Below are 72,089 nucleotides of genomic sequence, written 5' to 3'. Positions count from 1 at the left end.
AGCTTTTTTCAGTACTTTCTTGTACAACAATGGATCTCGCATCAGCAGCACATTGTAGTGACAGACGTGCTGATTTCATTTGTCTGCCAATTAAAAGTAGATGTAAGAGTTGTAGTCGCACCCAGTGTTCTGTCCCCACTTAAAGGCGATTGAAGGCGCGTAGTTGTGAGAGGTTGTGAGAATCTTACCTTCGTTTTTCCTATAGGTGAGGCAGACAGGACCAGAGCGCTCCAGAGTTAAACATGCACATGCTAAGATGAAACAATGGTGGTTTATTTTCTCCAAAGGTTAAGGACATGCAGAAGTACAGCGGTCCAAGTACTTGGCATTGTAGTTCTCCTGTGATGCTTGTCTCTGAGGCTACTATAGTCAGAAGACTTTGCTTCTAGCAGCTCTAATAAGGGATGTTGTTCTCACAAACTCTGGTTTGGAATGAACATACCAGGATGTGATGCAAGAGGGTCATCAGACACTCCCATGGGCTGGACAAAAGATACAGAGGAGCCGAAAGGTCTGACCAGTAGATGGCAGCAGAGACAAGCATGAAAAACATTAAATAACAGTTTTAACTAAGACAAATAGAAACTGCACACTCCCCGTCTGAAATTCACTTTGGGGATTTCACTATTGAGTCCATAATACAACCTGAAAGGAAAGGCATGTTAAATGCAAAAACAAGATCAATTGAGTCCAAACAAGGAGGATGGCTCAAAGTTCAGGTCCGGTAGCGTTCATCCCGTAGGGACGCTCTCTATGGGCAACAACAGAACAAGTTCATGGATTGGCCTTGCAAAGGTCTTCGTCTCACCTTTCCTGATGACCTTTAGCTCTACCTTCCGAACATTTCCGTCCTGGCTAGGCAGTATCCTAGTAATCAGTCCCATAGGCCAGTCAGTCCTTTCTGTGGTCTGGTCTTTCATGAGGACTAGGTCTCCTTCTTTGAGGTTCGGCTTGGGATGTCGCCACTTCTTTCTTCCTTGAAGAATGGTGAGGTATTTCTTCCTCCATCGGTTCCAGAAGTAGTCAGCCAAGTATTGAACCCGTTTCCAGTGTTTTTGATAAGCATTCGCGTGGGTGAACTCTCCGCTGGGCATTACCACGTTGTCAGTTTTTTGGGTAATAAGAATACTAGGAGTCAATATGGTTGGTGTTTCTGGATCCATGGTCACCGGCACAAGGGGTCTTGAATTGATAATGGCTGAGACTTCAGCTAAAAGAGTGATTAGAGTCTCATGTGTGAGTCTTGAGGAATTGACGTCCATTAGCATGGAGTTCAAGATGTTGCGTGAAATCCCGATAATCCTCTCCCAGGAGCCTCCTATGTGAGAACTGTGAGGGGGATTGAAGATCCAGGTGCAACCTTTCTCTGCCAGCTGATCTTGGATAGGCTTGGTGTCGATGTTCAGTTCTCTACATGGACCGATGAAGTTGCTTCCACGGTCAGACCTCAGCTGTTTCACTGGTCCTCTGATGGCAAGGAACCTTCTCAAGGCATTGATTAGGCTGGAGGTATTCATGGACTCTAACACCTCAATGTGAACGGCTCGAACACTCATGCAGGTGAATAACACAGCCCACCGCTTATTGTTGGCTTGGCCGCTACGAGTTCTACATGTGGACACCATCCATGGTCCGAAAACGTCTAGGCCCACGTAGGTGAAAGGTGGCTCTGTAGAAAGTCTGTCTGTAGGCAAGTCAGCCATTTGTTGGTACAGTTGTTTTCCTCTCGCTTTATGACAGTGCACACAATCGTGTAGTATTTGTGCTACACGTCTCTTCATCCCAATAATCCAGAGGCCTGCAGACCGTAAAGCACCTTCTGTAATTTGCCTGCTTTGGTGTTTAGTCTTTTCATGGTGGTGTCGGATCAGCAAGACTGTAACATGGTGTTTGTTGGCAATGATGAGAGGATTTTGTTCTGCAACTCCAAGATGAGCCTGATTTAAACGACCGCCAACTCTCAGTAAGCCGAAACTGTCGATGACTGGGTTTAAATTGGCGAGAGGACTTCTTAATGGAATCTGCTGTTTGTTGTGTAAACACTTCCATTCCATGGCGAATTCACTCTGTTGGAGGTGGCGTATTATGAGGGACTCGCTATCGGAGATGTCCTCAGCAGAAAGGGGTTTGTGGCAGACATGCCAGCGATGACAGTCTTTGTTTTTAAGGTCCGTATGATAGCATCTGGCGATGTGCACTAACCTAGCGACAGTCCTGACGAGCCTCATCCTGCTGGAGAAACGTTCAAATCGTTGGCAACTGAGGTTGGAAGTTTTTTCTGCACTGGTGGCCAGGGTATTGACTTCAGCTCGGACATCTGGATCGTTGTCTGGATCTAGGATGCTGAAGGCTTCCTGGACACCTTCTTCTGACTGTCTCAGCAGGAACTCTGGACCTGTAAGCCAAGAAGAGTTAGCAAAAGAACTTATAGACATAGGTCTGGTTGCGTGATCTGCTAGATTCAGTTCAGTTGGTACAGGTTCTGCTAGGTTGTTGCAGACTTCCTTGTCCATAAAGGCGATGCTGTGTTCTCTCATTTCAGGCTTGCTGTTCATGGAACGCTGAAGAGAGTTACACCTAGTCTGAGCTTGATCTCGGTTGTTTGGGAGTTTTACCCTGGTAGATCAGAAGGGTAATGGTGAGACCCACTGGTTGGTTTTGTCTTTAGAAAACTCACGGTCAATTATTCCGATGAATTCTCTGTCCTCTATAGACAAGGCTACTTTATCGTCGTCCTTGGTTGTGTGAAAGACTGATCTTCCCAAGTTGTCGATATGCAGAGAAGAAGCGATGTCAGGTAGCTGTATTGTGTCTGGAGACTTCTCTTTCACTACATAGTGATGAGGACATGGCTTTAGGCAGGTTGTGCGCCCATCTCCATGCACGTAAGTCTTGAAAGAATCAATTTCTGATCGATCAACGCACACATTTCCTATGACTACCCATCCCAAGTCTAGTCTCTAGGCGTATGGTGCATAGTCAGGCCCATTACACTGCTGTCGCACCTTGTGTACCCTTAGATTGTCTCTGCCGAGCAGGAGTAGAATCTTTGCGTTATTGTCCAGAGGTGGGATAACACTAGCGAGGTGTCTTAGGTGTGGTTGATGAAATGCACCTTCGGGGATAGGAATTTCATTCCTGTGGCTGGGTATTTGGTCACATTCAACGAGCGTTGGTAGAGGTATTTCAGTCTTCCCATTGATAGGAGACGCAATGAATCCCTGGGCTCTTCTGCCGCTAGTCTCTATGCGACCCCAGCAGGTGTTCAAGGTGTAGGGTTCTGATGGTCCATTAATTCCGAAGGCTTCAAAGATTTTGGTTCCTGCCAGGGACCGGTTGCTTTGGTCATCTATGATGGCATACATCTTCATTGCCTTTTCTGGATGTCCCTCGGGATAAACCTTGATGAGGCATATTCGGGCACAACATTTCTGCATTTGGCCCTCTCCACATACCACTGAGCATGAGCAGGAGATGGCTGTGGTGGTGTCAGTATTATTCTTGGACTCCCCGCCATGACTTGGAGTGGGAGCGGTGGTGACTGCAGCCGGTGTGTCTCTAACTAGCTGGGTTGGGTGCATGGCTGAAACATATTTTTCGCTATGACACTCCTCATACTTGATCATGGATTTACAGTCCTTGGCCATGTGCTCAAGTGATGCACAGAATTTGAAACAGATCCCAAGCTCTGTGAGGACTTTCTTGCGCTCATGTAGGGTTTTGGATCTAAACCCTCTGCACTTGTTCAGTGAATGCGATTTTTTATGGATAGGACATTCTTGATTGAAAGACTTATCTCGTGATGAGATGGTGTACTATTTATCTGTGGGTGCTGCAGGTGATGGTAGCTCAGTCTTCCTGACACTCACAGTGTTCTTAATGTCTCTGCGTTTGTGTATGGCACCTTCATGCCTTGATGATGATGTTGTTGCAGCTGCCGAAGTGTTGAACCCTATGAAGTCGAGGCTGGGGTCATTCCTCATCTGGGCCTGCTCGTCGATGAACTTGCAGAAGTGAATAAATGGGGGAAAGGTGACGTCATGCACTCTTTTGTACCTTGAGACTGACGTTGCCCATTTCTCCTGCAGACTGTATGGCAGCTTCACCACGATTGGGTTCACTCCATGGGCTGTATCCAGGTAGCACAGCCCAGACAGACGAGGATCTCTTTTGGCGAGCTCCAGCTCCATGAGCAGATCACTTAGGTATTGAAGCTTGTAAACTTCTTTAAGGTTGATCTTTGGGATGTCCAGCAGTCTCTTAAATAGGGCTTTCTCTATTGCTTCTGCGCTGCCAAAGGTGCGTTCCAGTCTTTGCCATGCAGCAGCGAGACCTGCTTCTGCTTGTCCTACATAGACGGTTCTGAGGCTCTTGATACGGTTTGTAGAGCCTGGGCCCAACCACTTGATCAGGAGTTCGAGCTCCTGTTCTGCAGTTAAGTTGAGATTGGCGATGGCTGCCTTGAAAGTTGCTTTCCAGGCCCTGTAGCTCTCTGCACGATAATCGAATTTCGTGAGACTAGTGTTGATTAGCTCTCTGCTCACCATGAACCTGGCAAACTCAGACATATCTGATTTCTCACCACTTGTTGCCACAACGACTCATGATGCCCCTGCGGCGTATGGGCTGCCTGGCGTGAATGGATGAGATGTTCCCCGGTAGAATGACGTTGCTGCAGGGTTGAGCTGTGGTTTAGCCTCTGTAGATTCTGATGACCGCTGCTTGAGCTGTGGAAGTGGGTCAGGAAACACTTGGTTGCCATCTTGCCGTAGTGACTGTGTTTGAGAGGGCACCTCTTGGTGACTGTTATTAATTTGCTCGGGTGCTTTAGGTGGTACTGGCACTGGTAGAGGTAAGTTGGAGGTTTCGGTGTTGTCGGCTTGAACGGTACTGCAAACCGGGGTTGCTACAGGTAACTGATTCAGTACATAGTCTCTTGTGCGATCAACTGGATTGTCTGCTTCCAGTGGTAGCGAGTGAGCTGGATCAGGAGCTTGGATCAATGCTTGCTCAAGTAGTCTCACTTTAGCTAGTGTAACTTCCTCTTCCATCTGTGACCGAAGAATCTTTATCCGAGCCTCCGCTTCTGCCCTTTTGGCTTCTGCTTTAGCGGCTTCTGCTTTTGCAAGGGCTTCTGCTTCTGCCCTTTTGGCTTCTGCTTTAGCGGCTTCTGCTTTTGCAAAGGCTTCTGCTTCTGATCTTTTGGCTTCTGCTTTAGCGGCTTCTGCTTTTGCCAGGGCTTCTGCTTCTGATCTTTTGGCTTCTGCTTCTGCCCTTTTGGCTTCTTCCTCTACTTCTCTTTCTGTGAAGGAACGTCTCACCTTGGATTCCTCTGCTCTAATGCGGGCTTCTAGTATCCTGTCGCTCAGGGCTGAGCTTCTTGAGGATGATGACCTGGATGACCGAGAGGAACGTCTAGAAGTTGATCGGTGTGATCTAGTTTCTGGCTGGTGAGAGATACGGTGTTCGGCCTTGTCTATGGCATCTTGCACCTTGGCATCTCTTTCCTTGTCCACCTCTTCTGCCTTGCTCAGGTCTGAAAAAGCTTCATCAATTTTAGAGTCTTTTAGAAAGGTAATGTACCTTGTTGACAGTCTCTTGTATCTTTCATGAGCTGTGTTCAGCCATTCCATAGTGGCTAGTAAGCATGCGGCATCACCTGATGAGGATTCAAGTCTTGACATGTAATAGGTGACCCGTTCCCACTGTTATTCCAGGTGTTCACATAGCTCATCTTTCATAGTGTGATAGTTTTCAGAGGCCTTTATCGTGGGTTTGCGAGAGCGCTTCTGTCGGACAACTTGGTCTGCTGGAAGCGCGGGATCTGCCTCCTGGGCTTCATAATGGACAGTATCAGATTGTATTTGCTCTGTTTCAGCAGTGGGGAACTGTCCGAGGTCTTTTTCGGCCATTTTGATTTAAGGTGTACTGTCTCTTTAAGAAACTTGACTTTTGAATAGGTGCCCGAAAATTGTTGTGCAGCTCTGCAAGGACTCCCTGATGAAATTCCCAAGGTGTCTTTAGCAAAACTTGGGGTTTGCAGTCCAGCAATGTGCAGTAATGAGGTATAATGTACTGCAAGTCTATAGAAGGGGTATAGCAAGAGAGAAACAGCAGGTGCATAAACTGTCCCTTTACAATGCAAGCAGAGGTGATACAGGATGTGGCAGATGGGAGAGCTTCCCCTTAGGCTTGTCCAGGCATGCACTGTGCAGGCAGACTAGTGCACAAGGGTTGTTGCTAGGCAGATTACAAGGGAAGTTACAGGGTTCTTAGGGATCTGTAGCTGGGGTATTGAGCTGTTAATCAGTCTTCTGACTGATTGGGCTCTCAAGGAAGTTTTGACTTTGGGCTGTTAAGCAGTCTTCTGACTGTTCTGTCCCCACGTAAAGGCGATTGAAGGCGCGTAGTTGTGAGAGGTTGTGAGAATCTTACCTTCGTTTTTCCTATAGGTGAGGCAGACAGGACCAGAGCGCTCCAGAGTTAGGCTATGTGCGCACGTTGCGTACAGTTCACTGCAGAAATTTCTGCAGCGATCTGAAGAGCACATGTGCGCTTTAAATCGCTGCAGAAATGTCCGTAGTGAAGCCGATTCCATGCGCTCTGCCTGCAGCCCCTCCCATAGACAGAGCAGGAGCTGCCGGCAAAGCGCAGGAAAGAAGTGACATGTCACTTCTTTTTACGCAGCGCTTCGGCAGTAGCCGAAGCGCTGCGCTCTAAAACACCACGTGCGCACGGCCCCTGCACAATCTCCATAGACTGTGCAGGGGACGCAGGACGCATGCAGTTACGCTGCGCTACAAAGCGCAGCGTAACTGCATGTATTTACGCAACGTGCGCACATAGCCTTAAACATGCACATGCTCAGATGAAGCAATGGTGGTTTATTTTCTCCAAAGGTTAAGGACATGCAGAAGTACAGCGGTCCAAGTACTTGGCATTGTAGTTCTCCTGTGATGCTTGTCTCTAAAGCTACTACGGTCAGAAGACTTTGCTTCTAGCAGCTCTAATAAGGGATGTTGTTCTCACAAACTCTGGTTTGGAATGAACATACCAGGATGTGATGCAAGAGGGTCATCAGACACTCCCATGGGCTGGACAAAAGAAACAGAGGAGCCGAAAGGTCTGACCAGTAGATGGCAGCAGAGACAAGCATGAAAAACATTAAATAACAGTTTTAGCTAAGACAAATAGAAACAGCACACCCAGGACCTGGAGCCTAGGTGGGACTAAATCGGGGGCATAACTACAATAGGTGCAGGGGTTGCAGTTACACCCAGGCCCTGGAGCCTAAGGAGCCACAAAAGTCACTTTGGCTATATGAAAAGACCAGTGCTATTAAACACTTGCAGTAATTGGGGTCCTGCTTCAAGTTAAGTCCCTTTGGTCCCTTTGGCCCATACGAGAAAATAAACACAGTGATAGTTGGGGCTCTGGTGGAGATTTAGTCTTGGGTCTCAAGATTCACGTTATGCTACTCACTCTACAGCAGTATGCATGGCAATGTGCTGGCGGTCATTCAATGAGAGGAATTGTATGGGGAATGTCATGCCCAGAATATGAGAGAGAGATAGGATTAGTCTGATAAGTGAAAACGCCCCACTCCCCTCCCCCCACATGACTAGTCCTGGCTCGTTTGCTTATGCCAATCTGTGGAATAAAATTTTATTGTTAACAGACAGTAACATTTGTGGGGTATAAATAAAGACCTTATTAGAATGCAGATATTGATATATACATACCGTGCCTTGTGAAAGTATTCGGCTCATTGGAATTTTTCAACCTTGTCCCCCATTTTAGGCTTCAAACATAAAGATAAAAATTGTGGGACACAATTGTGAGGTTGAAAAAAATTTATTGCTGATTTTAAACTTTTCTAAAAAATTAAAAAACTGAAAAGTGGGGCGTGCAATATTATTTGTCCCCTTTAAGTTAATACTTTGTAGCGCCACCTTTTGCTGTGATTACAGCTGCAAGTCGCTTGGGGTATGTGTCTATCAGTTTGGCACATCTAGATACTGAAATTCTTGCCCATTCTTCCTTTGCAAATAGCTGGAGCTGAGTGAGGTTGGATGGAGACTGTTTGTGAACAGCAGTTTTCAGCTCCTTCCACTGATTCTCGATTGGATTCAGGTCTGGACTTTGACTTGGCCATTCAAACACCTGGATACATTTATTTGTGAACCATTTCATTGTAGATTTTGCTTTATGTTTGGGATCATTGTCTTGTTGGAAGACAAATCTCTGTCCCAGTCTCAGGTCTTTTGCAGACTCCAACAGGTTTTCTTCAAGAATGGTCCTGTATTTGGCTCCATCCATCTTCACATCAATTTTAAACATCTTCCCTGTCCCTGCTGAAGAAAAGCAGGCCCAAACCATGATGCCGCCACCACCATGTTTGACAGTGGGGATGGTGTGTTCAGGGGGATGAGCTGTGTTGCTTTTACGCCAAACATATCGTGCCAAAATAGTTCGATTTTGGTTTCCTCTGACCAGAGCACCTTCTTCCACATGTTTGGTGTGTTTCCCAGGTGGCTTGTGGCAAACTTTAAATAACACTTTTTATGGATATCTTTGAGAAATGGCTTTCTCCTTGCCATTCTTCCATAAAGGCCAGATTTGTGCAGTGTACGACTGATTGTTGTCCTATGGACAGACTCTCCCACCTCAGCTGTAGATCACTGCAGTTCATTCAGAGGGATCATGGGCCTCTTGGCTGCATCTCTGATCAGTCTTCTCCTTGTTTGAGATGAAAGTTTGGATGGACGGCCGGGTCTTGGTAGATTTGCAGTGGTATGATACTCTTTCCATTTCAGTATGATCGCTTCCACGGTGCTCCTTGGGATGTTTAAGGTTTTGGAAATATTTTTGTAACCAAATCTGGCTTTAACCCCTTAATGACCGCGGGCAGTAGTCTTACCTCCTAGCGGTCATAGTGCTACTGCCCGCGGTCTGCTGCAAGCAGCTTGCAGCAATCGGTGCACATATCAGCTGATTTTTACAGCTTTACCTGCTAGGCACAAGCGGAATTGTTATCCGCTCGTGCCTTTTAACCCCTTAAATGGTAAATATGTGACAGCGCCATTATAATGGTGACAACGGTAAAGATTTACTCACAGCCAATACCTGAAGTCACGTTACGTGATCACGTGACCTCTGGTGGTCGCCATGGTAGCACAGAGTCATGTGAAGAGTCATGTGAAGACTTCTGTAGCTCACATGACTCACTTCCTGCCTCACACAGCCGAGAGCTGGGTGAGACACGAAATGAGCATATCTGCTATTCACAGCTTTGTAGCTGTGATCAGCAGATATGGCAGAGCGATCAGACAGCTGATCCATATAGTCCCCTAGGGGGACTAGTAAAATAAAAAAAAGTAAAAAAAAAAGTTTTAAAAATTTTTTAAAAAAATAACAAAATCTAAAAGTTCAAATCGCCCCTCTTTTGCCCCATTGAAAATTAAAAGGTTAAAAAAATAAAAAAATATACACACATTTGGTATCGCCGCGTTCAGAAATGCCCGATCTATCAAAATATAAAATCAATTAATCTGATCGGTAAACGACGTAACAGCAAAAAAATTCCAAACGCCAAAGCTACGTTTTTTTGGCCACCACAAATTTTGCGCTAATTGAAATAACAGGTGATCAAAACGTCAGCCTGAGATGCAAAAAATAAGCCATCACTGAGCCATAGATCCTGAAAATTGAGAATGCTACAGGTCACGGATATGGCGTAAAACGTGCGCTACTTTTTTCAAACAAACTTCTGATTTTTTTAAACCTTAGATAAAAGTAAACCTATTCATGGTTGGTGTTTACAACTCGCACTGACCTCAGGCATCACACCCATATATCAGTTTTACCATATAGTGAACACTGTGAATAAAATATTTCAAAAACCATTGTTCTATCGCACTTTTTTTGCAATTTTTCCGCATTTGGATTTTTTTTGTTGTTTTCCAGTACACTATATGGTAAAACCCATGGTTTCATTTAGAAGTCCAGGTCGATCCGCAAAAAAATGAGCCCTCACATGACCATATTGCCTGAAAAAAAAAAAAAAGTTACATCTCTTGGAAGAATGGCAGAAACCCCCAAAAAACGGAAAGCGAAAAATCGGCTAGTCGTGAAGTGGTTAAACTTCTCCAGAACAGTATCACGGACTTGCCTGTTGTGTTCCTTGGTCTTCATGATGGTCTCTGTGCTTTAAACAGAACACTGAGACTATCACAGAGCAGGTGCAATTATACGGAGGCTTGATTACTCACTGGTGGCTTATATTTATCATCATCAGTCATTTAGGACAACATTGGAACATTCAGAGATCCTCAATGAGCTTCTGGAGTGAGTTTGCTGCACTGAAAGCAAAGGGGATGAATAATATTGCACGTCCCACTTTTCAGTTTATTTTTTTTTAAAAAAAAATGTAGAATAAGCAATAAATTTCGTTCAGCTTCACAATTGTGTCCCACTTGTTGTTGATTCTTCACCATAACCTTAACATTTTTATCTTTATGTTTGAAGCCTGAAATGTGGGAAAAGGTTGAAAAATTCAAGTGGGCTGAATACTTTCGCAAGGCACCGTATATATAATGCCATAGTGGTGTTTTATGGAACCAGATGGGTTCCCTTTAACCATATACTGAATGAGTGGAACTGTGTAAAATCCAAATACATTGCAGACAGATGCAGTCTCCAATTTACAACAATGTCATTTTACATAATTTTATTCGCTATGTCTTTCATAATTAATTAATATTATGTTCAATTAGTCCATACATGTTTGAAGAGATTTTGTATTTTGACCTAAGAACTTATGTGGTTTTCATGCTGTGATTCCCTATGCCAGTTCAATGAGATGACCAGTGCTATGTGCGTTATAGTGTATTATCCTGCTTACAATAGTGTTTAGGTAGAATGAGGGCATAATGGGATTCATATGGTTGACAATGTTGCTCAAGTAAGCTATGGTATTAAGAGTAAATTATATTTTACCCTTGGATTATATGATACAGGGGGTGAAATATTGTAAGTATTGAAGACGTCACCAATTTTGTAAGTAAATATATTTCTAAAGGTGCTATTGACATGAATTTATCACCAGATGTGTGTAACAACCCATTCAATCCCCAAAGGCAAATACATCAAATCATAAATGTTATGTTATGAGTAATAATGAAAAATGACACATAAAAGAGAGGTGCAAAAAGCCATAGCAAGTCATGACACCAGATGAAATAAATCAATAATTAGAAAGTAGTCTTGTCATTTAGTGAAAAATAATAGAAGGTGGTTCAATCGATGGCCCGTAAAAATTAGTCTAATTACCAAAGTGCCACAAAAGAAACATATCATGATGGTAAAAACAGTGAGCTGTCTTAAGATTTTCACAACTTTATTGTTGTAAAACATAATGATGGCACTGGATACATAAACATTTCTAAACTATAATCCGGAAGTGGAAAGAACACAATTTTACCATAAACAGACATGACCAGGTGACCCCCCCGCAAGTTATTAGACAGAGGCGTGAGGAGAATTATTATCAGAGTTGTCCAATAGCTAAGGACCACCTGTGGAGAGCTACAGAAAGACCTGGAATCAGAAGGTACAATTGTTTAAAAGAAAACAATAAGTAATGCTCTAAACTTCTATGGCCATGACCATGCAAGAATTCATTGCTGACCAAAAAGCATTTTCAAGTTTTAGCTCAACAACATTTAGACAAGCCTGTGAAATACTAGGAAAATATAGTTTGCTCAGATGAGACCAAATTGAATTCTTTGGATCCCATAATACACATTATATTTATAGGCTAAAAGGCACTGTATATCACCTCAAAGACTCCATACCAACTTTGAAGTTTGGAGGTGGGAACATCATGGTGTGGGGCTGTTTTTTTTAGCATACGGCACTGGTTAACGTCATATGTTTGAAGAATGAATGAATGGACAAATACAAATTTGCTGCCACTTAACAGGTTGATGAAGATTAAAGGAGGGGGTGCATTTCAGCAAGGCAATAATCCTAAACACACATCCAAGGAAATTCTTAATTGGTGTCAGAAAAATAAATTATAGCTGCTAGAATGGCCCAGGAAGTCACCTGAGCTGAATCCAATAGAAAATGTATTTAAGGATCTAAAGCTCAGAGTTCATAGAAGGAGCCCACGGAACCTTCAGGATTTTAAAAATGTGTGTGTGGAAGAATGAACCAAATCCACACCTGAGCAATACATGCGACTAGTTTTTCCCTACAGGAGGCGTCTTGAAGCTGTCATCACCAACAAAAGCTTTTGTACAAAGTATTAAATAAATTCCAGTTAATGTGGTCAATACTTTTTCTGTATGTCATTTCTCATGATTACACATAACTTAATTACATCTGTGATTTGATGTCTTTGCTTGTGAGGATTAGATGAGTTGTTACTGACATCTGGTGAGAAATTCAAGTCAATAGCACCTTTTGAAATATATTTATTTAGAAAATTGGTGACGTGTTCAATACTTATTTCACCCATTGTACACTGGGGAAAATAAGTATGGGATGCATTGATTGAGTGTGTGTAGAAGTGTATTTTATACAGGTAAGGCTGAGGCCACACAGGGATTTGTGCAAGCCCTTGCATGACACTCAGCTCATGCTTGCAGCACTGTGGGAGCTGAGTGTCATGCGACTGTGGTCCGATTGGGCGATCAGACCACAGCAGCAGGGGGGCGGGCCAGCTCTGCAGAGGAGAGGGAGGGATTATCTCCCTATCTCCTCCGTTGCCAGCTGATGCGATTCTCGCCTTGCACTCGCAGTACACCGGTGTAACGCGAGGGAAGTGCGATGTTTCTCTCGCCCCATAGACTTGAATGGGTGTGAGTGAAACAGGATCGCATTGCACCCGCAGCATGCTGCGACTGTTTTCTCGGTTCAATTAGGGCTGAGAAAATAATCGCTCATGGGAGCGGACCGAGGGAGTAATATTGGTCCGAGTGTAATGTGATTTTTTATCGCATTCCACTCGCTCTGTATTACTCACCATGTGTTCTAGGACTAAGAAGTTGAAAAAGTTGCAATTAATACAAGTAATGAGTGCAGAGTAGGAGCTTCTCATAGAAAAAATAACAGGCCTTTGAGAGCCACAAATTCTTGATGGTTGGTAGGGGATCAAATACTTAGTTCATAAAATAAAATGTAAATTACCGTATTTTTCCGCTTTATAAGACGCACTTTTGTTCCCCCAAATTTTGGGGGAAAATAGGGGGTGCGTCTTATAATCCGAATATACGAGAGGGGGGGTGTGTATATAATATATATATATATATATATATATATATATATATATACATATATACACTACGGAGTCCAGGGGAGGTGGGGGCAGCTCTGGAGCGGTGCTGGGGCGAAAGCTGCGAGCGGCAGCATTAGATCTCCTGTTCCCACTCATATAATATGCACTGCCGCTGTCCATCACCGTGGTGCTGAAACCGCACCGAAGTGACGGGCTGGGGCAGCGGCGCATATTATATGTACCTGCGCCGCCCTTTGATGGCACATGCCCCCCTGTGTTAGATATGGCCCCCATGTTGCTGCACATAGTAAAATAAAACACTCTTTACTCCTCACCTTCTTCAGCGCTGATCTCCCGGTCTCCTGCTGCTGTGATCAGGCATGCAGAGATCATGTCACTCTGCTGTGCCAATCACATGACCGGCACCGAGAACCAGGAAGTGCAGTAGGCCAGAGCTCAACCACACGGAGGGAGACATGAGGGAGGACAGCGCTGCAGAAGGTAAGGAAAGAGTTTATTTTACTAAAAGCAGCAGCCTGGGGGCAATATCTAACACAGGGTGATGTGTGCCATCCACAGGGGGCCATGTGCAGCAATAGGGGGCCGTGTGCCAGCCACAGTGGGCCGTGTGCCAGCCACAGGGGGCCGTGTGCCAGCCACAGGGGGCCGTGTGCCAGCCACAGGGGGCCGTGTGCCAGCCATAGAGGACGTGTGTCAGCCATAGGGGACGTGTGCCAGCAATAGGGTACATGTGGCATCACTGGGGGACGTGTGCCAGCACAAGGGGGCTATATTCAATATAAGGTGGCCATATCCAGATTAAGGGGGCTAATTTTAGGATGGGGGGCTATGAGGAACATATACAGTCATGGCCAAAAGTTTTGAGAATGCTACAAATATTAATTTTTACAACGTCTACTGCTTAAGTTTTTCTAATGGCAATTTGCATATTTCCAGAATGTCATAAAGAGTGATCAGCTTAACAGCAATTACTTGCAAAGTCAATATTGGCTAAGAAAATGAACTTTAACCCCCAAAACACATTTCAACAGCATTGCATTCCTGCCTTAAAAGGAGCAGCTAACATTGTTTTAGTGATTGTTCCATTAACACATGTGTGGGTGTTGATGAGGACAGGGCTGGCGATCAATCAGTCATGATTAGGTAAGAATGACACCATTGGACATTTTAAAAAGGAGGCTGGTGCTTGGTATCATTGTTTCTCTTCAGTTAACCATGGTTATCTCTAAAGAAACATGTGCAGCCATCATTGCTCTGCACAAAAATGACCTAACAGGGAAGAGTATCGCAGCTACAAAGATTGCACCTCAGTCAACAATCTATCGCATCATCAAGAACTTCAAGGAGAGAGCTTCCATTGTTGCCAAAAAGGCATCAGGGCGCCCAAGAAGGACCAGCAAATGCCAGGACCATATCAGCTGTGGGATCGGACTACCAGCAGTGCCGAGCTAGCTCAGCAATGGCAGCAGGCTGGTGTGAGTGCTTCTGCACGCACTGTGAGGCGGAGACTGCTTGAGCAAGGCCTGGTTTCAAGGTGGGCAGCAAAGAAGCCACTTCTCTCCAGAAAAAACATCAGGGACCGACTGATATTCTGCAAAAGGTACAGGGAGTGGACTGCTGAGGACTGGGGTAAAGTCATTTTCTCAGATGAATCCCCTTTTCGATTGTTTGGGACATCTGGAAAACAGCTTATTAGGAGAAGAAGAGGTGACTGCTACCACCAGTCTTGTCTCATGCCAACTGTTAAGCATCCTGAAACGATTCATGTGTGGGGTTGCTTCTCAGCCAAGGGAATTGGCTCACTCACAGTCTTGCCTAAAAACACAGCCATGAATAAAGAATGATACCAGAATGTCCTCCAAGAGCAACTTATCCCAACTGTCCAAGAGCAGTTTGGCGCCCAACAATGCCTTTTCCAGCAAGATGGAGCACCTTGCCATAAAGCAAAGGTGATCTGTCGCGGGCGGAGGAGGGGACGCTGCGCTCTCCCACTGCTCGGGTCCGGCCGCTGCTGCTGCGGCTGCTCGGTGGTGGCTCGAGCGGTGGGCCGGATCCCGGGGACTCGAGCGACGCTCCTTGCCCATGTGTGAAAAGGGGGATTTTGATTGTGGGGATGTGATTATTGTCCGTGACGCCACCCACGGCTGTGGTGATATTGGTGACACCACCACTGCTCTAGATGGGGATCCCGGGAGCGGTGACAGGGAGCAGCTTTGTTGTTAGTTCTCCCCTCCGTGGGTAGGGGGTTGGTTGTCCCGGGGCCCGGTGATGGGGTAGGGATGGATGGCAGGCGGGTCACGGGGCCTGGTGAGGTGCAGGGTCACGGGGGCAGTGCTGTGCCGCACGGCACGGTGGTACTCACTCAGCCAATGATGAGGACACAGTTCTCGGTAAAACACACGGCTGGATGGACAGGTCCCACAGACGGCTGCGGTGTTGTTTTCTCCCGGCAGGTTGATGGTGACTGCCTTTCCCTGCACCTGTGTACTGTAACTGTTCCAATGGGTTCCCACTGGTAACCCGCTCCCCAGCTTGGATATGAGCTGGAGGAGCCCCTTTTGCCCACAGGCTCTGGCCCTGGGAAACGGTTGCCTTTGTCGGTGGCGGTGTCTCCCTTTCTTGGTTGGACTGTTGCCTTCTGACGGGACTTGGCTGCTGGGAAACCCAGGAGGTTCCCTTCACTAACGAATTCGGCAAATTCACAGCTACTTCTAGCCTTGCCGGGGTCCGTAAGCCCCTGCCAGATGGTGCTGGCTTCTCCTTGTGTACCGGTCCGGTACCTCCGGGCCACCGCCCATCCACGGTCCTTACGGTAGACTCCGATAGGCCACTCCTGCAGACGGTCACCACCGTCTGCCAACCTTGCTGCTCCGTCCGGGCCACACACCCGGACCAACTTTAGTTTGCTCAGCTGCCACTTTCCTTCCTTCCACTTTCACTTCCCTAGCTGAACTAACTGTTTTTCCCGCCTCCAGGACTGTGAACTCCTCGGTGGGCGTGGCCAACCGCCTGGCCCACCCCCTGGTGTGGACATCAGCCCCTGGAGGAAGGCAACAAGGGTTTTGTGTCTGACCGGTGTGCCTGACCGGGAGTGTGGGGTGTGTGGGTGTTGTGCTCTGTGGCCCCTGGCTTGTCCAGGGCGCCACATATCACTAAATGGCTCGTGGAACAAAACATAGAGATTTTGGGTCCATGGCCTGGAAACTCCCCAGATCTTAATCCCATTGAGAACTTGTGGGCAATCATCAAGAAACGGGTGGACAAACAAAAACCAACAAATTCTGGCAAAATGCAAGCATTGCTTATGCAAGAATGGACAGCTATCAGTCAGGATTTGATCCAGAAGTTGATTGAGAGCATGCCAGGGAGAATTACAGAGGTCCTGAAGAAGAAGGGTCAACACTGCAAATATTGACTTGCTGCATTAACTCCTTCTGTCAATATAACCTTTTGGTACTCATAATATGATTGCAATTATATTTCTGTCTGTGATGTAAACATCAGACAAACACAATGAAAAACCAGAGGGCAACAGATCATGTGAAAATATAATTTTGGTGTCATTCTCAAAACTTTTGGCCATGACTGTACCCTATATGATTTGTAAGACGGACACTGGCATTATAAGACGGACCCCATTTATTAAAAAATTCTCTATTCCTTCACCAAATTTGGGGGTACGTCTTATAATCAGGTGCGTCTTATAAAGCAAAAAATACGGTAGTTATTTAAAAATCATAACTCATACAATGGGATTTTCTGGATTTTTGGTGGGATTCTGTGTGTCACAGTTAAAGTGTTCGTGCGATAAAAATTACAGACCTCTCCATTCTTTGTAAAATCGGCAGTGTGTCAAATACTTATTTTCCTCAGTGTCTATTACTAATTTATCAAACACAATAAATCAAGAATCATAAAAATAGCACACTTTATTATTGAAAAAATAATTCTTTATAATACCCTATTACAAGTGTTTTGAAAGTAGTAATGTACAGTATTTACTGGTTTCCATCTTCTCACGTTCTGTGGTATGCCAGCACCATGTGATTCGTAACACAATCAGAATTTTCCCTCCATTTTCCAGTATACTATATGGTAAAACTAATGGTGTCATTCAAAAGTACAACTCGTCCCGCAAAAAATAAGCCCCCGTATGGCAATATTGATGGGAAAAAAAAAGTTATGGCTCTTGGATGGGGAGGAAAAAAGAAAAACAAAAAAGGGAAAATTGCTAGGGGGGTGAAGGGGTTAAGGAATATTGCAATTATAATTGGTCTTTTCTTAGAGAATCCACAGAAAATAGTCTATAATTGCAACTGCTGACAGATATTCAGGTAGGATGGACATATCATTGGTGCAACCTGTGCAGCCGCTCAAGGGTCCAAGAGGTGAGGGGGTTCATTTCTAGCTCCAAAGCAGGTGTAACTGTGCATTATGATGAGCTTTTGGGCTGCAAAGGACCTATATATTGTTCTTGCACAGGGGTCCTCTTCTGTCTGTGTCCGCCAGAGTATGCAAGGTACCAAAACCTAGAAAAAGAAGTGTAGAAAGTGTTCTCAAAAGACAAAGCCAGGAAAAAGTTCATGTTTAATAGAAAATAGAAATCAAATACTTTTACAATTAGACAAGAACCAAAGAACATGCTACTGCAAGTGGGGACAATTCTGAACAGGATTAACTCCTTTATCACCTTTGATGTACGGGTACGTCATTAGTTGTGTCCCTGACTTAGGCCGGCTTCTCACTTGCGATATTCTCGGACGAGTGCAATGCGAGTAATTCTCGCATTGCACTCGGACACATTAGTTAATCAATGATGCAGCTCCCATCTGCAATTTTTTCTCAGTCCAAATCGGACTGAGAAAAAAAATCGCAGCATGCTGCGATTTGGAGAGTTTCTCGCTCGAGTCTCTGCAATGATTCTCTATGGAAGCGTGTAAAATAAAGGAACACACACGCTCCACAACGTTCACATGCGTTCTCTGTTGTATTTAATGTCAAATGTGAAGACATGATAAATTTATTTTATCAATAAAGGATAATGGAACAATGTTCAGCAGCATGCAGTTGAGCTGTGAGATCAAAAATAGCTAATGTTCCATTGAGCCACGTGGGGGCTAGATCATTTACATGAGCGTTACATGTGACGCCTTGGACTAGCCAGGTAGTCACAGACATAACAACATACACCCCCTCACCCTAGACGGTAACAACAGTCAATCAAAAACCCTTGTTGCCTCCCTCCAGGGTCTGATGTCCACACCAGGTGGGGTGGAGCCAGGCGGTTGGCGCCACCCACCGAGGATTTCACAGGCCTGGAGGCGGGAAAAGTGACAGTTTAGTCTTGGAGGTGAAAGTAGGAGGTCAGAGAAACTGCGTGTGCCTGGGTAGGAGCCCAGGCACTGACAGCAAGGTTGACAGATGGTGGTGGCCGTCTGCAGGAGTTAGCGGAACTCTGCAGAGCCGTAGGACCGGGGTCGGACGTTGGCCCGCCGGTACCGAACCGGGGAGCGGAGTGAAGCTAAGCACACACAGGCAGGGCCATCGGACCCCGACCAGGCTTGGAGCCGCCGTCAATAGTCAAATCCGAGTGTGACAGGAACCCCAGGGGTTTCCCAACAACCAAGTCCCGACAGAAGGCAACCGCTCACACCGTGAGGATATACAGCCACCGCCACAGGCTAGAGATCCAAGAGCCAGTGCCTGCGGGCAAAACGGGCTCCTACGGCAACTATACGCCAGGGAGCGGACTACCGGTGGGCAACCACAGGAGTCAGAACATTCTAAAAGGTGCAGGGAAAGACAGCCACCATCAGCGGTCCGGGAAGAGCACAACAACAACACTGCAGCCAGCTGCGGGACCCGTCCATCCGGCCGTTTTGGTTTACCAGAGACTCTGTCAGTGATTGTCTGAGTGAGTACACCAGTGCCGTCCGGCACCGCGCTGCACAGTCCCTGCACCCCAGCCATCCAGCCTCCCCGTTACATCACCGGGCCCCGGGAACACCACCGCCCTACCCACGGAGGGGTCAACATCTCAGCTGCACCCTACCATCTCTCCCGGGAACCCCGTTACCAGCAGCGGTGGTGCCATCATCACCACGTCCCATGGGTGGCGTCGCGAACAATATCCCTAAACATACCACCCCTTTTCACTCACGGGCGAGGAGCGCCGCTCGAGTCCCTGGGTCTGGCCCACCGCTCGAGCCACCGAGCAGCAGCAGCAGAAGCCCCGGACCTGAGCGTGGCGAGCGCGTCCCCTCCGCCCGTGACATACACATGTCTAAATGATTTAATTTATTTAAATGTTTGTAGGGAAACATGCATCCCATACGCATCACACACGCATTAAACACGCACTGCTATCATGATAAAATTAACAAAATCGCATAGCAGTTGCATAGCATACTGATCTAAACGTGAAATAAAATCGTCCGACTTTTTATCATGCAACTCGGACCAATTTTACACGCATAAGTGTGTTTCCAGCCTTAGATCCAGGCTCGCAAGCTGAGCATCTTTCCCTGCACATGTCTACTGATCTGATCATGTGTTTTTACAGTTGCAGGTGAATCAGAGATCCTCTTGCAGCTGTTAACCAGTTAAATCCCGCTGTCATTCTTTGACAGCGGGATTTAACGCTTGTGCGTCATTCCGAGGGGTCAGCTGATGACCCCTAAGTCTGTCATGATGAACTGCCTGTGAACGTCAGCTGCAAGCCGGCATTTGTAGGAGATGATGATTTCTGCTGTTCAGAGCGGTATCGATGCACTGCTCTGTACAGCACAAGGGTTCGGGCAATTGCAGTTTCAAATATAAACAATAAAAACTGAGAAAAAAGTTTTAAAAATATACAAACAGTAAAAAAACCACAAAAGTTCAAGGCACTCCCCTTTTGCCCCATTGAAAAGAAAACAATAAAAAATACACATATTTGCATATATGCTTTCAGAAATGTCCAATCTATATAAAAATATAAAATAAATTAATCCAATAGGTAAACAGCATAACGGAAAAAAATAAGAAACACCAGAATTACTTTTTTTGGCCGTCACAACAGTACAAGAATGCAATAATATGCAATAAAAGGTGATCAAAACATCGTAGCTACTCAAAAATGATATCAGTAAAAATGTCAGCTCAGGGCACAAAAAATAAGCCATCACTTAACTCCAGATCCTGAAAAATGGAAAAGATACAAGTCTTGGAATATGGCGCCAAAAGCAAAAACATTATTTTTACATACTTCTGATTTTTTTTTTTCACAAGATAAATAAAAGATATACATGTTTGGTATCTATGTACTTGTACTGACCTAGAAATCTATGCTGCCTGGTCAGCTTTACCATATAGTGAACATGGTAAATAAAAAAAACTTGGAATTTTTGCCGTTTTCCAGTACAATATATGGTAAATGTAATAGATTCATTTAAAAGTACAACTCATCCGGCAAAAAACAAGCCCTCATAGGCAATGTTGATGGAAAAATAAAAATAGTTATGGCTCTTGGAACAAGGGAAGGTAAAAACGAAAAACGGAAAATTGCTGGATGGCAAAGAGGATAAAAAATATGAAGCAATCAGCCACAAGGTAAGGCATTGACAAGCTTATATACCTGCCCTAAAATGGCAGTCAGCAATATTTGAGATGAGAATACCTCTTTCATTTTTATGTAACCAGCATATCTCCCTAATTTCTATTGCTTACAAAAAAAAATATTGTACTGTAATTGGTGTGGGGTGTGACTACAGCTATTATAAAGGTCAGAAAGTTGAAATAGAAGCAGAGTGTTTAGAAGCCGTTAGAGATGGAACACGTTAACGTCATCCTTGTGATCTTTGTATCGTCTATCTTCATATCTACACCACGTGCAGGTCAGTTTTTTTATTATTAGATGAGAAATGGATAGCTTTCTGGCATTCTGCTTTATTATATAGTAGAATTGAATTATCTTAATAAACAAAAAAAAAAAATAAGAAAAGCCTTAAAACATGAGAGCATGTATTGTGGTCTATAACTGGACGAGGTGAATTATTTAAAAAATAGTTGTCCATAACATTGTTTAGGGTATGTGTATCTAAAATACGTTTCTTATTGAATAATTAATTTTAAATAAGTTATAATAAAATTCTGTGCCTAGATACAATGAGGTATATTGTCTTTATAAAAGGTGACATGCAGCTACAAACAAGATACTAATGCAACTCTCATATAGAGGAAAATGCAAACAAATATCTTACCAGTGATTTTTTATATTTCACGTAATCTAATATATAAAGTTGAATGTGTGTATGTTTGTATGCGTGTGTATGTATATGTGTATGTCCGCTAAAGGAATCCGCACTGTCACATTTACAATCACGAAATTTTGCACAGATACCTCATGGGACTCAGGGAACATCATAGGCTGTGTTTTGAAGGTAAAAATGAAACCCCACACTTTACAGTTACTCTCCAAAAAACCTGCTTCCATTAAAGTGAATGGAGCTGGGAACTACAGGTCATTAATAGCAGCTCTGATTGGTTGATATAGGAACGAAGAAGCTTATGTGTGAGGTAATATGATGTCGGTGGAGAGACAGACACAGACAGTGACAGACAGACATAGGTACAGAAACACAGAGAGACATTGGCACAGACAGAGACAGAGAGACATAGGAACAGACAGAGACAGACAGACATAGGCACAGACAGACAGGGAAAGAGACAAAGACAGACAGGGAAAGAGACAGACAGAGAAAAAGGCAGACAAAGACAGACTGACAGGGAAAGTGACACAGAGGCAGACAGACAGAGGCAGACAGGGAAAGAGACAGACAGAGAAAGAGATAGCCAGATAGACAGGGAAAGAGACAGACAGAGAAAGAGACAGACAGGGTAATATACAGACAAAGAGACAGACAACAAAAAGACAGACATTTTGCATCTAACTCTATCCCTTAGACCAGAGGTCTCAACCACGTGGCCAACAAGCTGCATGGGGCCCATGAGGCTGTTTGAGACGGCGCGCAGGCACTGTAGACCACTTGAGGATCACAGCTCAGTCCAGGGGACCGCCGACATCAGTGCTTTACTTCAGTTGAATGCAGCGGCTGACACTGGCCCCAGTGTAAAAAATTGTGCCTGGCCTGGGCCCCCCTCCTTTTATGATGACAAAGATAAAAATATAGATATTTATGCATACATATATATATATATATATATATATATATATATACATATGTATACATGTATGTATATACAGTAGAGACTAAAAGTTTGGACACACCTTCTCATTCAATGAGTTTTCTTTCTTTTCAGGACTTTCAGGAAAATTGTAGATTCACATTGAAGGCATCAAAAAAAACTATGAATTAAAACATGTGGAATGAAATACTTAAAAAATTGTGAAGCAACTGAAAATTTGTCTTATGTTCTAGGTTCTTCAAAATAGCCACCTTTTGCTTTCATTACTACTTTGCACACTCTTGGCATTCTCTTGATGAGCTTCAAGAGGTAGTTACCGGAAATGGTTTTCCAACAGTCTTGAAGGAGTTCCCAGAGATGCTTAACACTTGTTGGCCCTTTTGCCTTCACTCTGCGGTCCAGCTCACCCCAAACCATCTCGATTGGGTTCAGGTCTGGTGACTGTGGAGGCCAGGTCATCTGGCGTAGCAGTAGAAAAGAAAGGAAAGGATCCGGCACAACCTCTTCTTAGAATAAAATCATCATAATCTTTATTTGAGAGTATTAAAAATACCATCCGTGAAAACCGAAAGAGATGTTAATCCATGGGAGCTTAATGCGTTTCGGACTTCAGTATAAAAACAAAAAAGAGTCCTTAATCATAAGTATCCCATGTATATGTCGCGGGCGGGGAGGAGGGTGTCAGCACACCGCGCTCACCCCTTCTGCTCGGGTCCGGCAGCTGCTCATGGTGGCTCGAGCTGTGGGCCGGATCCCAGGGTTTCTCGAGCGACACTCCTCGCCCGTGAGTGAAAGGGGGGTTTTTGTGGTTGGGTGTGGGGATTGTTATAGTTCGTGACGCCACCCACGGTTGTGGTGATTTCACCACCGCTGCTCAATGTGGGGATCCCGGGGATGGTGATGTGGAGCAGCCAGTTGTTGTGTTGCCCCTCCGTGGGTAGGGGTTGGTGATCCCGGGGGCCCAGTGGGGTGCAGGGGCGCAGGGGCAGCGCTGTGCCTTGCGGCACTGAGGTACTCACTCAGCCAGTAAACACGACACAGTTCTCGGTAAACAAACAGCTGGTTGGACGGGTCCCTCGGACGGTTCACGGTGCTGCGGTTCCCTGCAGTTAGCGGTGACGGTCTCTTCCCTGCACCTTTGAAATGTCTGTTTGGTAGCGGTGGATTCCCACCGGTTACCCGCTCCCCGACTGCAATCTGTGCCGGAGGAGCTCCACACTTTGCCCGCAGGCGCCGGCCCTGGGAAACTGGTGCCTTGGCGGTGGCGGTGTTTCCCCGTTGTGGTTGGACCTTTGCCGTCAATCAGGACTTGCTTGTTGGGGGATCTACGTCCCCTTCACTAACGGATTTAGCAATTTACAGCGACTCCAAGCCTTGCTGGGATCCGAAAGCCCCTGCTCTGGTGCTGACTGCCCTTTGTATACTGCTCCAGACCCCCGGATACACACAGCCTCCGTGGCCCTTCCAGCAACCTCCAGACAGTCCCACTGCAGATCTTCACCACTTTCTGCTGACCTTGCTGACTCCGTCTGGGCACACAGCCACAGACTAACTTCAGGCTTTCTTTCTTTACTGCTTTCTTCCTTCAATTCCACTTAGCTGTTTACTCTAACCCTGTCTAGACTACTCCTTCACTCTTGCCCTGCCTGGGCTCCACTCCTTCCACTTCCTCCTCCCTGACAGAAATCTGTTGTTTACTCAAGCTCGTCCCTGAGCTATCTGCACTCAAGCCCTGCCTGGGCTAATCTGCCTGGTTTCTTCCTGCCTCCAGAGTTGTGAGCTCCTCGGTGGGCGGAGCCAACCGCCTGGCCCACCCCCTGGTGTGCATCATCAGACTCCTGGAGGAAGGCAACAAGGATTTGTGGGTTAGCTGGTGTACCTACAGGGAATGTGGGGTGCGTGTGTGTTGTTATCTGTGTCCCCTGGCTTGCCCAGGGCGACACATTCCCCCTTAGCAAAACGCAGACCGTCCTCGGGCTGCCCGTCCAACACCGGTTTTATTTTCCTTTTTGTTTTCTGAAAATGTAAATGGTATAACATTATAAACAGTAAATTATATACATTTTTAATAACACTCTTCCCAAGACGGGAGGCACATTTACTTTTAACGTTACAACGGTGTACGGTCACGGTTTCCGCTCTCTCCCACCCAAGCAACCTGGCCATGATGCTGCCCCTAAAGCCCAGGCAGCACCCCTTGACCCACAGTCCAGCACAAGTTACCCGAGCGGGATCTGTCCTTCCCTCCAGAGGGTAGCCACCGGTTCCTTTGGTGGCTGGGCCCTAGCCTGCTCTGCTGAGGGCCCTCCCTCCAACCTGCCTCTCCAGAGGCGGCATGGCGGAAACGGTAACGGTACCCAACATATTTACAAGCCACTTAACGTTTGTGGTGCCCTGCAAGTTCACGGGCTTGTCCATGGATAGTTCCCATGCATTTTAAACGGTCCCCACGGGGACAACGGTGCCGGCTCCAGCCGGTTGCAAATCAACAAACAAATCAGGTGACTTCTTCGGTAATTTCACTTATCATTTCAAACTTTTAAACAAACAACAACAACTTCAGTGGTGGTCCCAACGGGGACGGTGCAACGGGCATCCGCTGCCCTACTCCGGTCCTTTTGCTGCTTCATCCGAGGGAGGGGATGCAGAGCTCACCTTGCTCTCTGGGCTGCCCTTCAGCTTTACATCCAGGGCAAACCACCCCCTCTCTCCGCAGTGCCGGGTGTAACGCACCATGTCCCCCGGTATAAGATTGCGGCCAGGATGCTCCTCGGGCAGATGGGCATTCACGTCCCGCCGGGCCACAAACACCTCGGCCTCCAGGCCCGGTTCGTATATGAATCCGTAGCCCCGGTGGACATCAAACCACCTCACCTGCCCCTCGTAGAACGGGCCCCGGACACGGAAGGTCGCTTGCCGCAGGTTTTCCTTTTCCCGAATGGCTCGGGCCACCAGCTCGGCTTTCCTTCTCTCCCTCTCCGCGATCTCCAGGCCCAGCTTTGTCGGCTCCCTGTCCCAGTATGGCGCTGCTGCCAGCTCCGGCGCACGGGTTGAGCCCCGCGGGACATCCAGCACGTTACCCACTGTCAGGAAGGTGGGTAGCGTATCCCGCGGTGTCATGGCCTTGGGCGCTGCCTTGCAGCAACAACCCGGCGCCACCTCAGCCGAGGTGTGGGGGATGGGCACAGGGGCTTTCCGCAGCCGGGCCTTCGGCTCGGAGCGGGTCGTCGGCTCCGGCTCGGGAAACTGCTCGGGGACTGTCTCTGGCACAATCTTCGGGGCCTTCCAAGGTAATGCCTCCGGTTTGTTACGGGCTCCGGCTACAGGTCGGTCCGCTGGGGCGGACAGGCTGGGTATCGCTACCGGTTGCGGTGGTAGCGGGCCTCGTGGCGGGGTCACAGCCTCCGAGACGGGTGGCGAGGGAGGCAACGGGGGGAGAGGGCTTGGACCGGGTCCCTCAGCCGCAGCGACCGGTCCCTCCGGGACATAGGGGCGTGGGTCACTCACCCTCCCTTCCTCCGCTTCCTCCTCGCGTCTCCGCACGGTGGCTATAACGTCCGCCATGTCGGTCTCCCACTCCTCCAAGAGGAGCTGCATCTTGACCTGCAGCCTTAGATGGAGCTGCGCGGTCCGGATTTCCACCCACGCTGCGGTTCCCGGTACGGGGGCCACGGTGTTTCGGGACGGCATCCACATGGTGTCTTCACTGTTTGCTTCCAGGAACGGTATTCTCGCAAGGTCCTGGCGTCCCTGCTTTTATAGCCGCAGCTACATGCGTCCAGCCGCCATCGTGTCCCCCTTAGCTCTTTTCCGGCCCCTCCTCTCTCGGGGCGGGGTTTTGGCCTTCGCGCCTCTACTGCTCGAGAAGACGCGCGAGCGGGAACTTTTCGCGCCAAAGATGGCGGCTTCTGAAATTTTTCTGCCGGATACCTCCGGCGGTAACAAGGCGCACCTCTACCAGACGGCAGAGCGGTAAGATCCTGTTCGTGACGCCAAGTTGTCGCGGGTGGGGAGGAGGGTGTCAGCACACCGCGCTCACCCCTTCTGCTCGGGTCCGGCAGCTGCTCCTGGTGGCTCGAGCTGTGGGCCGGATCCCGGGGTTTCTCGAGCGACACTCCTCGCCCGTGAGTGAAAGGGGGGTTTTTGTGGTTGGGTGTGGGGATTGTTATAGTTCGTGACGCCACCCACGGTTGTGGTGATTTCACCACCGCTGCTCAATGTGGGGATCCCGGGGATGGTGATGTGGAGCAGCCAGTTGTTGTGTTGCCCCTCCGTGGGTAGGGGTTGGTGATCCCGGGGGCCCAGTGGGGTGCAGGGGCGCAGGGGCAGCGCTGTGCCTTGCGGCACTGAGGTACTCACTCAGCCAGTAAACATGACACAGTTCTCGGTAAACAAACGGCTGGTTGGACGGGTCCCTCGGACGGTTCACGGTGCTGCGGTTCCCTGCAGTTAGCGGTGACGGTCTCTTCCCTGCACCTTTGAAATGTCTGTTTGGTAGCGGTGGATTCCCACCGGTTACCCGCTCCCCGACTGCAATCTGTGCCGGAGGAGCTCCACACTTTGCCCGCAGGCGCCGGCCCTGGGAAACTGGTGCCTTGGCGGTGGCGGTGTTTCCCCTTTGTGGTTGGACCTTTGCCGTCAATCAGGACTTGCTTGTTGGGGGATCTACGTCCCCTTCACTAACGGATTTAGCAATTTACAGCGACTCCAAGCCTTGCTGGGATCCGAAAGCCCCTGCTCTGGTGCTGACTGCCCTTTGTATACTGCTCCAGACCCCCGGATACACACAGCCTCCGTGGCCCTTCCAGCAACCTCCAGACAGTCCCACTGCAGATCTTCACCACTGTCTGCTGACCTTGCTGACTCCGTCTGGGCACACAGCCACAGACTAACTTCAGGCTTTCTTTCTTTACTGCTTTCTTCCTTCACTTCCACTTAGCTGTTTACTCTAACCCTGTCTAGACTACTCCTTCACTCTTGCCCTGCCTGGGCTCCACTCCTTCCACTTCCTCCTCCCTGACAGAACTCTGTTGTTTACTCAAGCTCGTCCCTGAGCTATCTGCACTCAAGCCCTGCCTGGGCTAATCTGCCTGGTTTCTTCCTGCCTCCAGAGTTGTGAGCTCCTCGGTGGGCGGAGCCAACCGCCTGGCCCACCCCCTGGTGTGCATCATCAGACTCCTGGAGGAAGGCAACAAGGATTTGTGGGTTAGCTGGTGTACCTACAGGGAATGTGGGGTGCGTGTGTGTTGTTATCTGTGTCCCCTGGCTTGCCCAGGGCGACACATATACCACAGAGCTACTAAAATAGACTGACTTGTTAGATGGACACAAGGGAGGGGCAGGCCGTACTTAATTACATGCACCTACAGGTGAGTGCTGCACAGCATAAAAAATCACAACCAGCAGTATAACCAAGTGATATACTAGGTTTACAAAAATATATACATATATACGTCAATCTGGATAAGTGCATCCAATGCTGGAAGAGCTAATCTGATGAAAAATAATATCGGTGGATAAAAAATCCAAAATTTATCCAAAAAATATATAAAGAGTAGCTCATCCAGCAGGGGAAGGAATACCCGACAAATGTAAGGATACAATCAAAAATACATATATATCCAACCATGTAAGCGCATACGATATGAAAAATAATAAAAGATCCAAATATATAAAGTATGAGCAGCATGTCCAAAATACGACAAATGACTATAGGGGGGTTCAGTAGTGGTGCTGGATAGCACGTTGTATGAGATGGAGATCAATGCGATTCTAAGTGATACCTCCACCTATAGGCGGCTGTCTTGTGACCCCACGTCTGATTTTTCCTCCAAGCTACATACCCTTCTATCACGGGGCCTTGAATGGGGGGTTCTTAGTAAAAAGACCTATGAATATCTTTTTGTGGATTCTCCGGCATGCCCCATTTTCCAGGGCCTCCTGAAGGTTCATAAAGGCATCTTTCCCCCCCCCTGCTGAGACCCATAGTAGCCAGCACCAGATCCCTGACTGGTAACCTGAGTGATTGGCTGGATCATCATATCCAGCCTCTCATGAAACGAACTACAGGTCACATCAGAGATACCAAAAGTCTGTTACAATGTTTAGAGAAGATACCGTGGACTAATAATTCTTTCTGGATAATGAGCGATGTAATTTCATTATATCCCAGCATACCACACAGGGAAGCCCTTCAGGCCCTATATTTCCATTTAGAGAGGTATAGTCCTTTGGATGATGTTTCCAAGGAATTTATCCTTATGACCGCTGTTTTTTTGTTGACCCATAACTTTTTTCAATTTAACGGTGTCTTTTTTCTCCAGACAGCTGGATGCCCTATGGGGGCAAGTTTTTCATGTGCTCTAGCCAATATTTACATGGCCTACTGGGAGGAACAATATATCTATGCGAGTAACAACCCATTTTTAGACTCAATTTTTTGGTACGCAAGGTATATTGATGACCAGATCCAGAAATGCAAAGCAAATGGTTACGGTTCCCCCCAGCAGGCCATGGAGGCCCTCAATATTTACTTCAATGGAAATTCTCTCAATTTGAGATTTACTATGAATTTTTACATGGAATCGGCTCCCTTTTTGGACATCTTGCTGTCTGGATATTCTTTGACTGGTACCATTCAATCTACTTTCTATAGGAAGCCCATTTGTGGAAACACCTCCCTCCATGCTAGTAGCTGCCATATGCCCCACACTTTATACAACTTACCTGTGGGTGAATTCCTGCGAGCAAAATGGTCATGTTCATCAGAGGTGTCTTATAGGGATTAAGCTGCCCGCATCAGGCATAGACTTAGCAAGAGAGGATATTCGGATCGTGTTTTGAATAGGGCTACTTCTATTGCTGCTAGTAGGACCAGATCTGATTTATTAAAGGATCGCTCTGCTACGGCTACTGTCAAAAATCGGGTCACTTTTTCTACTCCATTTATTACAGACTTTTTTCAGATTAAGCGGATCATTCAGCGGTTTATTCCCCTGTTATGCCAGGATGCTGTCTTAAATACAGTCCTCCATCCAGGAATAAATATAGTGGCTAGAAAGGCTTGTACTATTGGTAATTTAGTGGCTCCTAGTATGTATTCTTCTGAAAAATCAAAAAAATCCAATAAAACCTGGCTCAGTGTCACCGGCTCTTACAGGTGTGGGTCCAGTCGCTGTGGCCTTTGTCGATTTATGCGCAACAATAAATCCTTTTTGAGCAGCAGTGGGGAGAATATTAACATCCATTCATTTATTAATTGTGCTTCCACGCATGTAGTTTATGTAGACACATGCACATTATGCGGTAAAAACTACGTAGGCTGCACATCCAGAGCACTCAGAGTCAGAATTTCAGAGCATGTTTGGATACCGCCAGCAGCTCAGGACAAAACCTCTTTGAATTATGTAGCATTAGTTAAGAAACGTTCTTTATCTGGTTTAACCAGGCATTATATTGAATGTCACTCAGCGGACTTTTCATCTTTGATAATCACAGGTGTAGAGTCTGTCCCCAGACCCCCCCGTGGGGAGGACTGGTTTCAGGCTCTCTTATTTTCGGAGGCTAAATGGATCCTGAGACTAGATTCAAGATATCCTGGCGGTTTTAATTATCGCTCTGATTTACGTTATATTTTTTAGAGAAAAATCTGAGTAACTTTAAAACCTTTCATGTTCATCTGCCAGTGATATTCATGGTAATGTTTGATCCCTTATATATATATTTCCTTTTGGTGGATTTGTTATTGAAGACTGTCAATAGTCATTTAATTGTCGTATTTTGGACATGCTGCTCATACTTTATATATTTGGATCTTTTATTATTTTTCATATCGTATGCGCTTACATGGTTGGATATATATGTATTTTTGATTGTATCCTTACATTTGTCGGGTATTCCTTCCCCTGCTGGATGAGCTACTCTTTACATATTTTTTGGATAAATTTTGGATTTTTTTATCCACCGATATTATTTTTCATCAGATTAGCTCTTCCAGCATTGGATGCACTTATCCAGATTGACGTATATATGTATATATTTTTATAAACCTAGTATATCACTTGGTCATACTGCTGGTTGTGATTTTTTATGCTGTGCAGCACTCACCTGTAGGTGCATGTAATTAAGTACGGCCTGCCCCTCCCTTGTGTCCATCTAACAAGTCAGTCTATTTTAGTAGCTCTGTGGTATACATGGGATACTTATGATTAAGGACTCTTTTTTGTTTTTATACTGAAGTCCGAAACGCGTTAAGCTCCCATGGATTAACATCTCTTTCGGTTTTCACGGATGGTATTTTTAATACTCTCAAATAAAGATTATGATGATTTTATTCTAAGAAGAGGTTGTGCCGGATCCTTTCCTTTCTTTTCTACTGTTCCTGACCGGTTGGGACTTAGCGATGGATTCCAGGCACCCGCAAGGATCAGCAGCCCGGGTAGCAGGTGAGCTGAAGAAATTTCTCTCCTCCTTCATCTGGCGTAGCACCCCATCACTCTCCTTTTAAGTCAAATAGCCCTTACACAGCCTAGAGGTGTGTTTGGGGTCATTGTCCTGATGAAAAATAAATGATGGTCCAACTAAACGTAAACCGGATGGAATAGCACACCGCTGCAAGATGCTGTGGTAGGCATGCTGGTTCTGTATGCCTTCAATTTTGAATAAATCCCCAACAGTGTCACCAGCAAAGCACCCCCACACCATCACACCTCCTCCTCCATGCTTGACAGATGGAACCAGCCATGTAGAGTCCATCCGTTCACCTTTTCTACAAAGACACGGTGGTTGGATCCAAAGATCTCAAATTAGGACTCATCAGACCAAAGCACAGATTTCCACTGGTCTAATGTCCATTCCTTGTGTTTTTTTTTATCCCAAACAAGTCTCTTCTGCTTGGTGCCTGTTATTAGCAGTGGTTTCCTAGCTATTTTACCATGAAGGCCTGCTGCACAAAGTCTCCTCTTAACAGTTGTTCTAGAGATGAGAAGGTGTGTCCAAACTTTTGTCTGTACTGTGTATATATATATATATATATTACCATACCTTACATATCAGAACCATATAATGAATTGTGGCATGGGGAGAATGCTATGAGGGCCATATAATGAATTGTCTGATAGGGAGAACACTATGAGGGCCATGTAATGAATTCTGGGGCAGACACTGAGGACCTTATAATGAATTGTTGGTTGCAAGGACACTGAATAACATACAATGAATTGTAGTGTGGGGAGAACGCTATTAGGGCTATATAATGAATTGTGGGGTGATGAGGACACTGAAGACTATAAAATGAATTGTGGGGTGGGGCAGACACTGAAAGTGATATAATGAATTGTGGGGAGAGAAGGAGATTCTTAGGGCCATATAATGAATTGTTGGTTGCAAGGACACTGAATAACATACAATGAATTGTAGTGTGGGGAGAACGCTATTAGGGCTATATAATGAATTGTGGGGTGATGAGGACACTGAAGGCTATAAAATGAATTGGGGGGTGGGGCAGACACTGAAAGCCATATAATGAATTGTGGGGAGAGAAGGAGATTCTTAGGGCCATATAATGAATTGTGGGGTAGGGCAGACACTGAGGACCATATGATGGATTATCTGATGGGGTGAACACTATGAGGGCCATATAATGAATTGTGAATGAATTGTGGGGTGGGGCAGACACTGAGGGCCATATAATGAATTGTGGGTTGCAAGGACACTGAATAACATACAATCAATTATGGGATTGGGAGGACACCATCAGTGCCATATAATGAATTGTGGGGTGGGGAGAACTCTGTCAGGGCAATATAATGAATTGTGGAGTAGGGAGGTTGGTATCAGGGCCATATTATAAATTGTGGGGATGATGGTATCAGGGCCATATTATGAATTGTAGGGTGGGGAGGACACTGAGGACCATTTAATCGATTGTTTGGTGGGGAGAGTGATATGAGGGCCACATAATGAATTGTGGGGTGGAGTGGTCACTGAGGACCATTGTTGTGAATACATTTTCCAGTTTGGGGCTCTCTCTTGTGGTCAGGCAGGCAGTGCACTTGATTTGTGGAATGAAAGCCACACACCTGTGGAGGACTGGCAATCAAGCATTTCAGATTGGACTATATAACTGAGCAGTTTTCTTCTGTTACTTTCTGGTGCTCAATGGATATTCTGTGTGTTAAGGACATTCTGAAACCAGCTCTGCTCAATACCAGAACTCCTCTCAGATAAGTGGTCTTGTGCCTCTGCTTATTGTTTCCACATTCTTGTTGTTTTTTTCTGCTTTGATACTATGCTTGATTCCTATTTTGTCTGTGTGGATTTCTTGGTGGAATTGGATCATTCCCTGCTGGCAGTATCTATATACTTAGCTCCATGATTCTGCAATGTGTTTTGTTATGCTTGGTATTAATTCAGTCCCTCATCTATATTAGTGTTTTTAGATCCCAGTAACATCTGAGTGCTGATTAGTGGGGGAGAGGCCATGTGGCCTCAGGGTTTTTCCATATCAGTAGTGCTGGTATTTATTAGGGTTTTTATGGCTGCAGACAGTGCTCCTTCCTATCCTTTCCTATAAAGATAGTTTGGGCCTCACCTTTGCCGAATCTGTTATTCTAGCTTTGTATTGTGCTTTCCTATATCACCGTAGTCTTTACATGTGGGGGGCTATCTATATCTCCGAGGCAGATTAGCTTTCTTATTTCTCTATCTGTAAGAATATTTAGTTCTCCGGCTGTGTCGAGACGACTAGGTCATTGTAGGCTCATCCCACGGCTACTTCTAGTTGTGTGTCAGGATTAGGTCTGATGTCCGTTAAGGTTCCAGCCACTCTGTTACCTTTTGGGTTTCCGCATTTTTTGATGCTCCTCGGTCCCTGAATCTTAACAGACCATAGAATGAATTGTGGGGTGGGGCGGACACTGACAACTATATAATGAATTGTGGGGTGGGGCGGACACTGAGGGCCATGTAATGACCATATAATGAATTGTGGGGTGGGGCGGACACTGAGGGCCATGTAATGACCATATAATGAATTGTGGGGTGGGGCGGACACTGACAACTATATAATGAATTGTGGGGTGGGACGGACACTGAGGGCCATGTAATGACCATGTAATTAATTGTGGGGTGGGGAGGACACTGAGGACCATATAATGAATTATGGGGTGGGGCGGACGCTGAGGGCCATATCAGGAATTGTGTGATGTGGAGCATGCTATGATTTCCATATAATGAATTGTGGGGTGAGGAGGACACTGAGGATCATATAATGAATTATTGGATGAGGAAGACTCTATCAGGGCCATATAATGAATTGTGGAGTGGGGAGGACAGTATAAGGGCCATATTATGAATTGTGTGGTGGGGATGATGGTATCAGGGCCATATAATGAATTGTGGAGTGGGGCGGTCACTGAGGCCCATATAATGAATTATGGGGTGAGGAGGACACTGAGGACTATGTAATGAATTGTGGGGTGGGGAGGACACTGAGGACCATATAATGAATTGTGGGGTGGGGCAGACACTGAGGGCCATGTAATAACCATATAATGAATTGTGGGGTGGGACGGACACTGAGGGCCATGTAATGACCATATAATGAATTGTGGGGTGGGGCGGACACTGACAACTATATAATGAATTGTGGGGTGGGACGGACACTGAGGGCCATGTAATGACCATGTAATGAATTGTGGGGTGGGGAGGACACTGAGGACCATATAATGAATTATGGGGTGGGGCGGACGCTGAGGGCCATATCAGGAATTGTGTGATGTGGAGCATGCTATGATTTCCATATAATGAATTGTGGGGTGAGGAGGACACTGAGGATCATATAATGAATTATTGGATGGGGAGGACTCTATCAGGGCCCTATAATGAATTGTGGAGTGGGGAGGACAGTATAAGGGCCATATTATGAATTGTGTGGTGGGGATGATGGTATCAGGGCCATATAATGAATTGTGGAGTGGGGCGGTCACTGAGGCCCATATAATGAATTATGGGGTGTGGAGGTCACTGAGGACTATGTAATGAATTGTGGGGTGGGGAGGACACTGAGGACCATATAATGAATTGTGGGGTGGGGCGGACACTGAGGGCCATGTAATGACCATATAATGAATTGTGGGGTGGGGCGGACACTGAGGGCCATGTAATGACCATATAATGAATTGTGGGGTGGGGCGGACACTGACAACTATATAATGAATTGTGGGGTGGGACGGACACTGAGGGCCATGTAATGACCATGTAATGAATTGTGGGGTGGGGAGGACACTGAGGACCATATAATGAATTATGGGGTGGGGGGGACGCTGAGGGCCATATCAGGAATTGTGTGATGTGGAGCATGCTATGATTTCCATATAATGAATTGTGGGGTGAGGAGGACACTGAGGATCATATAATGAATTATTGGATGGGGAGGACTCTATCAGGGCCATATAATGAATTGTGGAGTGGGGAGGACAGTATAAGGGCCATATTATGAATTGTGTGGTGGGGATGATGGTATCAGGGCCATATAATGAATTGTGGAGTGGGGCGGTCACTGAGGCCCATATAATGAATTATGGGGTGAGGAGGACACTGAGGACTATGTAATGAATTGTGGGGTGGGGCAGACACTAAAAGCCATATAATAAATTGTGGGGGGAGGAGGAGGTTTTGAGGGCCATATATGGAATTGTGGAGTGGGGAGGACTTCTCCACATACGTAACATCACCCCCTTACCCACATATGTAACATTACCCACTTGCCCATGCAGACCCACACAAGTAACCATAACCCTTCCCCATGCAGTCCCCCCATTACGCAACCCCCTGCGTATAACATTACCCTCTTACCTATGCAGCCCTAAGCAAGTAATATTACCCCCTTCACTACGCAGCTCTCTAGCACACAACATGACCCCTTTCCCATGCAGTCCCATGTAAATACACCTAACCCTTCACCCACTCAGCCCCTCAGAATGCAGCCCCTCAGAATGCAGCCCCACAGCAGGTAGCCCTCCAGCACACAGTCCCCAGTATGAAGCCACCCTCCTTCCCCAATCAAGTAACATCACTCACTTTCCTACACAGCCTCCCAATATGAAGCCCCACACATACCAGATCACCCCTTTCCCCATCCAGTCCTACGTATGTAAAATCACCACTTTCACTGTACAATCCCCAAATATGCAGCACCTTCCCTCTACAATTCCTCAATATTCAGCACCTTCCCTGTACAATCCCCCAGAATGCAGTCCCTTCCCTGTACAATTCCCGAATATTTAGCCCCTTCCCTGTAAAATCCTTCAACATGCAGTCCCCATGTAGGAACATCCAGTAATCCTATGCCACTGTGAAGCCCCGCAAGTATTGTGTCGGTGCCTTACCTTCAGGGACTCCACGCAGCTGGATCCTGTCACAGGTAGGAAATCTTCTATCTAGGATTGTCGTGACGCCACTCTCAGAGTTGCGGTCAGTGGGGACCGCCACTGCAGATTAAGGGATGCCTGGGGCTGATGGTGGGTGCAGTCAGTTGTAATAGCCTCCTGAGAGTGAGGCAAGCCCCAGGGCCCTGTGTAGGTGTGTGGAACCACAAGGCGCAGAATAACTCAACACAAGCAGAATGTCTTTCAGGGGTTTTACTCACTGAAGATGGCAGGGTGAGTAACCCGGGCGTAGCTGGGATGAACCAGGCTGGAACCAGGTGTCCTTCAGGCTGACTGATGAGGGTGGCTACCGACTCGCCTTCCTTAGCCCTTCTGTGGTTTGTGGTAACCCCGACTTTTAGTCCCTATGGGGGTCACCCAGGGAAGTAGCTGCTCCCCTCGTTTGTTTGCCGTTTGCTTGTCGCCTGGACCAGATCACTCCAGCTGCTTGCCTCCTGTGAACTATGGGCCCTAACTGTGGCTACGTGGCTGCGGCCTTTGGGGTGTTGTGGCGTGGGCTTTGAGGGCCCCACACCGGCAGGTTTAGCAAGGAAAGGTGGATCTATCCCCGCACCGGGATCTGCCGCCTGTTTGGGCCTGGTACTCCCTGACAGTCTCCGTACTTTCCACTACGCTGCTCTCTCTCTAGCTGTGTGTGGGGTTCGGGCAGCACTACCAGGTGACCGTTCTCCCCCGTCGGTAGTCACTGCGCGGACCTTGTTAGACTGTCACAGCCCCAGGGGTCTGCTCCTCACGTCTGCTCTCCCTGGACTGCACACTAAACTGACTCACTGTTCCCTCCTCTCCTGTTCTTGCCTACGCCACCTAGCAACCAGGCTCTCTACCACACCCCTTGAGTGGAGATGGAGGCTTCGCCCCCTCCACTCCTCAAGTGGAGGTGAAGGCTTTTACCCCCTCCTGGGATCCCCAGGGGTCCTCCCAAAGGTACATGTGTGAGACCTGATCACTATGCGCCTGTGTAGTCACACCTCGGTCAGCCTTCTGGATTACCTGTTTGTACTGTCCCCAGCATGGGTGCAGTACTCAGTGGTGCCTGACCAGGTCAGGGGCGCCACATTCCCCCTTAGTTATCACCAGCACGTCCTCGGGCTGCAAGACAACATTTTAAAATGCGTAAAACATTAAAACATGGTAAAACGTTTTAAAACCACCAGGTACCATACATCACCACCCTCCACCCACAAGTCCGTTAACCCACCCTAAACCCTTTCAGGAGGCAGGTCACCGGTTTCTTTTGGTAACCAGGTCTGGGCCATCCACTTCCCCAGACCTTTCCTCCAATCTTCCTCTCCCGTTGGCCGCGCCTTCAGCCACTTCTGGCAGGATGTAGAGGCGGCTTTCATGGTCTAGTGGTCTTCAGGGCATACCTGGCCTGGTGAAGCCGCGCCTTCAGCCACTTCTGGCAGGATCCAGAGGCGGCCTTCACGGTTGGTGCTGACCAGGTACCCTCTTTGTGGTGGAGAGCCAGGCCCCATAAACAGGCATGCTCCCTGGTTGCAGGTGAGCCAGGCCCCATAAACAGGCGTGCTCCCTGGTTGCAGGCGAGCCAGACCCCTAAACAGGCTGGCTCTGGTGGTGGTACCTCTGGGGTAACTATTTACACTGCGAGAGTTTGTGGCTATAGCCAGTTCATAGCCTTAAGGTTCATGGGTTTCTCACATTAGTTCATGTGGGCGCATTTCTTAAACATTAACGTTGCAAAACTTTTCAAAACTTGTCAAACTGGTAACTTCTGTACTTCTTTCTTTACTTTACATAGATTCCTCCTCACCAGGGCTTGGGCCTGTAGAGCTGCGGCACCTGTTGCTTTCTCCATCTCTGTCTTTTCCTTCTTCTTCTGTATCTGTTTCTTTTTCTGTATCTGTTTCTTTTTCTGTTGAGACAGCAGGTTCACTGTAGGGATTTCTGGGACATGGTGTAACATCCAATGCATACCATCCTCTTTCTCCTTGGTGCATGGTGAATTCCACTGAATCTCCTGTTCGTAGGTTCCTTCCTGGATGTCCTCTGGGCAAATGGGCTCTAACGTCTCTTCTGTTAACAAAGATGCCTTCCTTCATACCAGGAGCTACTATGAAGCCATATCCTGATTTCAAGCTGAAGTCTTCTACTACACCACGACAAAGTGGACCTCTAACCTGGGATTTGGCCCTTCTCAGGAACCGTTTCTCTTCCAAGTCTCTGGCCATGACTTCGTCTTTCTGCTCTGGAGACTGCGGTGCAGGGGAAAACCTTGTTCTGCTACGGCGCCGTGTCCTACGGGCTGGGTTCTGCTGGGTTGCTACTTCACTGCTTGCAGGCTCCCAGGTGAGGTTTCTGGACAAATCTTCCTCTTCATCCCAGCGGGAGTATGGCAACATCTCTGGCTCTGGGCATGGATCCACTGCTGATGGCTCCGGGGTCAGCTCCTCAGCTTCCTGGCCTCCCCTCCCCCTTAGTTCTTCTGAGCACTCCTGTTGTGGCAGCGCCGGGGATGGGTGGTCATCAGCAGGCCCGGGCGGGGGACTCTTTGGCATGGTTGCTGCAGAAGTCGCCTTGGGGGTGTGCGGAGGGAGCAGATACCGATCCACCATCTCCTGTGGGAACTGTGCCTCTAGGTCAGCCTTCAGCTTCCAGTATTCGGGGTCCTCTCCTATCAGGGACTTCCTAGCAGGGACTTCCTTAGACTGGGGAGCGGTGTCTGCTCTGGCCTTGCAGGCCGGGGTAAACAGAGGTACATTCTTGTCTTGGCGGGCCGCGCCCTGCATGGCGGCGGCCTGGTCTTGGCGGGCCGCGCCCTGCATGGCGGCGGCCTGGTCTTGGCGGGCCGCGCCCTGCATGGCGGCGGCCTGGATCAGCGTTGCTGTCGCAGTCTCACTCAGGGTCGCAGCTGGAGTCTTAGCGGGCATCGCTACTGTGGCCGGTTCTTGGCGGGCCGGGCAGGGCATCGCTGCGGCGGCCTGAATTGGCGTCGCAGCTGCGATGGGATCTGTGCAGGCTGGGCTGGGCGTCGCTGCAGCGATCGGAGCTTGGCGGGCCGCACCTGGCGTGGCTGCGGCCTGGTTCAGCACCTCGCCTGCGGCGTGGATGAGCGTCGCTGCTGCGGTGGGGTCTTGGCGGGCCGGGCCTAGCAAGGCGGCGGCCTGGGTCAGCGTCACACCCGCGGCATGGATGAGGGTCGCGGTGGCAGCCGGATCTTTGCGGGCCGGGCAAGGCATCGCTGCGGCGGCCTGGGCTTGGCGGGCTGGGCAGGGCATCGCTGCTGCGGCCTGGTCCAGCGTCGCCGCGCCGGGCGCCTCTTCAGGGACCGCGGGCGTGGCAGCAGGGGTCGGGGCACTCGCGCTGGCAGGGGCAACACTGGACTCACCCATCGGTGGCACCATCGGGGTCTGAGTCGTCGCCGCTCGGTCTGGCACTCGTCGCGCAGCTTTTTCCTCATAGGCCTGCACCGCGGCAGCCATCTCCAGAAGCGCCGTGCGTTCCTCGCTGATCTGTCGTATGACCCTGGCCTCCAGTTGGTCGCAGAACTGGGCAAGTTCCTGATACCACCAGGCAGCGGAGCCTGGCTCTGGGTCTCTGCGTTCAGACGCCATTTCCTCTGCGCCTTCTTCTGCACGATTTCCCAGCAGTGGACTCGTCGCTGCCTCCAGTAGCAGGCTCTTCAGTTTCTGCTCTGCCTCTTCCAGCAGCAGGCTTCTGGCTCCCTTTCTGTCCCGACGTCTCTGAACGCCTCCGCTCTCTTCACTTGCGAGGTCAGGACTCTGCAGGGGATCTCTGGGTAGCCACACCTCTTCGTGGGCGGTAACTTCTCCCAGCGCGGGCTGCTGTTGTTTTTCAGCGCGCTTTTCATGGTGGCAATATGGCGGCGCTTCCAATTTTCCAAGCGGACCGCCCAGGCACATGGTCACCTGTCTGAACAGGTCTAGTCCTTATCCTGTTCGTGACGCCAGATGTGAAGCCCCGCAAGTATTGTGTCGGTGCCTTACCTTCAGGGACTCCACGCAGCTGGATCCTGTCACAGGTAGGAAATCTTCTATCTAGGATTGTCGTGACGCCACTCTCAGAGTTGCGGTCAGTGGGGACCGCCACTGCAGATTAAGGGATGCCTGGGGCTGATGGTGGGTGCAGTCAGTTGTAATAGCCTCCTGAGAGTGAGGCAAGCCCCAGGGCCCTGTGTAGGTGTGTGGAACCACAAGGCGCAGAATAACTCAACACAAGCAGAATGTCTTTCAGGGGTTTTACTCACTGAAGATGGCAGGGTGAGTAACCCGGGCGTAGCTGGGATGAACCAGGCTGGAACCAGGTGTCCTTCAGGCTGACTGATGAGGGTGGCTACCGACTCGCCTTCCTTAGCCCTTCTGTGGTTTGTGGTAACCCCGACTTTTAGTCCCTATGGGGGTCACCCAGGGAAGTAGCTGCTCCCCTCGTTTGTTTGCCGTTTGCTTGTCGCCTGGACCAGATCACTCCAGCTGCTTGCCTCCTGTGAACTATGGGCCCTAACTGTGGCTACGTGGCTGCGGCCTTTGGGGTGTTGCGGCGTGGGCTTTGAGGGCCCCACACCGGCAGGTTTAGCAAGGAAAGGTGGATCTATCCCCGCACCGGGATCTGCCGCCCGTTTGGGCCTGGTACTCCCTGACAGTCTCCGTACTTTCCACTACGCTGCTCTCTCTCTAGCTGTGTGTGGGGTTCGGGCAGCACTACCAGGTGACCGTTCTCCCCCGTCGGTAGTCACTGCGCGGACGCTGTTAGACTGTCACAGCCCCAGGGGTCTGCTCCTCACGTCTGCTCTCCCTGGACTGCACACTAAACTGACTCACTGTTCCCTCCTCTCCTGTTCTTGCCAACGCCACCTAGCAACCAGGCTCTCTACCACACCCCTTGAGTGGAGATGGAGGCTTCGCCCCCTCCACTCCTCAAGTGGAGGTGAAGGCTTTTACCCCCTCCTGGGATCCCCAGGGGTCCTCCCAAAGGTACATGTGTGAGACCTGATCACTATGCGCCTGTGTAGTCACACCTCGGTCAGCCTTCTGGATTACCTGTTTGTACTGTCCCCAGCATGGGTGCAGTACTCAGTGGTGCCTGACCAGGTCAGGGGCGCCACACCACCTAAAAAACAAATACCACCTTACATTACTCACCCTTAGCCCCTCGCTCATTGGACTGAGAGTCCTCTGTGTGACCTCTCCACAGCCTCATAATTTCCAGCAACCACAGCATAATGCTGAGCACTGTGATGATGGGATCAGTTCCACACGGGACGAGGAAGCCCCCACCCCTTCCGTTGACATCATAACTTCACAGGATGAGCTACATTCTAGCCACAGAGGATGGATTCTTGTGGCTCCGCTGCCTACACTTTATAGCAGATTGGTAGGATCGCTCCCTACCCGGCGCAGTGCTTATGATAGATAAGGGTAATCTGGCCATGGTCCCCCCGTAGCCTCAGGCTTTGAACAGCAAGTCAATTTGTCCTCCTTAACCACCCTGCATGGGCCCCCTTTACCTCTGGGCCTCAGTGTGCCTGCATCAGCTGCATCGAGGGAATGTCAGCCAATGGTTGAATGTACATCCTTTGACGTACATTCAATTGAAATGTTACAAGTGAAAAGGTTTTGGTACCGTGTTCAATTGAAATGTATTGCAAGCAACGCTCAGAGTCAAGCTCTCTGTACAGCTATACCAATGCCTTGACCAGGATTGGGCATTACTACAAAATGAGGATGAGGAAGTGCACATTACTACAAGAAGGGGACCAGGATGGGGACATTACTACATGAAATGGACCAGAATGGGGCACATTACTACAAGATGGCAACCAGGATAGGCACATTACAACTAGGAAACAAGGATTGAGGACCAAGATGGTTGACATTACTACAAGAAGAGGACCAGAATGGGAGAGATTACCACAAGATGAAGACTAGGATGGGCACATTACTACAAGATAGGGATCAGGTTGAGCACATTACTACAAGATGGGGACCAGGATTGGGCATTACTGCAAGATGAGAACCAGGGTGGTCACCATGACTACAAGAAGGGGACCAGGATGGGGACAATACTACAAGGGAACAAGGATTGGTCATTACTACAAAATGAAGACCAGGATGGGCCACATTACTACATGAAGGGGACCAGGATGGTTACATTACTACTAGAAGAGGACCAGGATGGAAGAGATTACTACCAGATGAGAACTAGGATGGGCACATTACTACAAAATATGGACTAGAATGGGCACATTACTAACAGATGGAAACCAAGATGGGCACATTACTATAAGGCAACAAGGACTGGGCATTTCTACAAGAAGAGGACTAGGATGTGCACATTACTACAAGAAGAGGACCAAGATGGGCTACATTACTACATGAAGGGGACCATGATGGTTGACATTACTACAAGAAGGGGACCAGGATGGGGACATTACTACATGAAACAGGCCAGGATGGGGCACATTACTACAAGATGGGAACCAGAATGGGCACATTAAAACTAGAAAACAAGAATTGAGCATTAGCACAAGATGAGGACCAAGATGGTTGACATTGCTACAAGAAGGGAACCAGAATGGGAGAGATTACCACAAGATGAGGACTAGGATGGGCACATTACTACAAGATGATGATCAGGTTGGGAACATTACTACAAGATGGGGGCCAGGATTGAGCATTACTGCAAGATGAGAATCAGGATGGACACCATTACTACAAGAAGGAGAGCAGGATGGGCACATTACTACAAGGAGACAAGGATTGGTCATTACTACAAGATGAAGACCAGGATGGGCCACATTACTACAGGAAGGGGACCAGGATGGTTTAAGTTACTACAAGAAGGGGACCAGGATGGAAGCGATTACTACAAGATGAGGACTACGATGGGCACATTACTACAAAATATGGACTAGGACAGGCACATTACTAACAGAAGAGGACCAGGATGGGCAAATTACTACAAGGCAAGAAGGATTGGCCATTTCTTCAAGAAGAGGACTAAGATGTGCACATTACTACAAGAAGGGGACCAAGATGGGGTACATTACTACAGGAAGGGGACCAGAATGGTTGACATTACTACAAGAAGGGGACCAGAATGGGAGAGATTACCACAAGATGAAGACTAGGATGGGCACATTACTACAAGATGAGGATCAGGTTGAGCACATTACTACAAGATGGGGACCAGGATTGGGCATTACTGCAAGATGAGAACCAGGATGGTCACCATGACTACATGATGGGCCACATTACTATATAAGGGGACCAGGATGGTTGACGTAACTACTAGAAGGGGACCAGGATGGAAGAGATTACTACCAGATGAGAACTAGGATGGGCCCATTACTACAAAATATGGACTAGAATGGGCACATTACTAACAGATGGGGACCAGGATGGGCACATTACTATAAGGCAACAAGGACTGGGAATTTCTACAAGAGGAGAACTAGGATGTGCACATTACTACAAGAAGGGGACCAAGATGGGGTACATTACTACAGGAAGGGGACCAGGATGGTTGACATTACTACAAGAAGGAGACCGGGATGGAAGAGATTACTACTAGATAAGGATTAGGATGGGTACATTACTACAAGTTGGGGACCAGGATGGGTACATTACTACAAGATGTAGGCCAAAATTACTACATGGTGCTAATTGTAAGATGATACTACTTACAAGATGGGGATAAAGGGGATAAAATGTAAAAAACATGTAACAAAAAAAACTCAAACGAAGGCGTGAATTTTGTTTTACCATGCAAAATGCTGTTTTATATATACACTAATATAAACAAAAAAGTGCACATTTGTTATCACCACATCTATAACAACCCAAGCTAGAAAGCTGTACCATAACCCATACGATAGAGAGCAATGTTCAAAAAAGGTGATCAAAAGGTGTATAGACAAAAAATATGGCATCACATAAAATGTCACTTTGTCCTCCAAAAAAATGCAGCCCCCCCCAAATTAAATGTTTTTCTCTATGAGGCCCATATACCGAGCCGAGTATGAGACCCCAGCCTTAAGGCCCCGTTACACGCAACGACATCGCTAACGAGATGTCGTTGGGCTCACAGAATTCGTGATGCACATCCGGCCTCGTTAGCGATGTCGTTGCGTGTGACACCTACGAGCGACCGCTATAGATCAGAAATACTCACCCAATCGCTGATCGTTGAGACGTCATTCATTTTCAAAATGTCGTTGCTGTTTCAGGACGCAGGTTGTTCATCGTTCCTGAGGCAGCACACATCGCTATGTGTGACACCCCAGGAATGACGAACAACACCGTACCTGCGTCCTCCGGCAACGAGGTGGGCATGACTTTCATGCGGCTGCTCTCCGCCCCTCCACCTCTATTGGACTCCTGCCATGTGACGTTGCTGTGATTCCGCACGAACCGCCCCCTTAGAAAAAAGGCTGTTCGCCGCCCACAGCGACGTCGCTAGGAAGGTAAGTATGTATAACGGGTACTAGCGATATTGTGCGCTACGGGCAGTGATTTGCCAGTGACTCACAAACGACGGGGGGCGGGTGCTTTCACAAGCGGCATCACTAGCGATGTCGCTGCGTGTAAAGCGCCCTTTAGACCCAATGTCAAATGGCTCTCTCCCTGACAACCTGTACTCTTGCTTTGCACCGCAGAAACCCTGAAACACATATCTGTAAATGCAGTTTCTGGTTTGCCTACCTCTCCTACAACATTTGACAAAGGCCTTTAAAGGGTTGATATTGACTTGTATGATTGCTACCCCAAAAGGGATGTTAGAGTTTCTGTCCTCTTCCACTCTAAAGAGGATATGTATATATTTAAACTTCAAGAGGAGTGTGCCACCCCCGTGTCAGCAGCCGGGCTGCTCGAATCCGGACCTGCGGTGGCTCGAGGGGCGTACGGACCTGGGGGTCATGCAGCCACTCAAATGAAGGGGGTATTTGCAGGGGATTTTGTAATCATTCGGGATGCCACATGTGGTAATGTGGAGTACCACCACTGCAGTTGAGAGTACCCGGGGGCGATGGAGTGGGGCAGCCGGATGTTAGAACCCTCCACGGGTAGGGGGGATGTCCCGGGACTCAGTGATGGTGACCGGGGGGGTGCCGTGGGGAGCAAAGGGGGTCACTTTCATACTCACTCAGTGCATAAAGCTGACACCGACAACTGGATAAACCAAAGTTCTGGACACCGCTGCCGCTGAGGAGAGCTAGTTTGGGTCCTGTCCCCAATGGTGTTGCCTGGTGATCTGTGACATTCCTCCTGGCACTTAATTCACTTCTTTGTTGGTCCCGATAGCATAAAACTAGTCGGGTCCCGCTCTCCAGTGTGGCTTGCTCTCAGGGTTCACGCTTGGGATTTTCTGGACCGTTTTAGTGGAAAGTCCTATCCCCCTCGTTGCGCTAGTACTCCGATTCTGGAGCGTGTGGAGAACAGATCTTGAAGGCTCTGTTCTCATCGGGTAAATTGTCAGGCTGCCTAAAGCTACTCCCTGACCCAGGGACCACGTACCCTGTCGAGCCTTGGTCTCGGCCCTCTGATAATACAAGGCCGCCGGCTGTCTTCCTCGACAGTTCCGTGCCCCTTGTCATGATCCCCTGCGACCGGAGGTCTACTCTTACTAGGACCAGACCACCGTCTGCTACCTAGTTGCTCAAGGAGCCCGGCTTGACCTCCTCTCTCCTTCACTTCCTACCCTTCACTGACCTACTCCAGATACTCCTGACCTCCCCTTACCAACACCCCAAGTGGGCAATCCTATTCCACTCAGGCCATCCACTGGTGTGTCTGGTGGGTTTGGTGCGGAGTGTACCTAGGACTTTGATTGGCTGATGTTGGCAGCACCATGCAGTTGGGGACCCATAACAAAGTAGGAGGTGGATATTGCACAGAAGGGCAGATTGCACAATACCCTGATAGTCCAGGGGCGTCACAGGAGCATTGCACACAGGAAGACATTTTAAACTAACTGTCAAAAATCTTCTGGTAAGAGTCTATCAAAGACTATCATCATTGGATGGCAAACTCCACAGTGTAATTTGGCCAGTACAGTTTTGTTACCCACCCTCTAACATTTTAAATATCATAATATAGCCTGTTAAAGTAAAGATATGGCCATAATGATGTTGTTATACTGATAAAATATATAGACTTGCATCTTGTTTAATGCATGTTAGAAGTTTTGGTGAAATATCCTTTTCATGCATTGGGGAGCGACCGTGAGTAGGGTTATTGACTCTGCCATGGCCTCTTCACATTCCTACGAGCCTCCTTTTTTAAAGGTCGTGCTAGCGCCTCCCTATCTGCGAGCCGCGCTTGCACACATTCATCTCCTGACAGTCTCCAGCAAAATGGCGCTGGTGGCAGTGCATGCGCAAATTGAGATCTCAACTCATCATTGAGCCAACAGGAGAGACGACAGAAGCAATTTATTACCGTTTCTGCCTTCTTGGCTGCATACCACTCTTATGGATGTATTCAAAAGAAAAATGTTCTTTTCCCTTATTAAAAATTTGGAAAAACTGTGTTGTTCTGTAAAAATAAATACATAAATAAAATAAATAAAAATCCAGAGGGCCATGGACCGGATCCTAGCTTCTCATAAGAAGTATGCTGCAGCTTATCTGAATGATATTGTGATCTTCACCTCGGATTGGGGGAGTCATCTACAGACGGTCCAGGCGGTGCTGGATGCATTGAAGAAGGCGGGGTTTACCATAAACCCGAACAATTGTTCCATAGGGAAGGAGGAGGCCAGGTACCTGGGCTATGTTGTCGGTAGGGGCCTAATCAAGCCACAAGTGAATAAAGTGGAGGCAATTGAGAATTGGCCATGACCACTCTCTAGAAAGCAGGTTAGGGCATTTCTGGGAATCGTCGGATACTATCGCCAGTTTGTACCGAAGTTTGCTATGAGGGCCGCTCCGCTGACTGATCTTCTTAGGACTGTGAAGCAATCGGTGGCCAAGTGGACCTCTGAGGCGGAGGTGGCATTCCAGGACTTGAAGTTTGCTCTGTGTAAGCAGCCAGTCCTGGTGGCACCTGATTTTAGAAAGGAGTTTTTGCTTCAGACTGATGCTTCGGAGGTCGGGTTGGGAGCCGTGTTGTCACAGGAAATAAATGGCGAGGAACATCCAGTGCTCTACCTGAGTAGGAAACTCTCTTGTGAGAAAAATTATTCCATCGTGGAAAAGGAATGCCTGGCCATTAGGTGGGCAGTGTACACTCTTAAATATTACCTGCTAGGCCGTAAATTCAGGCTAGTGTCTGATCATGCGCCACTGACATGGTTGAGAAGTAGACAGGGAAAGAATGCCAGGGTGACCAGGTGGTTTGTAGCCCTCCAAGACTTTGACTTCCATGTAGAGCACAGGCCTGGGAAGTTACATGGGAATACAGATGCCCTGTCGCGGCTCCCCTGTTTAGTGGTTGATGGTGCCAATGCCCCCGGCTTTGGGCAGAGGGGGGGGTATGTGATGTGATCACTGGTGATGTCCAAGAGGGGAGATATGTGTCGCTGAGACTACTGAAATCAGTGATGTGAACCTGGGTGGAATTCTCTAGCATATTAGGTGCTGCGAGGGTTAATTTGTATTACCTGGACCAGATTTGTTGTGGACAGCTAAAGAGATGGATGGGATGGCTGTTCACCATATCTCCACCTCGGGGTGTGGTCCCAGAGGTAAAAGCCAGGCCTCTGGACACACTCGTGGTTCTGCTCTGTATTTTCCTGTGCTGGAGGAAGTAGTTCTGTCTTTCTGTAAATGGCATGTGGCTGAAGTTAATAAACCAGGTGAAAATCGACTCATGAGGTGTTCCTACATCTATCTCCTACTGCAGCTGAGAGAGTGGCTCTACCACAATATATATATATATATATATATATATATATATATATATATATATATATATATATGAAAGTATTCGGCCCCCTTGAATTTTTCAACCTTTTCCCACATTTCAGCTTTCAAATACAAAGATAAAAAAAATTAAATTTTATGGTGAAGAGTCAACAACAAGTGAGACACACTTGTAAAGTTGAACAATAGTTATTGCTTATTTGAAATTTTTGTAAAAAATTAAAAACTGAAAATTGGGGCGTGCAATGTTATTCATCCCCTTTACTTTCAGTGCAGCAAACTCACTCCAGAAGTTCATTGAGGATCTCTGAATGATCCAATATTGTCCTAAATGACTGATGATGATAAATATAATCCACCTGTGTGTAATTAAGTCTCCGCATAAATGCACCTGCTCTGTGATAGCCTCAGTGTTCTGTTTAAAGCACAGAGAGCATCATGAAGACCAAGGAACACACATCATGAAGACCAAGGAACAGTCCATGATACTGTTGTGGAGAGGTTTAAAGCCGTATTTGGTTGCAAATAGATTTTCAAAACTTTAAACATCCCAAGGAGCACTGTGCAAGCGATCATATTAAAATGGAAGGAGTATCATACATCTGCAAATCTACCAAGATCCGGCTGTCCATCCAAACTTACATCTCAAACAAGGAGAAGACTGATCAGAGATGCAGCCAAGAGCCCCATGATCACTCTGGATGAACTGCAGAGATCTACAGCTGAGGTGGGGGAGTCCGTCCATTGGACAACAATCAGTCGTACACTGCACAAATCTGCCCTTTATAGAAGAGTGCCAAAAAGAAAGCCATTTCTCAAAGATATCCATAAAAAGTATGGTTTAAAGTTTGCCACCAGCCACCTGGGAGACACACCAAACATGTGAAAGAAGGTGCTCTGGTCAGAGGAAAGCAAAATCGAACTATTTGGGCACAATGCCGAATGATATGTTTGGCGTAAAAGCAACACAGCTCATCACCCTGAACATACCATCCCCACTGTCAAACATGGTGGTGGCAGCATCATTGCTTGGGCCTGCTTTGCTTTAGCAAGGACAGGGAAGATGGTTAAAATTGATGGGAAGATGGATGGAGTCAAATACAGGACCATTCTTGAAGAAAACCTGATGGAGTCTGCAAAAGACCTGAGACTGAGACAGAGATTTGTCTTCCAACAAAACAATGATCCCAAACATAAAGCAAAATCTACAATGCAATGGTTCACAAATAAACGTATCCAGGTGTTAGAATGGCCAAGTTGAAGTCCAGACCTGAATCCAATCAAGAATCTGTGGAAAGAGCTGAAAACTGCTCTTCACAAACACTCTCCATCCAACCTCACTCAGCTCCAGCTGTTTGCAAAGGAAGAATGGGCAAGAATTTCAGTCTCTCAATATGCCAAACTGATAAGAGACATACCGCAAGCGACTACTGTACTGTAATCGCAGAAAAAGGTGGCGCTAAAAAGTATTAACTTAAAGGGGACGAATAATATTGCATGCCCCAATTTTCAGTTTTTATTTTTTACAAAAATATTAAATAAGCAATAAACATCGTACACCTTTACAGTTGTGTCCCACTTGTTGTTGATTCTTCACCATAACATTAACACTCTTATCTTTATGTTTGAAGCATGAAATATGGGAAAAGGTTGAAAAATTCAAGGAGGCCGAATACGTTTGCAAGGCAAGGCACTGCATATATATATATATATATATATATATATATATATATATATATATATATAAACATATTCTAGGACAAGCAGGTATCTCAAGTAGTGCATAAGGGAAATTTGCAAAATCACCACAGGGTATTTTGCCCACTTTACCATTGCCAAAATAGTAGTTTTAGTTATATGATTGTTAATTAATCACTACAATTTTTTTTTTTTATTACAGAAAAATTGAATCATGGGATTGTTGGAGGGCATGAAGCCAAACCACATTCAAGACCATATATTGCATACTTGAAAATTGATGACGTATTTTGTGGTGGTTCTTTAATTGCCCCAGACTGGGTCTTATCAGCTGCCCATTGTTATGGGTAAGTTATTCTAAACATCTTCAAACATTTACAGAATGATACTATACTTGTGGTAAGCCGGACTTGTTTTGCAGTTAAAGAAAACCTGTCATTATTTCAGGTCTAAAGCTGGTGTCACACACAGCGACAACGACAACGACGTCGCTGCTACGTCACCATTTTCGGTGACGTTGCAGCGACGTCCCGTCGCTGTCGCTGTGTGTGACATCCAGCAACGACCTGGCCCCTGCTGTGAGGTCGCCGGTCGTTGCTGAATGTCCAGCTTCATTTTTTCGTCGTCACTCTCCCGCTGTGACACACACATCGCTGTGTGTGACAGCGAGAGAGCGACGAAATGAAGCGAGCAGGAGCCGGCACTGGCAGCTGCGGTAAGCTGTAACCAGCGTAAACATCGGGTAACCAAGGGAAGTCCTTTCCCTGGTTACCCGATGTTTACGCTGGTTACCAGCCTCCGCTCTTGCTGCCAGCGCCGGCTCCTGCACTGTGACATGTGGCTGCAGTATGCATCGGGTAATTAACCCGATGTATACTGTAGCAAAGAGAGCAAGGAGCCAGCGCTAAGCAGTGCGCGCGGCTCCCTGCTTTCTGCACTGTGACATGTAGCTGCAGCACACATCGGGTTAATTAACCCGATGTGTACTGTACCTAGGAGAGCAAGGAGCCAGCGCTAAGCGCGGCTCCCTGCTCTCTGAACATGTAACACAGCGACGTTATGATCGCTGCTTCTGCTGTGTTTGACAGCTAAGCAGCGATCATAACAGCGACTTACAAGGTCGCTGTTACGTCACCGAAAATGGTGACGTAACAGCGACGTCGTTGTCGCTGTCGTTTAGTGTGAACCCAGCTTTAATGTGATATTTTCTGTCTAATCTACGGGCCACCACACACATTAGATGGCCATCTCTGCTACCTCACTCATGGACAAGAGCACTTGTTCAAGTTGTTTGGCCAAATGCTCCTGTGTTTGCTATGAGAGAGCCATTGCCAAACATGTCTGGCAACAGCTTATCTCTATGATACAATTTGATCATCAGTTCAAATTGCGATATCAATATTTACCCCAACAATAAATTGTCTAGCGCCCCCTTGCTCTTTAGGGGTGCTTCACACACAGCGAGCTCGCCGCCGAGATCGCTGCTGAGTCACGCTTTTTGTGACGCAGCAGTGACCTCATTAGCGATCTCGCTGTGTGTGACACTGAGCAGCGATCTGGCCCCTGCTGTGAGATCGCTGCTCGTTACACACAGCCCTGGTTCGTTTTCTTCAAAGGCGCTCTCCCACTGTGACACACAGATTGCTGTGTGTGACAGCGAGAGAGCGACAAATGAAGCGAGCAGGGAGCAGGAGCCGGCGTCTTGCAGCTGCGGTAAGCTGTAACCAAGATAAACATCGGGTAACCAAGGTGGTTACCCGATATTTACCTTAGTTACCAGCCTCCGCCGCTCTCACGCTGCCTGTGCTGCCGGCTCCGGCTCTCTGCACATGTAGCTGCTGTACACATCGGGTTAATTAACCTGATGTGTACTGTAGCTAGGAGAGCAAGGAGCCAGCGCTAAGCAGTGTGCGCGGCTCCCTGCTCTCTGCACATGTAGCTGCATTACACATCGGGTTAATTAACCCGATGTGTACTGTAGCTAGGAGAGCAAGGAGCCAGCGCTCAGTGTGCGCGGCTCCCTGTTCCCTGCACACACAGCTAAGCGGTGTGCGCTGGTAACTAATGTAAACATCGGGTAACCATACCCGATGTTTACCTTAGTTACCAGTGTCCGCAGCTTCCAGACGCCGGCTCCGTGCAAGCGCAGCCGCTGCTGGCTGGGGGCTGGTCACTGGTCGCTGGTGAGATCTGCCTGTTTAACAGCTCACCAGCGACCATGTAGTGATGCAGCAGCGATCCTGACCAGGTCAGATCGCTGGTCGGATCGCTGCTGCATCGCTAAAGTGTGAAGGTACCCTTAGACTATCAGGCAAACAAAATGAATAAATAAAAATAGATAAAAATAAAACAGTGTTTTAGTATCTGAATATAATATATTAGTAAAAAAAAAAAGTGCAAATTATTCAGTCCATTTGAATTAGAAAGTCACTCACAGGAGTGACCTCAGGAAGATAATCCCATTAAGTCAGTTTCTTCCTATAAGGCTATGTGCGCACAGTGCATTTTTCGCGGCGTTTTTGCGCGTTTTTCGGGTGCGTTTTTGTTCAGAAAACTGCACTTCCCCAGCAAAGTCTGAGTTTTAATTTTTGCTGTCTGCACACAGCGTTTTTTTTAGCTGCATTTTTGTGGTGCTCACAAAAACGCAGCATGTCAATTATTCCTGTGTTTTTCACTGCGTTTTTCACCCATTGAGTTCAATGAGATGTTCAAAAATGCGATGAAAAACGTGAATTGCAAATATAGCTGCGTTTTAGTGCGTACATGTCCGCTCCCAGTTCCTCTTCCCAGTACCACCACCCCTGCTCCGGCTGTGTGCAGACTCCCGGCACATCTGTTAGCTGCAGGACCTGCCGCTGATCAGCTGATGCGGTCACCTGACGGAAATCCAGTGGTGAATGAGGCCGGCCTTTTACCACCCGGCTGACTTAAACTATCAGCTGATGCCGTCAAGAGACTTCAACAGCTGATTACCGCCAGGTCCTGCAGCGATCGGACAGGAGTCTGCACAGATGTGTGTAGGTTTGCTTTTTTTTTTTGCACTGATGCATCAGCTGATTGTATAGGCGTTTATACAATCAGCTGATGTGTGATGTGATACACGTCCTTGAACCTGACATCATCTGATTGCTTTGCCTTCCAGCAAACCGATCAGATGATATTGGATCTGGATTGGACGGCGTGGGACCCTTGACCCAGGATTACTGCTGAGGGGGGGGGATCTTTATTTCAATAAAATGGAGTCACTAATTGTGTTGTGTTTTATTTCTAATAATATTTTTCTGTGTGTTGTTTTTTTTTATCTTTACTAGAAATTCATGGTGGCCATGTCTAATATTGGCGTGACACGATGAATTTCGGGCTTATAATACACAGCTAGCCCTAACCCTATTATTACCCAGCGAGCCACCCAGCACCAGGGCAGCTGGAAGAGTTGAATACAGCGCCAGAAGATGGCGCTTCTATGAAAGCGCCATTTTATGGGGCGGCTGTGGACTGCAATTCACAGCGGGGGTGCCCAGAAAGCTTGGGCACCCTGCGCTACAGATTCCAATCCCCAGCTGCTTAGTTGTACCTGGCCGGACATAAAAATTGGGCGAAGCCCACGTCGTTTTTTTTTTTAATTATTTCATGGGGATTCCCTATATTTTTGGTTCTTAGCCGGGTACAAATAGGCAGCTGGGGAATGGGGCAGCCAATACTTGCCTGCTGTACCTGGCTAGAATACAAAAATATGGCGAAGCCCACTTTTTTTGGGGGGAAAAAAACTCCTGCATACAGTCCTGGATAGAGGATGCTGAGCCTTGTAGTTCTGCAGCTGCTGTCTGCTTTCCTGCATACACTAGTGGATGGAGTATGCTAAGGCTTGTAGTTCTGCAACAGCTGTCTGCTCTCCTGCATACACTAGTGGAGGGATCATGCTGATCCTTGTAGTTCTGCAGCTGCTGTCTGCTCTCCTGCATACACTAGTGGATGGAGCATGCTGAGCCTTGTAGTTCTGCAGCTGCTGTCTGCTCTCCTGCATACACTAGTGGATGGAGTATGCTGAGCCTTGTAGTTCTGCAGCTGCTGTCCGCTCTCCTGCATACACTAGTGGATGGAGTATGCTGAGCCTTGTTGTTCTGCTCCCCCTGCCTCTCCCTCCAGCATATAGTCCTGGATGGAGCATGCTGAGCCTAGTAGTTCTGCAGCTGTCTGCTCTCCTGCATACACTAGTGGAGAATGAAGAACATATTGAAGAAGGACATTTTTTTTCAACAATCTTTAATGGCATTGTACACTCATAAAAAAAAGCATAAAAACGCAGTGAGCAAAAATTCACCAAAATGCAGCAAAAAACACACCAAAACGCGGTAAAAACAAATGCGTTTTTTTGCTGCTTTTTTTGCTGCGGGTGCGTTTTTGTGCGTTTTTTCCGACAAAAAACGCACGAAAATGCAGCATCAAAAAATCGCAGTGTGCACACATAGTCTAACTCTGGTTTAATAAAGCCTTAGTGAAACGCGTTGGCGATACCGCTGACTGCAGTGGAAAGCCAAAAGTAGACATACAAACGAGTACAGCAGCACTATGTAAGCACCAAGACATACTGTATGAGAACACTGAATATATGAAACGTGAACTGCATTACTGCTATATGAAATATACTTATAAAACATGATGGTACTTAGTACATAAGTTGCAAATTCAAGAGAGCTGGTCAGCAAGGCATCCTTCTTTGATAGGACCCTAACCTAATATTATGCTTCTCCTGGGCTAAAAGCCTACAAATTGATGTGCAAATAAATAGTCTAACGTGATATTTTTGTATTGTGCATCTGCCATACCAATGGGAGCTATTTGTTAGCTTCTTTCTAATAGGGACTAACATGTAATCTCAACCCTATTTTAAAATGTGCAATTTTTATTAATATTCATTAAAATGTACCCACAAACAGACACACAAACATATAAATGAGAATGGATCACGATATCCTTGTAAATAACCAAGGAGTTAGTCCCTTTTTGAGCACTCTACCCATCTATTTAACTCTGTTAGTTCTTCTTTCTAATAGAAAAAGATTGTGAGTTAGGGGATCGGCTCTATGGCATCCATAAGCCCTCATAGAGCATATGCAGGGGTCGTGGTTTGGCAGGAAACATGAGCAACAGCACGCTTGCTGAGATCCTTGAAACTTGTGGATTAAGCTACTTCAAAAGACTCTCAACTGGATTTTTAATTGGTTTAATTGACATGGGAACATCCCTGGACAAGGTGAGAAGAGAAGATTGAAGGCTTCCAGGATTATTGAATCTGTAAATGCCTCCAATGCTGTCATCTGCAAACAAATAGGGGATTCATCTCAACTATACTAAGCAGGTATATCCTCCTCTGAAAGGTGTTTTTTCACCAGAGACAAGATATGAAGATAAGCCCATGGAATCCACTAAGAGGATTTGCCCACCGAAGCCACTGGACTGTAGAGGGAACAGAGCAGCGCATCAATTTATTAGTGGGACCTCTACTTCCCCTTGCTGTGGCCGCACTGCTGGGTCCCGAACAGTGCGACAAGCGGCAGGAGATCAAGCCACAGATGACAGCCCTGCTGTGGCATCAAATCAAAAGGGGTTATCCCCTAACAAGGTACACGGTTTGGCTAGCCTTAATAGTAACATTGCACATTCGTGGAAATTAGCACATACTCTCTAATCATCAGAGAAGTTTGTGCATATTAATAAGCTGGAACAGTGGCGCGGCTGATATCAACGCCGCCCTCAACTCAGATCAAAGAACGGGTTATTAACAACTCCCCCCATTAAAGAATGGGCTGAAAGATCTGTGTAAGCCTGCAGAAAGGTTATTAACTCATGAGGACTTGGAGACGAAGGTTGCCTCTTATGGTGATTCTCCTTATGATGGTCATAGTTTTTGTAATAAAATGGGAGTTGTCAAGTGATTATTATTTATTATTATAGTGCCATTAATTCCATGGCGCTTTACAAGTTAAAAGGATATACATTAAAACTAGTACAACAATCATTAACAGTACAAAACAGACTGGTACAGGAGGAGAGAGGACCCTGCCCGCGAGGACTCACAGTCTACAGGGAATGGGTGAGGGTATAGGAGGAGAAAGGACCCTGCCCGCGAGGGCTCACAGTCTACAGGGAATGGGTGATAGTACAATAGGTGAGGACAGAGCTGGTTGCGCAGTGGTCTACTGGACTGAGGGCTATTGTAGGTTGTAGGCTTGTCGGAAGAGGTGGGTCTTCAGGTTCCTCTTGAAGCTTTTCACGATAGGAGAGAGTCTGATATAGATATAGTGATAGAAAATACTCCTGATGAGTCCTTTACTGATGATCAAATTATGTACAATGTAGTTGCTCAATTGTCAAATGGCTATTCTCTTTCTGTCAGCACATGTGTAAGTAGAGAAAACACTTGGTGCAGTTCTGTCCAGGATACACATCCCTGTATCAGATGCTCCAGCATCAAAAGAATATATACGGGACCTTTCTAATGTTTTTATTTTTAATTCTTTAATTATTGTCCAATATTGCATTTTGACTCAGGAAAAGAACCAGAGATTGCAGCAAAGGAAAGCCTTTTTCCAGATACAAAGAGCATTTCACAGGATGAGACAGATTACAAACTTCACAAGTCCCATAATCCAGCACCTGAATAATTTATCAAGAACACTTTATACAAAATGAAGCTTTCAATTCAGCAACTCTTTAAGCCATACATTACTAAGATTGATACATAATAGGCATGAAGTCCAAGATAAAGGACTCACATTTGTCTTACAAAAAGAACAAAATGAGTTAGATGGAAGACACTGAATGTTTTACAAATCTAAATTTCACTCAATCAAAAAAGTGCCAATCTTGAGGATAATTTAAGGAAGAATAATTTAAAAATAAGAGGCATTTTTAAAAGGGTGGTTCCTTCTCAATTATGTCAATGCATTTCCAGCTCGGTTGCTGAATTTAACAATGATTTCAAACATGTAAAAACTGTTATTAGTGCATGCAGAATTCCTAAATCTTCTTTCATTCAAGTGGAAAAGCCAAGATACATCATAGCGACATTCAAGCCCCTTCAAATAAGAAATAAGATCCTTGGCTTGGCACAGGACTCTGGACAACTTCCTGCCAGTTATGATGTGATCCATCTCTTCAAAGATCTCTCTAAAGCCACTATACAGGCAAGGATAACAGAACATAACAACACCAAAGAACTTCTTCAGGCAGGTATCAAGTATTAATGTGCTAACTCTGCTATACTACATATCAATCTGGAAGGCATAATTAGTTTTATGTCATAGCCCAGGGGTGGCAAACCTCCAGCCTATGTCCTTTTCTGCAGCCCTCAGACAGATTCCCGGGGGCAGCAGTGCTCGAGCCACCACTGCGGTCTTGTGGGCCACCACCCTTTAAATTCCCACATGCACTGCTCGTGCGTACCAATGCGTTTGTGACGCCCTGCCCTGTCAGGTTGTCACAGGGTATTGTGCAATCTGCCCTCCTGTGCAATATCCACCTCCTCCTTGGTTAAGGGTCCCCAACTTATCGTGTTGCCAATATCAGCCAATCAAAATCCTAGGAACACTCTGCACCACATCCACCAGACACACCAGTGGACGGCCTGAGTGGAATAGGGTCGCCCACTTGGAGGTTGGTAAGGGGAGGTCAGGAGTGTCAGAAGTAGGTCAGTGAAGTGTAGGAAGTGAAGGAGAGAGGAGGTCAGGAGTCGGGCTCCTTGGAATTAACTAAGTGGCAGACGGTAGTCTGGGCCTAGTAGGAGCTGGACCCCCAGTCGCAGGGGATCATGACAAGGGGCACGGAACTGTCGAGGAGGACAGCCAGCGGATTTGTCACAATCACCAGGCTGGGACCATGGCACGACGGGGTACAAGGACCCTAGGTCAGGGAGTAGCTTCAGGCAACCTGACAATTTACCCGACGAGGACGGAGCCTTCAAGATCCGCTCTCCACCTGCTCCAAAGTCGGGGTACTAGCGCAACGAGGGGGATAGGACTTTCCACAAAAAGGTCCAGAAAATCCCAAGCGTTAACCCGTAGAGCAAGCTCCCACAGTTAGCCACACTGGGGAGCGGGACCCAACTAGTTCTACTCTACCGGGACCAACTGACAAGTGAACTTAGTGCCAGGAAGAAGGTCACGGATCACCAGGCAACAGCAGTGGGGATGGGACCCAAACTAGCTCCCCTCAGCGGCAGCGGTGTCCAGAACTTTGGTTTACCAAGTTGTTGGTGTCAGCTTTATGGACTGAGTGAGTACGCAAGTGACCCTTTCACCCTCAACAGCACTCCTGCCCGTGGAGGGGCTAAAACATCTAGCTGCCCACTCCATCGCCCCCGGGTACTCCCAGCTGCAGCAGTGGTACTCCACCTTACCACACACCACGGGTGGCATCACAAACTTTAAATATACAATCCCCTGTAAATACCCCCTTTATTTGAGTGGCCGCGCGACCCCCGAGTCCGGACGCCCCTCGAGCCACCGCGGATCCAGATCTGAGCAGCTCGGCTGCTGACGCGGGGGCGGCACACCTCAAATTCCTGGCGTCATGAACAGGATACGAGCAGGACCCACTTACCTGGGTGACGTGTGCCTTGAAGACCGAAACCGCGAGTCAAGATCCCGCTTCCCGCCATTCCCGCCATCTTCCTCCATCTTTTGGCGCCAAAACGCCATCTTCTCCATAAAAGCGCACGAAGCAGAAGCCCCGCCCTTCGTCCTGAGACTGAACCTGGAACCGGAAGTTCCCAGAGGGCCACAGCATTGAGAAGAGTACTGAGTGAAAACCGAGGGGGCGTGACGGCATGTAGCAGTGGCAGAAGAGAAGCAGGGATGGGAGGACTCTGCCACCTCGTTCCTGGACAGCGCAGAGGCAAGATGGCGGAGCAGAGCTAGTCACTGGAACGTGCTGTTCCCGGGATCACGACCTGGATCGAGGAAGAGACGGAGCAGCTGTGCAGGAAAATGCAAACGCAGTTCCTGTTTATACTGGACCACTGGAGGGAAGAGATGAGGAGCCTGGTGATGGCGGTGTGAGCCCGTGAGATTGAGATCCCACATGAAGAGAGGGTAAGCGGTTACCCAGTCCCTGATGATTGCCCTAATCTGGCCAATGCGGCTGAGGGATCTGGACCGCCCCCGCTCCCAGTGAGCACTCTGCTGCCACCAACTCCGTCCTTGGCAGACGCCGAGCTGCCTACTGCAAGCCCGGCGGCAGAACCTTCAGCTACTGTATATGAAGCTACAGCTGCAGCACCCGCGGTTCCGTCCCTCGACCCGGTCACGACAGCGGTAACCACGACACCGGCCAGTCCTGACCCGGCCGCATCACTGGGCCCGTCCTTAGAGGCGGAGCACCCGTACTCTGCAACCCCGGCTGCGGAGCAGTCGGTACATCTCCCCGATGTAGAAGAGGTGGAGCCTGAAGAGCTGCCGGTTCCACTGCCGCGCGGCATCCCAAAAGCTGTTGGGGCCTCAACAGCATACTTAAAGCCAGAGCCAGCTAGGGAGCTGAGGCCAGACGCTGACGCCCCCTACTGGGATTGACAACACCCAAAGCTGAAACTGAAGATGACGAATGCAGATCAGAGGCAGCGGGAAATGGTTGCCCATTCACAGATGGAGAAGGAATACCTGAGGAAGACCACCTTCTGCGTCAGAAGACCATGGCGCAGGGGCCTCGTAAGGCAGTTTACCCCAAGAAAGGATGGGGCTTCCTCTGGGAAGCGGATCTCTCTGAAGAAGTGTTCGTTGCTCAGAGAGATATAGAGCAGCATCTCCCGAAAGACCACCCGGGCCGTAACAACCTGGAGCCAGGAGAGGTGGTTGGCTACACTCAGCATTGGAATTAGCGGGGCTGGTATGCCGTAGACGTGAAGGGGCTCGCTATGGTTGACGAGCGGGTTGTGCCTGCCACCGCTGTTAATTACCAGCCTCCCAGTGAGAGGTACCAGTAAAATGTATAATGTTGTAACAGAACTGTTAGGTATCGGTGTTTCGTTTGTTATTTTGCTAGGTTTGTTATTTTTCATGTAGAGATTGTTAGAAAATGAGTGTCTAATTAACAGGGTCTGAATGAAAAGAGTAAAAGTTACCCGATTTGCGAGAAGATTTTCATAGTGTGTACACCCAGTACATGGACTTCGTTACATATATATAAGTGGTAAAAATGGACCATGGTCACAGGACTGGTTGTGACCAACACAGACCAACTGTCCACTGGTTGTGACCAACACCCGGGACCTTAACCTGGTCACGGACCCACCATAGGTATGCAGCGGGTCAGGTTGTTTGGGTGGCAGGTTAATGTGATCCGGGACATTGAGACTGGGCTGTTGCAGGAAGAGGCTGCAACGGAGCAGGTTGACCCTCCGCTACTAACTAAACCGGTAGTGCTCCATCGTTGGAACGATGAACTCTAAACAGTTAAGCAACGTTCAAGTATCCGGCCTCCCTAATGAGGGAAGTATTTGTAAATAAAAATGTTTTCTTTTCTATTTTCCATTTTTACTGTTAAAAAAATAATAATAAAAGTCTGATGTCCTGTAGCTTGAGGACGAGCTACGTTTAACCAAGGGGGAATGTGACGCCCTGGCCTATCAGGTCGTCACATGTTATTGTGCAATCTGTCCTCCTGTGCAATATCCACCTCCTTCTTGGTTAAGGGTCCCCAACTTATGGTGTTGCCAATATCAGCCAATCAAAATCCTACGAACACTCTGCACCACATCGACCAGACACACCACTGGGCGGCCTGAGTGGAATAGGGTCACCTACTTGGGGGATTGGTAAGGGGAGGTCAGGAGTGTCAGGAGTAGGTCAGTGAAGTGTAGGAAGTGAAGGAGAGAGGAGGTCAGGAGCCGGGCTCCTTGAAAGTAACTAGGTGGCAGACGGTGGTCTGGGCCTAGTAGGAGCTGGACTCCCGGTCACAGGGGATCGTGACAAGGGGCACGGAATTGTCGAGGACAGCCAGCGGCCGTGTACCATCACCAGGCTGGGACCAGGGCACGACGGGGTACAAGGACCCTAGGTCAGGGAGTAGCTTCAGGCAACCTGACATTTTACCCGACGAGAATGGAGCCTTAAAGATCAACTCTCCACCTGATCCAAAATTGGGGTACTAGCGCAATGAGGGGGATAGGACTTTCCACAAAAATGGTCCAGAAAATCCCAAGCGTGAACCCTGAGAGCAAACTCTCACAGTTAGCCACCCTGGGGAGCGGGACCCGACTAGTTCTACACTACCGGGACCAACTGACAAGTGAACTTAGTGCCAGGAAGAAGGTCACGGATCACCAGGCAACACCAGTGGGGACAGGACCCAAACTAGCTCCCCTCAGCGGCAGCGGTGTCTAGAACTTTGGTTTACCAAGTTGTTGGAGTCAGCTTTATGGACTGAGTGAGTAAGCAAGTGACCCTTTCACCCCCAACGGTTCTCCCCAACTCCATCACCGAGTGCCGGGGCATCCCCCCTAAACACCTAGCTGCCCACTCTATTGCCCCCGGGTACTCCCAGCTGCAGCAGTGGTACTCCACCTTACCACACACCACGGGTGGCGTCACGAACTTTAAATATAGAATCCCCTGTAAATACCCCCTTTATTTGAGTGGCCGCACGACCCCCGGTTCCCGACACCCATCGAGCCACCGCGGATCCGTATCCGAGCAGCTTGGCTGCTGACGCAAGGGCGGCACACTTTCTCCCGCTGGCCAGTGCCAGTGAGTTCAGGACTTACTTTGTGGGCGGGTTTAGCGCTCTGCGATTTCGTCCCACAGCAGCTTCACAGCTTCTAGCGGTGTGTGCCCGCCCTCTGCCCTCTGGAGCTGTGTGCCTGCCGTCTGCCCTCTGGAGCTGTGTGTCCGGCGCCAGCTCTCCGGTGCTGTGAGTACAGCGCTGCTGTGTGTCCAGCATACACACTCTGCTTCCCTCTGTGTGCCTTATCCAGTGCTTTGTGTCCCCCTCTCCCCTGAGTTGCATGCAACCCTCAGTGCTGTGTACCCCCGAATGATGTCTATCACCCCAGGTTTGTGTGTCCCTCCTCCCCCCAGTGATGTCAGGGCTCCACAAGTGCTTTGTGCAGCCCCCCTATTGTTTTGTGCCCCCCAGTGATATTTGTGCCTCCCCAAATGTGATGTCTATGCCTCCCCCCAGTGATGTCTGTGCCCCCCAGTGATGTGTGTGCCCCAGCCACTCTTGAGATGTCTGTGCCCCAGCCCCTTTTGTGGTGTGTGTGTCCCAGCCCTCTTGTGGTGTGTGTGCCCCAGCTTCTCTTATGGTGTCTGTACCCCAGCTTCTCTTGTGGTATCTGTGCCCCAGCTCCTCTTGTGATGGTTTTGCCCCAGCCCCTCTTGTGATGTCTGTGCCCCAGCCCCTCTTGTGATGTATGTGCTCCAGCCCCTCTTGTGATGTATGTGCCCCAGCCCCTCTTGTGATGTATGTGCCCTAGCCCCTCTTGTGATGTATGTGCCCCAGCCCCTCCTGTGTTGTGTATGCCCCCAGCGTCTCCTGTGTTGTATATGCCCCCAGCTTCTCCTGTGAAGTGCATGTCCCCAGCTTCTCCTGTGAAGTGCATGCCCCCAGCGTCTCCTGTGATGTGCAAGCCCCCAGCATCTCCTGTGACATGTATGCCCCCAGCATCTCCTGTGATGTGTATGCCCTCAGCGTCTCCTGTGACTTATATATCTCATTGGAGATTCTGGGGGCATATACATCACAATGGAGAATCTGGGGGCATATACATCACAGAAAGGGCTGGGGTCATATACAACACAGCAGGGGCTGGGTGCATTTACATCAAAGGAGGGGCTGGGGCATTTACATGTCCCCAGCTCCTTGTGTGATGTATGTACCCCCAGTGTGTTTTGTGATGTATATATAGCAGTCCCAGCGTCTCCTAAGTGATGTATATACAGTAGTCCCAGCATCACCTATATGATGTATATGCCCCCATCCCCTCCAGTATGTGCCCCCAGTGTGTTCTGTGATATATATACAACAGTCCCAATGTCTCCTGTGTGTTATATGTGCCTCCAGTGTCTCCTGTGATGTATATACATCCTATGTTATGTGATGTATATGATTTACTAATCTTATTATCACAAAGAGTTGACTGCTCCAGACCAAGACAAATTTGAAAAAGCAGCTGTGAGAAGAAACATGATTAGCATCACCAAACATCACAGCAGCACCAAAGAGAAGCAGCTCCGGCCCAGTAGGGGTGAGTTAATTAATTGTTTGACCAAATATAGCAGGGTCATTTTCACATTGATAATTTTGTGCGGCCCCCGAAAGTTGGTAGAAATTTTCAAATGGTCCCCAGCTGAGAAAAGGTTCACCACCCCTTTCATATAGTCCAAAAATTGTGAATTACCTTATAAACAAATTTTCTCAACAAACCATGGCTATTTCCCAACCTGAATATTTAGTACAACATAAAACTGATCTTCAGTTGGATTTCTTTTAAATTGAACAGGACCAAGGATTACAAATACGTTAATACTTCCTTGCAAATTTTGGTTTATTTTACAGGAATTAATGGATTTGAACTCTTTTCAATAAACTTTAGATAAAACTGGATCCTATGGGCATAATGAAAACGTACTTGTAAATGTGCCACAAGTACGTTTAACCCTTTTCTCAAGGACCTTCTTGTTTCTGCCTTGAAATGAACTTTCCCCTATCAGGTCAAGAGTGTTGTCTTGACCATAACAAGTATATTATTGTACTTCAATAAGAACTTTACAAACACTGTATTAACTTTTTCATTCTTTAGGCTACAGATAAATATATCTTATGTTAACATAATAATAATAATAATAATAATAATAATAATAATAATAATAATACAATAATAATCAGAGTTTAATGTATTTAAACAACTTTGTTCCTTTATTGAACATTTATTAATATATAGGCTAAGATAACTAATATATACTTGCTGTTTATCCATCTTTATCCCTTCTTTCTTTATCAAGTTAGTAACTGTATTAATTTAAGAAGGTACATTTTAATTTTTTAGGTTTATTGCATTAAAGAATTTCTGTAGATATCACTTGTAATACAGCAATCTACTATGATTTTCCTGCTGTAGACAGCCAAGCAAAACATGTGCACTAACTTTAGGTGATTCCAAGTAAATGGCATTTTTACAGGGACATAGTCGTCATCCTTGGGGCTCATGATGTGTCTCAGCCAGAAGAAACACAACAGATTCTAGCAGTCGAGAGCTATCACATGCACCCAGAATATGATGCAGAATCCATGCCATTCAATGATGTATTATTGTTGAAGGTAAGAATAATCTTTTCTACGTCCCTTTAAACTAGTAAGGCCAGTTAATGTAGTCAAACATATACACCTTAAATCTACATACTAACAGCAGACTGGAAGCAAGTGAGTAACCTCATCAAAATATGCACAACATGGATGTCTAATTGACTTCCTGATCTCTTCTTGTAGGCTGTGTAAGTACGGTATTCACATAGCTCTAGTCTTGTCTCATTGTTTTCATTTTTCAACCCACTAAAATTTAGTTGAGCATATATTAGGATTGGATAGGATGTACGTGTTAGATAAAAGGCATATATGTCACTAGATGACTATTAGGATAGCGGTGGACAGGGGCTCATATGCTGTCCCTCACGCTAGGGGACCATAGGCTATCCCTAACCTCAGGGTTACTCCTAATGGTCCAGATGCCTGAGTCCCGTTCCTGGCTATGCTCCTGACCAGTACTACTTTGATACCCCTCCCACCAGGGAAGGACAGGGCAGGAGTGTGGTGAAAAACAGATAAAGAAAGACTAGGGAAAACTATACAGGACCAGACAATGAGAGATTCATGAATAAAGCAAAAGCAGGAAGGTAACAACAAAGAACCCAACAAGGTTAACTCCACAACAGAACTTAGCAACAAGTAAACAGATAGCAACAACCACCAGATAGTCTGGATCACAATACCTGCCCAAACCAGCTAAGGTAAACTATAGCTGGCATAGGTGGAAGAATCTAGCCAGCATAATATACAGAAGGGAGCAGATATCGATTGGCTTCCCCACAAAATGGGATCAAAGGAAACTAACAAGTAAACAAACTAGCAGAGATTAACTCTTGCTAGCCTGTCTATGAAATACCACTCTGCAGGTTGATGCCCAAGTCTGCCTGCGTTGATCACAGACACCAGAGATGTTATTGGGCAGTATGTAAGAATCTGTAGTCTGATCAGAACCCGACACCGCCATGACAGTTGCGAAGTTTGTAGAAATCTCTGTGTGACAATATAATACTTACAGTCAGCACTACTAGACAGTTATGTAACTTGAAGCTTGTGGACCCCAATGCAAACTCTATAGTGGGACCTGCAACTATCAATACAATGGTTTGTTTTTTATTTCATATAGGTCATAGCGATCTTTTGGGCCCATTTAGGCCTTCCTAGGATTTAGGGCACAGGTGAAAGGCACTATACTTACACCTCTGCTATTAGTTGATCTCTGCTCTGCCAGTTATACAAGCTTCAAGTTGCAGAGCTTTATCACTGTGTATGAGGACAATATATCTGTGACTTTGTGTAAGGCAATGTATCTGCTACTGTACTTGAGAACATATTTCAGTCACTAGTGTAATGTTAAAAAGACAACCTATCTAAATGGTATAATTTTAATGACATTTTTTATGTCTGTGATTCTAGAGTAAACATTGAATTACTTTTAAATGGGACCTTTAATTTTTTTTTTATTTAAACTGAGTACCTCCTCCAATTGGTTCTGCTCCAGTATATCTGGAACAGTTTTTCCTATTCTTTTCTGCACTTTGTTCCAAAGCTATGACCCCATTTATTAAAAAGGCAAAATTTCCCTCCAGCCAACTGGGCATATACTGTAACACAAAACATCTCTTTGATCATTTGTTATCCACTATGATACAGACAATAATGCGCAAGTTGATTCACAGAGAGGAAAAAGCAAAGCCCACAGATAAGGTCACCTCTACAACCCGGCTCAACTCAACCTCCAGAGGTGAGATTTCTCCCACGTGACCAAGCTGAAAACTCCAAAGTCACAGTTTTACTTTCTGCTATTGAAGCATATGAGAGAAGCAGCGCTAGAGGGTCGGAGTGCCGGTCCCATCTGAGTTGCTTTTCTCATGTGTTCCAGCACTCCTGATCTCCTGTGCTCCAGCTCTCAAATTGTAGCGTGACATGGGGTGGTAGTCGTGGGGGAGGTGCTGATCTCTTATGCCCTAGTACGAGATATGAAAGATGGGTTCCTGGCTGGGTGTGTGGCCTTGTCGTGAGGGCGGTACACCTTTGTAGGCCCCATGCTGCTGTTAACCTTGGCTGACCAGGATCAGTTAACGCATTCACTGAGGGAGACCACCAGTTCTTAAAACAGTCTTTTTCTCAACACAAGTTTGATAACAAGTATACAGTGTGCCCACCCATATCCTGTCCACCGCCATTAACTTGAGAATGGCGGCAGCTATAGGGATAGAAGTGGTGTCTAGGTATAGTAAAGTAGCCATGCGCTATGCAATAAAACCACCTATAGTGCCACCTGGTGGAAAACAACGGAGTTAGCATTTTTATTTCGAAAACAGAACGAGATAGAGAAAAAAGTGAATTACAATGTTGTAGGTTATCATCAATTCAATACGAATCGACCCAGCCTATGTGTTTAGCTATTGCTCCATAACACTTCTCCCCTATGCCTCAAAAGTACTAGAACAGCATGTCCATCTTGAACTGTCCTCCCACCTCTCCTCTGGTTCCCTCTTCGACCGATTATAATCTGGCTTCTGACCCCAACATTCTACTGAAACTGCCCTAACTTAAGTCATCAATGACCTACTAATCGCCAAAGCCAAACAACACTACTCTGTCTTCCTTCTCTTGGATCTGTTTTCTGCCTTTGACACTGTGAACCATTCAACCTTGCTACAGATTCTCTCATTTCTTCGTATCACAGACTTGGCCCTGTCCTTGATCACTTTATATCTAACGGACCGGACTTTCAGTGTCTCCCTATCTCACAGTACCTCCTCATCTCATCCCCTATCTGTTGGTGTCCCCCAAAGTTCAGTCCTTGGACCCCTGCTGTTCTCCATCTACAAATTTGGCCTGGGACAGCTCATAGAGTCCCACAGATTTCCGTATCATCTTTATGCTGATGATACACAGATCTACCACTCTAGTCCTGATATCAGCTCCTCACTAACCAAAATCCCACAATGTCTGTCTGCTTATTCATCCTTCTTTTTTGCTCGATTTCTAAAACTGAACATGGAAGAAACAGAATTCACCACCTCACTCTACAACACCACCTGACCTATCCATTAAAGTCAATGGCTGCTCACTCTCCCCAGTCCTGCATACTTGCTGCCTGGGGGTAAGCCTTGAGTCTGCGCTCTCCTTCAAGCCACATATCAAAGATCTTTCCACCGCATGCCGGCGCCAACTCAAAAATATGTCTCTAATCTGTACATTCCTTGACCAAGAAGCTGCAAAAACACTAGTGCATGCTCTCATTATCTCCCACCTGGACTTCTTTAACCTCCTACTCTGTGTCCTCCCTTCTAAAACTCTTATTCTCCTCCAATATATCCTAAATTTTGCTGCCCGACTAATCCACCTGTCCCCCCTGCTATTCCCAAGCCTCTCCTCTCTGCCAATCTTTTAATTGGCTTTCCATTGCCCAACGACTCTGTTTCAAAACACTATGACATACAAAGCCACCCTCAACTTGTCTCCTTCATATATCTGTGACCTAGTGTCCAAGTACTTATCTGCACGTAACTTTCGATCTTCACAAGATGTCCTTCTCTACTTCCTTCTTATCTCCTCTTCCCACAATTGCATACAAGATCTCTCCCGCGCCTCCCCCATACTCTGGAACTCTCTATCCCAACACATCAATCTCTCGCCTACAGTGGAAACATTCAAAGGAACCTGAATACCCACCTCTTCCACCAAACTTACAATCTGCAGTAACCCTCAGTCCACTATAGCGTTGCACGATCCGCTCTACCCTCACCTACTGTATCCTAACCCTTCAAAGTAGACTGTGAGCCCTCGCGGGCAGAGTCCTTTCTCCTCCTGTACCAGTCTGTGCCTTGAAATGTTCACGATTATTGTATTTGTCTATGTATGCCCTTTTTCACTTGACATGGAATAAATGGCCCTATAGTAATAAATAATAATAATATTTTTAAAAAAGGGGATTGACAAGGTAGTGGGCAAACCATGTAAGCTATTTTGCTAAATTGCTTTTTGCGAAATTGTAATTTTAGACCTAGCAATTCTGGTCTGGGGCTAAATCCATAAATGTAATGGAACTATATAGATGTGGTATTACATAATGAACACATCTTAGCCATCAATACCTCTAATTTTATAATCCAAAAATAATTGGAATAATGAACATTCAATTTCTCTCTCTTTCAGCTTTCATCTCAGGCTGAGCTAAATCAATATGTACAGACAATTCCACTTCCTTCCAGCACCAGTGACCTTCTAAAAGATACACCATGCAGTGTTGCAGGCTGGGGGCTAATTGACAAGTCACACGAGACAAATAAATTATTTGAGACCAATGTTACCATTGTTAGCCGTCGATTGTGTAATCGTTACTACCCTGGATTGAGTGATGGGATGATTTGTGCAGGGAGCCCAAAAAGAATTACAGACTCAAGCCAGGTAAAATGCTACACAAACTGATTTCTGAAATACACTTCAATTAAATTTTGTGCCAAAATGGGGTTAGAGTCAGGCCGATAACTGAGAATAAGCATCCCAAACTTTCCAATTATTAACCCCTCTAAACAGGCTGGAAATCATCCAACGAAAAAGCAAAAGTCTTGTTCGTCAGGTGAGATAATTTTTAAAGAAGCTTAAAAATCATTGTTTTTGGCAACACATTGTTCAGAGTAAACAGGATATGTGCTGCCGATAACATGATATGCTACGCACCCAGAAAGATAGTATTAAAGATTGTCAATCATCTTGTATATAGCTGGTCCGCAATTGTTTAACGGCCAATGGCAGCCTAATTCTTTAGATTCTGGGGTTAAACCCCAAGACAACCTAAATCTGTTCTTGGCACTACTGCAAGGTTTCTGTAGTTGTGAGTAAAATGGGAATGGTGAGTAATCATGCTTTTCATATACCTACCATTTGTATTATGTCAGTAAAGGTATTTATGACAGTTTTGAATGTCTCTGAATATATAGTCGAGCAGCTTACCTAATGGCTCAAGTTCCTAATGGTTGTTTATATTACATTCCTCACTATTTGCCTATTGAGGATATAGGTTGGTCAAATATATTTTAAGAATTATACAAATCATTTCTAGTGTGTCGCCTAACTTTTTTATTCTTGTGTTCACAGGGAGACTCAGGTGGACCCCTTGTTTGTCATGAGGCTTTAGAAGGCATTGTATCATTTGGATATGATCACCCTCCTGGTGTCTATGCCAGAGTTGGAAAATACTTGGAATGGATCAAACAAACCATCTCCAAATATGAAACCACAGACACCATCTGATATGTTCATATTTATGTTACTAGGGGGCACTATTATCCCTCTCATTCATTATACAGCCTATACTATTACAGTAAAATGAGAATATGCAATAATAAATAAAAGTGAGATTTAAAAATTGTCTTACATTTGTTTAGCATTCGGCATGACATATATTTACTTACCTGCAGAAAAATCCTTGAATTATTTAAACATCTCTTGCAGTTTCTAAGATAGTGGTATTAGCCTTTGGTTCCATCATAATCTATCGCCAAAGGTCTAACATTGAAGTAGTTTTTTTTCTCCACCACGTTAGACATTTTTGTTTGATTATGTAAATAAATCCTGCAGAGATCTTTAAAGAGGAACAACCACCAGGATTTTCATATATAAACTAAAGCCAGTGCTATACTGGTGCTATGATGTTCATTCTATACATACCTTTAGTTGTGAGATCGGATATATACTTTCTTAAATATAAGCAAGTAAAGTCTGTGAAATGCATAGTTATTTGATGAGAGGTGCAACGGAATATGGTGATTCGGGTTTTGCTAGTTATTTCTACACCTGTTTACCTGCCTGTCCTTCCTCCCCCTGTCCTTCCTCTCTCCTTCCTCCCCCTGTAATAACAGAGACAGGGGGAGGAAGTACAGGCAGGCAGACAGGAACAGGAATAACTAGCAAAACTTGACCCACCTATTACTTATTCTGTTGCACCTCTCATCAAATAACAGTGCATTGCACAAAGTTTACTTGCTTATATTTCAGAAAGTATACATTAGATCTAACAATTAAAAGTATATTTAGAATCAGCATGATAATGCCAGTATAGCACTTTTGTTTATACAGTATATGAAAATCGTGGTGGTTAGTCCTCTTTAAAGGGTAACCATACTTTCATGTAACTTTTCACAATACTGTAGGCTGTCCTCTGTGCAAACACATCTTTTCTAACCATTCCTGATCGGTGCTAATAGGCTTGTTGGAAAGGTCAGCCCAACCTTTCTGTGTCTCCCTCTGCCTATCACTTCACTGTGCTCATCACTTCTCCTACCTCCTTTCCTTCTCCATAGAGTGTAATGGGCTCTATATCATGACACCACAGTTTGCCATCGGTTCGTCTTGTCTGTACAAAATGGATTTTTTTTTTCAGAATAAATGAGAAGGTATGTGGGAGAGAAAGAAGTGACTGATATGTTGGGAACAAAGAAATTTCTCTGATAAGATATGAAAGTTTTTTTATGCTCTGGTCAAAGTTTCTTAGGCCTAAAACACACTTCCGCAAAAAAACCGTCCGTGTGACACGGTCCGTTTTTCGGGTCCGTGTTCCGTTTTTTTGGGGCGTTTCTCCGGTATGTATGGCATCCGTGTGATGGCATATGCGAGCCGTGTGTACGTGTAAAATGTTCTTGTTTGTGTGTAAAATTCCCGTGTATGTGTACGTGGAATGTCCGTGTGGAACGTCCGTTTGTGTGTTGCACAATGTCGTTGATACATGTCGGCTGACAGCAGACAGAGTTACGCGATGAGAATGAACTCGGGTGAACTTCACCCGACTTCATTGTCATGCCACGGCTCTGTCTGTGTGCCGCGTACTGATTAGCGGTCACCTGTGAAAGATTCACCAGTGACCGCTAATCCCCTGAGTGACTGAAGTGAGCAGCCCTCTCTCATACTTACCGCTCCCCGATCACCAGCGCGGCGAGGAACAGCTGTGCAGAGAATACGCGGCAACAATTACTTTGAATATGCCGGCCGCTCATTAATCAATCTCGTATTCCCTGCTTTCCCCACCCACAGACGCTTGTGATTAATTGCAGTCAGACACGCCCCCCACGCTGAGTGAAAGCTGTCTCACTGCACCCAATCACAGCAGCCGGTGGGCGTGTCTATACTTTGCAGTAAAATAAATAAATAATTAAAAAAAACGGCGTGCCGCCCCCCCCAATTTTAATACCAGCCAGATAAAGCCATACGGCTGAAGGCTGGTATTCTCAGGATGGGGAGCCCCACGTTATGGGGAGCCCCCCAGCCTAACAATATCAGTCAGCAGCCGTCCAGAATTGCCGCATACATTATATGCGACAGTTCTGGGACTGTACCCAGCTCTTCCCGATTTGCCCTGGTGCATTGGCATATTGGGGTAATAAGGAGTTTTTGGCAGCCCATAGCTGCCAATAAGTCCTAGATTAATCATGTCAGGCGTCTCCCCGAGATACCTTCCATGATTAATCTGTAAATTACAGTAAATAAACACACACACCCGAACAATCCTTTATTAGAAAAAAAAAACACTAACAAATTGCCTTGTTCACCAATTTAATAAGCCCGAAAAAGCCCTCCATGTCCGGCGTACTCCAGGATGGTCCAGCGTCGCATCCAGCTCTGCTGCATGAAGGTGACCGGAGCTGCAGAAGACACCGCCGCTCCTGTCAGCTCCACGCAGCAACTGAGGTGAGTAGCGCGATCAGCTGAGCTGTCACTGAGGTTACTCGCGGCCAACGCTGAATACAGCTGATCGCGCTATTCCCTTCATTAGCTGCGTGGAGCTGACAGGAGCTAAAAGTTAAAGCGCTTTCCCCTTCTTACCCTACATATACCTTCATTTATAAGTTATAATCTCATTGCCTCCTGTCCAGTGGATGTTGTTGCAGTCACTGCCAGTTACTTTTTAGTATGGTGAATAGTATTAAAGGTTTTTTGTCATGAGTGTATCCAGGGCCGGTGTCACCACCTGACGCACCTGGGCAAGTGCTGGGGCCCTGGACAGCTGGGGGGGCCCGCTCGCCTTCATCAGTTCTGCAGCCCTTGGGCCGACTTCCAATGACCACAGTATTCGGCAGGAAACTGCTGTCCCTTAATCCACACGAAATAGAAAAGAGTCCGGCACACTAATAAAGAATTCGCTTCGTGTGATACACGTTATCCTACAACCCATTGAGTCCTTGAGAAAGACCAGAGATTATGGTCGACACGTTGGACTTTGAATATGTGCTTATTCTGATATCCTCACAAGAATAATATAAGTCAGTAAAATCCTCAAAAGAGCTTTTTTGTGAACATTCTTTATTAGTGTGCC

The 72,089-nt window shown here is 46.9% G+C and overlaps 1 protein-coding gene across 1 annotated transcript; it reads left to right on the top strand.

The window, feature by feature from the left end:
- The first annotated feature begins 21,101 nt into the window (after positions 1–21,101).
- On the top strand, positions 21,102–69,135 carry LOC142295025 (granzyme-like protein 1). Its single transcript, XM_075338096.1, has 5 exons — positions 21,102–21,177; positions 49,677–49,821; positions 63,649–63,787; positions 67,937–68,188; positions 68,879–69,135. The coding sequence occupies exons 1-5, from the start codon at positions 21,111–21,113 to the stop codon at positions 69,032–69,034; spliced, it is 759 nt and encodes a 252-aa protein (XP_075194211.1). The 5' UTR covers positions 21,102–21,110; the 3' UTR covers positions 69,035–69,135.
- The last annotated feature ends 2,954 nt before the right edge of the window (positions 69,136–72,089 follow it).

Source organism: Anomaloglossus baeobatrachus, chromosome 1 (genome assembly GCF_048569485.1).
Source record: "Anomaloglossus baeobatrachus isolate aAnoBae1 chromosome 1, aAnoBae1.hap1, whole genome shotgun sequence".
Taxonomy (NCBI): domain Eukaryota; kingdom Metazoa; phylum Chordata; class Amphibia; order Anura; family Aromobatidae; genus Anomaloglossus; species Anomaloglossus baeobatrachus.
This window is presented reverse-complemented; position numbering and strand designations above follow the sequence as displayed.

Excerpts from the sequence above, each read along its gene's own strand:
- LOC142295025 (XM_075338096.1), top strand. The coding sequence starts at position 21,111 with ATGGAACACGTTAACGTCATCCTTGTGATCTTTGTATCGTCTATCTTC. Across the intron at positions 49,822-63,648 it reads TCAGCTGCCCATTGTTATGG|GGACATAGTCGTCATCCTTG; the intron begins GTAAGTTATTCT and ends GCATTTTTACAG. Across the intron at positions 63,788-67,936 it reads ATGATGTATTATTGTTGAAG|CTTTCATCTCAGGCTGAGCT; the intron begins GTAAGAATAATC and ends TCTCTCTTTCAG.